The sequence below is a fragment of the Dreissena polymorpha genome, chromosome 3, assembly GCF_020536995.1.
Source record: "Dreissena polymorpha isolate Duluth1 chromosome 3, UMN_Dpol_1.0, whole genome shotgun sequence".
Classification (NCBI taxonomy): domain Eukaryota; kingdom Metazoa; phylum Mollusca; class Bivalvia; order Myida; family Dreissenidae; genus Dreissena; species Dreissena polymorpha.
The window spans coordinates 145,753,924-145,824,623 of record NC_068357.1 but is presented as its reverse complement, the minus strand read 5'-3'; the positions used below and the strand labels follow the sequence as shown (position 1 = coordinate 145,824,623).

Here is a 70,700-nt window from a genome sequence, read left to right as displayed (position 1 = left end):
ACGCACGATCAACTTTTACCTTACCATGTTCAACAAACAGTTCATTTCTCAAGATAAGCGATAAGATGCAGTACTACAAGACATATAGCACATATCTGAAGTGATAAATGTATTTTTTTTAAATATAAATTGGTTTAGTTTAACAAAAATTGTGTTTCTTTCACCAATTCGTAGACAGTTTGCCTCATTATACAGGAAAAGGTATGAGTCGTATGTTAAATATCGGAAACTTTTGCGGCGTAAGTTGTCAACGTTTTTTTTTTGCATCATAAATTTGTTGACCGTTTGCGAAATGATGTGTAGACTGTAGACTACTTGCGTCATAATTTCGCAAACCAATTACATCATTATTTTGTTAACTCTTAGTTGTAATTACGTGGACCAACTTTATTTTGATATTTAGTATGTGACCACATATGCGTGGCGATATATTACTTTGAAATAAGCGTCCAAAATAAGAACATGTATAATTTTGAGAGAATTCTTCACTCAGCGACGTGCCTTTGTTGTTTTTTTATGGTCTTTATACACTGCACTAATAACGCAACAGGAGATATGCTCGTTGTCAACAGCCACCAAGCATGTCGTCTGGGGATAGCTAACAATAGCGCGCGTTTGATTCGATTTACACTCAGACGCTGTTTGTTTTTCATGGCAATATTTGTACAACAAATATCATGAAAACAGAAGTGTTTCTGCTTTATTGCAATCAATACACTTTGTCAATAGGATATAGTCAATCTAAAAGATAAAGCGGATTACATGAATTTATTGTGGTTGAGCATTTGGTATTTAGAACAAAGCGATTGTTATCTTCGCTATTTGAAAGGTCGAAATGTAGCAGATGATAATTTGTTTTTTGTGTGTCGCGCACTTCGCAAGTACTTGCAATAAATAAACTGATATTAGCTCAAAATAACAAGAAAAAAGAAATCCACCTGGGAGATACGGGGTATTGAGTTAGATCCGAAAAATAAACTTGTCTAAGAGAGATAATATGTGGAGGGGCATGCTTTTTCGAATATCATCGTAAATGACTTATCTGCTGTAAAAAGTGTTGATGATCATATATTTCGCACCTAAGTGCATATTGTTTTTTTTAACGCCAAATACGTTAAGTGTGCCACACATATAGACGATGTATTGGTAATAATTCTACGCTATATATTTTTCTCCTTTCTTCAGTAATATTTTTATTTGTATCCAATAAACAAATGAAAAAACAAAGTCACTAGCACTTGTATGGTTACATTGTAAGCCTAAATATACTCCGTCGGAGCTATTTACTTGGATAAACTTAAAATTAATACTTATGAAAAATGTATTTTGGGCAGTATTAAACCACATGCGATAGGCTTTCGTCATACCCGTAGCCAGGCGGGGGGGGGGGGGGGGGGGCGTTGGGTGCGTTCGCACCCAACATTATTTGACAAGTAACAATCCAGTGCTATGGATTCCATCACAACGTGCCCGACATCATATCGCAATTTTCCCTATATATAGACATTTGTTTTCTGTATAATGCAAAATAATAAAACAGGCGCTCTAATCTTTATAAAATCGATATTCATTTATAGATATTTGATACTAAATTATTGTTTTGTTACTTTTGTCATCGTTATTAATGTCTGTATAAGCTATTACTGTAATAGATGAAGCCTTCTTTTGGTGGGTTAAAATACAAGTCCAATAACATTTTTTGGACAATCATCTAAATGACTGGAAAAACAACTTGATTAACTGAATAACTTTATAAAAAAGAAACTACATTTTAGATGATAACAAACAGAATGTTATCCCAGCTTCCGAAAATGACTGATCAAAGGACACCCTTTCGACTATTGCCGAATACTAATGAGTCACTGGTTAATAATGTTGCATTATACCACGATTGATAACAATTACACATAGTGCACAGCATTTTCGACAGACTGCGTTGTCATTTTAGCTCACGTGAGCACAACATGCTCATGTGAGCTTTTGGGGTCACCTTTTGTCCGTCGTGCGTCGTCCGTCGTGCGTCGTTCGTCGTTAATATTTTGCCTTGTGAACACTCTAGTGGCCACATGTATTGTCTGATCTGCATGTCTTGTCTGATCTGCATGAAACTTGGTCAGAAGATTCGTCCCAATGATATCTTGGTCAAGTTCGAAACTGGGTCATGTTGGCTCAAAAACTAGGTCAAAAAATAAAAACACTGTGAACACTGAAGAAGTCACATTTGATGCCCATGATCTTCATGTTACTTTGTCAACATGTGCGTCTTAATGATATGCTGGTTGAGTTCAAAAATGGTTCCGGTCCATTGAAACACCAGGGGGCGGGGAAGTATTCATTATATGGCTATAGAGAAACATTGTGAACACTCTAGAAGTCACAATGTTTGCCCAATCATCTTGAAACTTGGTCAAAACATTGGTGTCATTGATATCTCGGACGAGTTCGAAATTTGTCCAGATCGGTGATAAAACATGGCCGCTAGGGGGCGGGGCAGTTTTATATAGTATGTATATAGTGAAAATAAGTGAACACTCTAGAAGAGACATTTTTGATCCAATCTTCATGAAATTTGGTCAGAACATTTGTTTCCTCGATATGACGGTTGAGTTCGAAAATGGTTTGGATCGGTAAAAGAGCCGCCAGGGGGTCATGTTCCTTATATTTACATAGTAAAAAAAGCTTGTGCGCTCTATAGTTTTCTCTATATGTATTTAGTGAAAACACGTTAGCAGTCTAGAAGACACATTTTTTGCCCAATCTTCATGAAATTTGGACAGTAAATTTGGTTCCTGGATACCATTTTTGAGCTCGAAAATGGTTCGGATCCGTAAAAAACATGGCCGCCCGAGGGGGGGCATATTTCTTATAAATTACATAGTAAACAAAGCTTGCGAACACTCTAGAAGGCACATTTTTTACACAATCATCATGAAATTTGGTCATAACATTGGCTTTGTGAATATTTCGGACGAGTTCGAAAATGGTCGTCATCATTTGAAAAACATGGTCGCCAGGGGGTGGGACAGTTTTCTCAATATGTATGGAGTGAAAACATGTGAACAGTCTAGAAGACACATTTGTTTTAACAATCTTCAGGAAATTGTGTCAAAACATATGTTTCCTCAATACAACAGTTGAGTTTGAAAATGGTTCGGATCGGTAAAAAAGCATGGCCACCAGGGAGGGGGGAGGTTTTTTTCCTTATATTTATATTGTAAAAAAGTTTGTGAACACTCTAGAAGTCACATTTTTTTCCACTCATCATGAAACTTGGTCAAAACATTGGTTTTATGGATATCTTGTTATGATATCTAGCTGAGATCCTTTATGGTTACGGTCTGTTGAAAAACATGGCTTTAAATGGCTTTATAGTGTTACCCTGTTTACACTCTACTAAGAAATTACCGATGTACACGTTGAATGAAATTTATGCATATTATGATATTCATGATCTCCTTGCAGTCATCTGAATATTAATTCTGCCGATAAGATATACAGTTAAATTGCCTTTTTTTTTAAATTTATTTGTGTTCCTTTCTGAAGAGGATTATTATGATTATGATTGGTTGGGGATGTAGTGCAATACACTTATTTATGCCATCCGAAAACCCTTTATTAAATATTCTCAAAATTTTAAGAAGTAATATTTATTTCACAAAAGATTACTTAGGGGAGAAACAACTGTATATAACTTAAATTGTGTTTGACCTCCAATCATGAATGCATGGCATGTCAGGAATGCACTCTTATTTCTTCAGTGATCCCATTCATCCACCTGCATATCAGCAACTAATTAATTCTCTATTGACTGTACCTGAAGTGTACTGGGTACAGTAGTATTCATTGATGCCTTTGAAATGGTAATGTAACAGGCTTCCAGCTTTAATGCCCTTAGTCCATAGAAATAGGCCCCAGTTGGGAACTCACATCAAAGGCCTCCAGACTGATAAGAGTGGAACACACATTGTTATTGCACACATTTCATGGATGAGGTCGGTAGTTTAGTTGTGATTATCAAAGATTTGTGTTTTAAATAGGATTGATTGTTGTTTTAATTGAAAATAATATCATTGAAATGTTAGTCTAAAAATAGTTCCAGTTTGTTTAAAAGCAAGGCCCGGAGGTGGGTGGCAGATTTATTTTAATTGCTATTGTGAAACATTGTGAACTCTCTATAAGTCACAATTTACTGTGTTCAATCTTAATGAAACCTATGTTCCTATAATATAGGGTTTCCCAGCAAACAAATAATAGCTATGCTCAAGACAGGATAATTTGTTTGTTGTATAGCAAGAAAGCAAATAATTTCTAAAAAGCAATGTAGCTTTTTTGTTGCTTACCAACACTTACCAACACTTAATGGCATCTTTTCTGATCCACAAACATAACTTTCCACAATGTTTAAAATGGGCCTTTTCACAGAATTTGACATTAAATCCTTTATATTGATAAATGTTAATATTGGATCTAAAAAGCTCCAGTAATAAACAAGAATATAATGTCAGGACACCATGGCCTTCCATAAATAAATACATATTAATGATGTCTTCCAAAAATGTTCTTAAGTTAAAAAGCATTGCGAAATATTTAGTTGAAGCGTTCAAACTTAGATGTGATACTTTAAATCATCTAGCTGTTGTATAATTGCATGTTAAAAGACATAACTGTATTTAATAGTCAAACATATATGTTTTTGATTGACATATTTGCTCATGTTTAAATTGTATTATTGCATGATTCCCTGTCTTGGCCATATTTCTATTGTATATATGTTCTTGGCCAAAGGCAGAATGCCGGATTGCCAATAAACTTTGAAACTTTGAAATAAACAAGAATAAAATTATAGAAAGTAAACAAAGTAACGATCATTGGGTCATTGTCGACCTAAAATGGCCCACAAGTCACCAGGGGGTGACTAGAAGCCGATTCTTGTCACCCTAGGGTGACTTCAAGCCGATTCATGTCCCCTTGGGGTGACATGAAGCCGATTCTAGTCACCCAGGAGGTGACTAGCGTCGGCTTGAAGTCACCTCAGGATGACATGAATCGGCTTCTAGTCACCCCCGGGTGACTTGTGGGCCATTTCAGGTCGACAATGACTCAATGAGCGAAAGTAACCTTTCTCTGGGCTCGAACCACTGACCCCTGGAATGTCCAACGCTTAGACCACTCGGCCATCCGTGTTCATACAATGAGTGATGTATTTTATACTGTATATAAGCAATCCTCGTAGTGTCACAAAACATAACGACAACAACAGAACTCTCCGAATTATTCAATCGTTTTACGTTGAAACGCTTTATAATTTTCAGGTTTTTATATCGTCAAAAAGATGCATATAATAGATATTTTAGAGCATGGTAAATATTTAGTATTACTGATTCCTCACAAATATACAACACAAAAATTTTGCGAATCTCAAACATGTTTTTTTTTATTTTTTTTTCAATTTACCTAAACGTGATAAGGCCCCTTTAATTTTGTCAAATTCGACACTAGGACATATGTCCTACTCTTAAACAGTTGTTACAATTAATTTAAAACGTTATAACATATTTACAGGTGGACGTTAACGTTAAATGTTCATTAACTGTGACGGATCCTGAGCATAATTGGCAAATCAGTCCATCTTATTTCTTCAAAGTCCTGTTATACATTGTTAAAGACTTTGAGACCATAGGGTCATTAGTTTTTGGTTATAGGGTCTTTATGAAGCCTTAATTGTTATATGTTTCTGAAATTCGTTTAGAAAAAGATAACTAATTTCTTAAAATAGCTTTTACACAAAGTAATCAGTTATACTATTTTGATTTCTGTTTAGTAATTATTCAGATTAGAGAAGACCCAATTTTGTAAATCAGCGTTTGTTGTACTATACACTATAAGCACGTTTAGAGCTATGCTAAGCCTCTGGTACTATCCATAGTAGAAAATGTTTGGAAAAAGTCAAATATTTCCTTTTAATTTGCTTGATTTTATTAATGGTAGAATTTTTGAATGGAAAAATACACCAATTTTATCAAGATTCCAATAAATAATGATATTTTATACCGTTGTTATTGTTGATTTTACATTATATAAATTTGTTGTTGCATATGTAAACAAAGTGTGTGCGCGCATACTAGTGTCGAGTTAAACACCGTATACAATAATGTAGTTCCGTAACTGATCGAAAAAGGGGGTTATTGAAAAACGGTAATGGGGAATACATGTATATCATTTTCATGTCGATCAATCATTGAGTATGGTCAATGAAAGTGAAATTTCATATAAAATGCTCTATATCTTGAGTCTCTACATACAGATAAAAAGTCACCAGAATGCAGCATTTTACGTTTCATTTTCAAAATGACCTCCAAACCCCCCGATTGCAGGAGGTTGACACACCCTCCCACACCTACCCTCTTCTTCACTTCATTGCTAAATAACAATGGTTGATGGGAAAATGTGCACCCCACTTTTAAAAACCCTTGCTACGGGCCTGTTCGTATTAAACAAACTTTCGGTCATGTATTTCGTTTGTTATTTATCAAGCTCATTTATCTTTCATCTTCCAATGCCACGATAGGAGAGCATTCGAATGTGATTTTATCCGAAACAAGCTATACATTTAAAATAAGTTAAATATCCGGTTTACTAGTATTTGTTTTTATAAGATATGGGATTTTTTTTCTCTTCATCTTAATCCCAATCCAAAATGTACATGACCTAATATACTAATATATATTTTTTAGGTGACATACATTTTACATTTCACAATCCCAGATTATCACGGTTATGTGGGTTCGGATATCAGTGATTCTGAAAATGACACTGTATGCCTTATCATTGTGGTTATTGTTTAGAATTGCTGGTCATTTACACAGTATTTGTGTGATAAATGATTTAATCAGACATCATTGTCAGTTAAATCGGAAACATTATCTGCGATTACTTATCTGTCTGGGCACTCTTGCCAAAAATGTTTGGGTGTCTGTTTTTTTTAAACTGTTGTGCTCGATTCATTCGATTGTTCTAATCACGTGGAACAATCAAAGAGGTTCTCAACATGTTAAACCGGTTATTATGCGATTAACTTCGGCCATTTATGTGGATAATCGTACGGATAAGGCGTTAATTCTATCTCATTGACATTGGTGGATTGCTTTTATAGGTAAGACAATGTCATCCGAGTTAGGCTCGATTTAATATCTTATTGATACTATAAAGATATAAATGTCCGAGCTAGTTCAAAAGGCTGGAAAGACTATCATTCACATTTTAAATGCGAGTGCATTCATATTGCATAGATATGCGTACATCTTTCATAAACCAAATTGAATTCAATTATTTAAGCATACTGTATGTCATAAGATTAAATAATAAAAGGCATGACGTCTTTTCAATCTTGATGAACGCTTTTGAGACCGGAATAAAAAAAAGTTATACTTGAAAAAAGCCGTACGACATGGAAAATACCATCATTAATGACTGATTGTGTTTCTTAAGAATTTTGTTTATGTATCTGCGTTGGTTTTCGTTACAGAAAAAACAAATATCTTGACAACACTTGTATCTGTCGCTTGGGCGGATTTAAAAACATGAAAGCAACAATCGATAATATTGATTTTATGATTTCGTAAGTAAAAGATAACCACACTTGATTACATTTTCAATCGATTTTGTTTGGACTGGAAGACCTTTAATGAAAATGAATTCATACATGTGACGTGCTTCGGTGAAACAGTTGACTTAATCAGCTAATCTTTTGGATGACGTTTGCATAACTAGTAATGCCCGTTTCGGGTTAAGCTGAAAACAGCTTAGCATTTTGACAAGTTGACAAATAAGTCTCGCAGATGCGTTTCATTATGATATAAATAAGGCCAAGAATGAAAATATCATTGGTTTCCATTTACATCATCAAAACATGTTACCAAGGATGCAATCTCTACTGTATGTAATTGTTCCTTATTTAAGTTTTTGTTCAATTAAAGTTAAGATCGAAAGTAGCATAATTATATCAAACATAAAAGTTAATTTAATGAATATGAATATTAATAACGGTGGGTCGATTTATTAGAAACAAACAATTCTCTTACGCATTAGCAAAGGCAAATTAGTTTCCTTTTTTATAAAGCGAAACTATTAATTTATGTATATGTTGTTCTCCATGTAGATTTGAATACATACTCCCGTTACATTTTTCGTTATTATGCAATAATGTCTCGTCAGAGTATCCGTCTTACACCGATGTTAATTATAAATGGGACGATGCATTACGAGAACAATTTCGTTCAGGGATTATTTCTTTGTTACCTGCATTCAATAATATTGTGCACCATATAGATTTTTCAAGTCGATCATCAATTAATGACGTTTTGACTAGTTTTACTGAAACTATTCGCAGTGTTGCGGACCCGTTATTTGCCAAAAGTCGTGTTTATAACATAACATAACATAACATTTATTAGGCATAAAACAGCATATTGCAAATTTATAGCCTATACAGGTATGTGTTTGTGAGAAAGCAAAGACATGGTACATGTATTTGAGAAGTACAACACAAAACGATGAATACGAATAGTTAGGTAAAACAAAAGAGAAAAAAAAAGACATGTCAAAATAATTCAAAGAATAGAATCAATAATAATACAATGATAATTGCTTTATCCAAATATATAAACATTAGGCAAATGGAAGCAATAATCATAGTTAATACGGTTAACTTATTATTACATCTGTTCTAATAAACATACTAAATTGAAGGCATATATTTTATATTACGTTACATTTGACCTTAGTTTTTGGGCAAAATAAACATATTTTGATAGGTTATTTAATTCCTTTGTTGATTTTGATGACATTAGAATTTCGAATTTGTTCAATGTTGGCCAATGACGAAAGTACGGTTTTAGGTATTGTTGTCTAATTCCGTTATATAGGGGGCATACTAATAAAAAGTGGAATTCGCTTTCTATAGCATTCATATTACAGTAAATACACTTCCTATTTTCTTTTGGTATGTTTTCATGACGACCTTTTTCTATCGCTAGATTATGTGCAGAGATTCTGAATTGTGTAAGTGATATTCTAAATTTATTGTTATTAATACATTTTAAATATTTTTCCGTTTCAAAGTCATATTTGAAATATCGGTATGCAGCCAGTCTATTTGAGTTATTTATATTTGTGAACCAAGTCTGTTTATATATATCCAAAATTCGGTTTGTTATTATTTTTAGGTCGTACTCGTTTGGGATATGCGTATTTTGTTGTATCCATATAGAAGCTAATCCTATGTGTTCGAGAAGTTCTTTAATCTGATAAGCCCAGTTCCTACCGGCATATGTATTATTACTTTCAGCATCGCTCTTAAGCAAATTATAAATAGTTTTTGTCAGTAGGTTGTTATTCGGATCAATGATTTTTAACCAGTATTTAACTAATGTCAATTGTCGTTTTACATACATTGGGTGTCTACCTAATTCCCCGTAAAGTCCGTCTAGATTTGTGGATTTTCTGACTTTTAGTATCTTACGTAGGAATTTACAATGTATGCGTTCGATATCTTTTCCTTCATGAAAGCCCCATGTTTCGGCCGCGTAATTTAATTTGGACCCAACTAGACTGTCAAACAGTCTACATTTTTCGTCTATGTTTAATTCAAGTTGATTAAATACTGTAAACAAATTGTGTAATGCGAATTGTGAATGTTGAGCGATATGTTTTTGCGTACGGTTCCAGTCTCCGTTTTTGTAAAGATTTACCCCCAGATATTTAAATGAATCGACAATATCTAATATTGTGTTATTTAATGAAAAATTATATCGTGTATGTCTTCCTTTTTAAAAAATCATTATTTTGGTCTTTTTTGTATTAACTGTTAATTTCCACTCGCTGCAGTAATTTTCTAAATCTTTAAGTAGCGATTGTAGTGCGTTAGGCGAGTGAGCGAATATGACCGCGTCATCAGCGAAAAGAAGTATGAATAATTTAGTATTCTCAAGAGTAAAAAGGTCATCCATATTATCATTAAAACTTGAAACTATATCATTTATGAAAAATAAAAATAATAACGTTGAGCTTTGGTCGCCTTGTTTTGCCCCAATATTCGACTCAAATAGTGATGTATATGTTCTTTCATGCCGGACACATGCTTTGACAGAGTTATACATGCTCCGTATGGCGTTTACGAATTTTGTGCTTATGTTTTCATTAATAAGTTTTTGGAATATAAAGGTTCGGTCTAATTTATCGAAACATTTTTCAAAATCTACGAAGGCACAATATAGCTTTTTCCGTTGGCTAAGTGTTTTTTGTATAACAGTTTGCAATACGAATATGCAGTCTACTGTAGACTTTCCTTTCTGAAAGCCGAATTGGTTTTGTATCAAGTTTTTATGTTTAGTTGACCAGTTTGTCAATCGATTTAGAAGTACTGTTGAATAAATTTTTGCCAGAATATTAATAAGGGTGATACCTCTATAGTTTTTTGCATCCTCTGTATCCCCTCCCTTGAATATAGGTATAATAATTCCTTCACCCCAGGATTTTGGATATTCACCATTTTTATACATTCTGTTAAAAAGTGCTAATATAAATGATGATAATTCCGGTATAGTATTTTTATATATTTCTGCGCATATCTTGTCGATACCGCTGCTTTTGTTATTTTTTTGTTCGTGGATAGCAATTGTAACCTCTTCTAGCGAAATGTCCTTATCTAAGTCTGGATCTGATCTTGAGGGATTATTTTCGCGCGTGCTATTTTCGGTATTACTTCTATTGTCAGAGTATAATTGTTTAAAGTGTTCATAGAGTGCCGTTGTGTTTAAATTGGTTGGGCTGTTATCTTTCTTTAAATACTGTTTTTTAATTGTTTTCCAGAATTCTCGTGGCTTATGTTTACTAAGATTTGTGAGATTGTTTTTTTCTTTATGCATGAATTTTTGCTTAAATCGGCGTTTAGTGCGTATATATTTATTTTTCGATTTGATAAATAATTTTCGGTTATGTTCATTGGATCGGTCCTTTAGAAATGTATTCCTATGTTTATTAAATTCCGCTCTGGAAATATAACATTCCTTGTTAAACCATGGTTTTTTATTGTAGTGAATTTTATTATGTTTTTTATTATTTATTTCGTTTTTTCCAAACACCTCTATTGCACTCTGTTTTAAAATATTTATAAAGTCGTTTGCTACCTCGTCAATATCGCGCTCGTTTAAAATGGACAGTTCGAGTGAACACAATTGCGCTTTGTATTGCGATAAGACATTCTTAAACGGGTCTATTTTTAAGTCGTCCCATTTTATTTTGTAATCATATGAGGCTTCGGATTTGCTGCCTTCCTCGTCGGCAGCGTGTCTTGACGCGAGACTAAAGAGTATGCCCGAGTGGTCAGATAGCTCATTTGGTTGAAGTATTTTAAAGTTACTTATAAGAAAAATATCTTTTGGTTCTAAAAGTAGATAATCCACCAGGCTGCTACCCCTATGTGAGTGAAAAGTGAACTCTCCTACATTTAGGTCATCGTGTAATCGCCCGTTACCAATAATGAACGAAGTCGATTGGCAGAGCTCAATCAAGCGTTTACCATTTTGTATCAATCACGTGGTCTTTGCTAGCACGTGGTGGGATGTAAACACGATTTGACAACTCTTCATCGTCAATGTACGTGTCAAAATCTAGAACGTCGCATACATTTGAACATCTACTATTTAAATCTCCTGTGATAAAAACTTTGCCCAGATTTTTATATCGCTCAATGTTACATTCTAGGGTTTCGAAAAAATCTATATTATTTGTATTAAGGCTCGAATTTTTTGGAGGAATATAGATATGACCTATGTAAACATCAATGCCTATGTTGAAGAGGGATTTACAACATTTTATCCAAATAATACCTGCTTGATTTTTTTCTATTACTGTAATTTTGTTTTTTAAGTGATGTTTAAAATATACAGAAATACCTCCGCTATAACGTCCTCTACTTGTGTTCGCACTCTTATTTCCATATAAATGATCACAAATAAATCCATCAATATCAGAGTTGATGAAGCTGTTGTTATGTAACCAAGTCTCTGATAGAAATAAAATATCACATTGAGTTACAGTGTTCAGAAAGTCTGTGTCGTCGATTTTTCGCCTTAGCCCATTTATGTTCCATGACAATATTGTGATGTCCTTCTCACGGCTATCCTAGTTGATGTCGACTACCCGTCCGTTTACAAATTTCTTTCGCGCCACGTTGTTCACGAACATCTTGTTGCCTACGATTCGCACGCGCTCGTGTTGTGCTTCCGCTTCCTTTGAGTGCGGGAATAGGGCCTGTCTAGCTTCTCTATGTAGCTGTGGTCGTTGGATACCGACACCCATTTTACGTCTGGAGAGTTCCGTTTTTATGGCGTCGACGTAAGCCTGTTTACGCACTCGTTCGCGGTCGTTGTAGTCGTGGAACTTGGCGACTATCGGTCGTGTTTTACTGTTGGAATATGGACCTATGCGATGCACTCTGTCTAACTTGATGTCGTGGGCCTCAATCTGTAGAATATCTTTGATAAATGTTTTCACGATCACTTCGCAGTCTTCTTCCTTCGATTCATCGAACCCATAGAACATTAAGTTTTCTTGCATTGAACGGCTTTCGAGGTCTGACAGTTTGTCGTTTATATACTCCTCCCGTGTGCTATAATCTTCCAGTTGCCTTTCCATCTTCGTACGTTGGGTTTCAAGGGATGTTATCTCTTTTTGGATATTGCTGATGTGAGCCTTTTGGGATTCAAATTCAGTACTTATAAAAGCACAAGAATTTTCGACCGATGTTACACGCTTGTCAATGCATGTTAGTTTAACTTCCTATTCTGAAACTTTTACACTGATGATGTTTAACGTTTTCTCTATATTTTGTGAAGACGATCGTTTTATAAAACAAACCCTAGTTTTAATGTTGATACCTGTATAAAGCATGCGGAATGGTTTGATCACGAGTGCGTTACTGCTCAAAATTTGTACCACGCGTTTTACGTGTTTTTAACTCTTGTAAAACATATATAAACAGAGAATGTTTATGTTCAAGTAAGAAATATTATAAAGACTTAATTCACAGGAAGAAAGCCGTTTGCTATAGGCAAAACATGTTGAAGATCGAAAATTTAAGGAAGCACAAACCAAGGGACTTCTGGCGTTTTTTTTTCAAAGCAAAAAATAGCGTCATAAAAAATAAAATATCATTAGAAGAATTTACAATTTTTTCTGAAAACCTTAGTAACGATTATGCTGGTTTTTCTCATACTGAGGCAGAGCATTTCTGTTCGCATAACGATTTTAACTTAGAAAATTCTGCATTTCCTGAACTTGACTTGCCTATATCTGTTGAGGAAGTTCGCAATGCGATTAAACATTTAAAACGAAATAAATCATCGGGTAGTGATTGTATGTTGAATGAATATTTTCTTAAATGTAGTGATATTTTATCTGCCCATTTATGCTATGTGTTTAACGGTTTTTTTGTATTGTGCTTTTCCCCCGATAAATGGACAGAAGGGGTTATAATCCCTTTGCATAAAAAAGGTTCAGTTAATGATGCAAATAACTATAGAGGGATTACCTTAGTAAGCTGCTTTTCAAATTATTTACCACGATTTTAAATAAACGCATTGAAACCTTTTGCAATGAAAACACTACCATTTCGGATGCACAGTTCGGATTTAGAAAAGGCTATTCAACTGTTAATGCTATTTTTATGCTGATGTCAATTGTTCAAAATTATTTGAATGAAAATAAACGTTTATATGTTATATACGTCGATATGTAAAAATGTTTTGATAGCATTTACCGCAATGCATTATTGTTGAAAATGTTTAAGTCTGGAATACAAGATAATTGCTTAGAATAGTTAAGGATATGTATGCGAATGTTAAGTCACGTATAAAATCATGTTCATCGTATTCAGATTATTTTAGTTTTGCGGTTGGACTGAGGCAAGGGGAGGTAATGTCGCCGATCTTGTTTTCTTTATTCGTTGAAAATCTTGAACTCTACTTACAAGATAGTATTAACTCTGGTTTGAGTATAGATGATATTGTGTTGATTTTATTATTAGCTGATGACATGTCTATTTTAGGCAAGTCACCTGCTGAAGTCCAATCACATTTAGATAAATTATATGCAATGCTTGGGGGCTAAATGTTAACACTGCCAAAACTAAAATAATGGTATTTCGGAAAAGAGGGCGATTAAAAGAAAATGAAAAATGGTCATATAATGGCAATGATATTAAAGTTGTTGATAACTTTAACTATTTAGGCACGGTGTTGAATTATACTGGAAGTTTCAAATTAAACCAAGAACATTTGGTTGGTAAAGCATTGAATACATTATTGTTTAAATGCAATGCATTTGATATAAAACCGAAAATATTTTGCCAGTTGTTTGACGCTTTTGTGGGTTCTATCTTAAATTATGCTTCAGAAGTGTGGGGTTTTACGAAATCAGATGATATAGAACGCATACATTTAAAATTTTGCAAGAGATTGCTACAGGTGAAAATAAATACATGTAATGTTGCTGTTTATGGAGAATTAGGTAGATACCCATTAAATGTAAACACTTTTGTTAAAATTATTAAATATTGGTTTAAAGTTCAGAATAATAGCAATATCATAATGCAAACTGTGTACAAACAAGCCTTGAGCGATTGCAATAAAGGTTATACAAACTGGGTCTCAAATGTCAAGAACATGTTAAACAATCTTGGATTTGGTTATGTATTTGAAAATCCAAACGCTGTACAAGTTAATAGTTTTATTAGCGAGTTCAAATGTAGACTTGTTGACAATTTTAAACAAGATTGGTATAGTAAAATAAATAATAGTACTGTATTAGATATGTATAAAGTTTTTAAAAGCTGTTTGGAATATGAAACATATTTAGATTTACTTCCGAGACGTCTGCGATTATTTTTTGTAAGATTAAGAGTCTCTGCACATCCGCTGAGAATACAAACTGGCAGATACGCCCAACATAATATACCACGAAATGAACGTTATTACTTATGCTGTAATGATGCTGACTTAGAAGATGAATACCATTTTATATGTATATGCCGCTGTTACACTGATTTAAGGAAAACATATATTAGCCGTAATTTTTATATACACCCATCTGTATATAAATTCCACAAGTTATTAGTTTCATGTGACAAATCAGTTATTTCAAATGTATGTAAATATATGAAGGAAGCTCTTGCTAAAAGAAATACAATTCTTAATAATGTTGTTTAAAAAATTCATTACCGCTTTGATGGAATTTACGTATCCTTGCAATAGATTGTGTTTATTTATTTTTGTATTCTTAAATGACCATTTATGTTATGTCTAAAAAATTTCATTACCGCTTTGATGGAATTTACGTACTCTTGCAATTGTTTGTGTTTATTTATAAACACCGCTTTGATGGAATTTACGTATTCTTGCAATTGATTGTGTTCATTTATATTTGTATTCTTAAATGACCATTTATGTTATGTTTAAAACAAGTCATTACCGATTTGATGGAATTTACGTATCCTTGCAATTGATTGTGTTTATTTATAAACACCGCTTTGATGGAATTTACGTATTCTTTCAATTGATTGTGTTTATTTATATTTGCATTCTAAAATGACCATTTATGTTATGTTTAAATAAATTTCATTACCGCTTTGATGGAATTTACGTATTCGTGCAATTGATTGTGTTTATTTGTATTTGTATTCTTAAATGACCATTTATGTTATGTTTAATATGTAATGTAATGTTGTTATACCTATTAACGTGACAGAGAATAATGTGTATATTTGTGTATGAAGACGATGTACTTATGTATAAATCTGAATTAACTGTCTGTCTGTCTGTCTGTCTAAATATAAGTGTATTCATACATTCACACCTTCAGTCTGGTCATTACATGGTACCTGCGCATTTCTCTTTATAAATTAAGTACAAACATTAAATTAAACAATAAACAACGCATTTGATTGAGGTTAATACAAACACTTTGTTTGCTTTGACGGATGCCTTCTAAACCACTTGGACCACTTCCCTCGTGGTTTTCTTACGCACTTTAAAATTATAATTCATTGTTCATATGTAAGTAAACGGCGATAAATCGAAACGCTCGTCGTTATAACCATTTTTATGGAAACTGACCTGATTCCTCACGTGTCTTACTCGAAAACGTTAAACAAACGTGTAAATGCTCATAATTAAAATGTTGTTATAGAAACTTGTGGTTTGTGTTAATAAATAGCGTGTTTATGATTAAAGGAATATTTACTCGATTGATTCAACCTTGTTATGAGCAGGATAAGCAGATGAGTGTGGACGTAGCGTTGAAAACCTAAAACGTATCTTCATATAAAATAACTTTAGTTTAAGGTTTTAAAAATCCTCTAAATATGTATAAGGTCGTTCAAACGGTATGCTATTTCGTGCAAAATGGTTTTTAGTTTTAAGCTAAGCACACACGGATCAGAGGGAAAAGTAGCCGGACATATATGTGGTACATTATGCGATGACATCCATCCATCAGCACGTCTACGGTTATTTAGATGCCAAAAACTTAAAAGGGTATATTTAATAGCATTAATTTGTAATCGAAATATTTGTTTAAATTCCTGAATGGAATGTTACTTTTCGACATGGCTTAGTACCGTGTATCGAACGGACTCTAATAAGTTCTTCTATATTATTGTCATGGTTTGTATATGTGATCGTTTCAATTATCGAGCAGAAGTATCGAGTATTGTTGCAGTGTTAAGTTCTGCAATATCGAACTGCGAGCGTTCCCTGTTTTGTCTAGTAATTAAGAACGTGAACTAAATACTGTAGTCAATAGAATGAAAGTGTACATACGTGACGAAATAGGGATAAGTACTCTTAATGCAATGTGGGTGTTTTGGGACGTAAAAATACAGATTTTCATATTACGAGCTTATAACAAATGACATCTATACATCATTGATCAGGTAAATGATGTATACGTAAAATGTGTGATACGGAAAATAATCAAAACGGTTTTATGTTAAAATAGTTGAATAAGAAATTCTAGATGTTTTAAATGGCGCATTGTTTTTCCAACACCGTTTTAAATTCAACATAACGTTAAAAAGAAGTGTATTGTAGATCATGTACAATATTATGCTTTTGTTATATGTTTTCGATATCTTAATCTTTATAATTATTAAAGTGGTGTAATATTTTTCTAAATGAACACCCTCGTTAAAGGTATCTTCTTATCACAAAGAGATGTGTGTCTATTCGATTGACAGCTTTGTCGTATCTCGACTTTTCAACAGATGTTTTGTTTAACAAACAAAGTACTTTATGAATCGATTAGACACTGTGTCACCGTCGAAAATAAGTAAACGATTGCATTTGAAAAGTATTGAAAATTAAAGTATTGAATTACATGTTGCATAGTTAGCCAGTTGTCTAAACCATGAATATATTTTGAGTTCACTGACTGATATTAAAAATGTATTTCGAAATCCTGAAAAATGCCGGATTGTCTAGAGTTTGTCAATACAGAAACTTTAATGGTGGTATGTTTTGCAAAATTTTGCCACCATAAAAATGCGCTAGATTTTGCAAAAGAATTGCGCCACCAAACGTGTTATGTTTGTGCAAAACGAAGTCACCATAAAAGCGTTTAAAGTGTAGCCAAAGAACGTATGACACCATAGAAATGTGTGCGTATACACAAATGCTTTGCACAAGTATGCAAATATTTTGCACAAGTATGCAATTGCAAACCCTTGTTGTATTTTTAAATAGTATTTTTGTTGCGTGTTTTATATGCTTTACTTTCACTAAGGTCTCGTTTAAATAAACAATCAGAACATTCAGCTAGGTTTTAGACGAAGATTAAAAAGTTGGTATATAGGTTAAAATATTTTTGAAGTGTAAAAGGTCGGGCAGTTGGCGACAAATAGATGGTTTCTGGTCAATAAATGTATTTTACATTAGCAAATGTTGATGAAAATTTGGATCGAGCAATCTTGAATGGAGACGTAAATATGAATTCTAATTGGGGCTAGTCGGGTAAAGGTCAAGGGTAATAAACTTATAACAAGAATATCAGTGAAACTAATGAATGCTCCACAATAATGCGCTTTGTCAATCTATGTGTTAATAAACTCCTAAAAATTCTATTATTAGCCTTGGTAACCTTGACCCCAGTGACCTCAAACCTCATAAAAAGGTAGAGGTCCATGCAAGGTACCTACATGCCAAATATGTAAGAGATCGGTCCGATATTGAAGGCGCTATGAGAAACTGTAACAAAATTGTGACGGAAAAATCTATTTTTAGCCGCCGCGACCTTGAACTTGACCCCAGTGACCTCAAACCTCATCAAAAGGTAAAGGTCCACGCAAGGTACCTACCTGCCAAATATGTAAGAGATTGGTAAAATATTGAAGGCGCTATGAGAAACTGTAACAAAAGTGTGACGGAAGGAAGGAAGAAAGGAAGTAAGGAACTTCGAACTGGCAACTATATGCCCCCACGAAAATTTTCGGGGAGCATAAAAATGATGGTTGGTTAATAAATTTTCTTTGCATAGAGATGTTTTACTGAAATTATGTTTCTGTGTAGATTTCATGTGGCTGATCGCAAAAGGTGGTTATTAAAAAAACGGTACTAAATCATTTTTATGTCGATCAGTCACTGAGTAAGGTCAATGAAAGTGAAATTTCATATAAAATGCTCTATAACTTGAGTCTCTAAATACAGATAAAAAGTCACCAGAATGCAGCATTTTACGTTTCATTTTCAAAAGGATCTTCAAAAACCACCCGATTGCAGGAAGGTGACACCCCCTCCCACACCTACCCTCTTCTCCACTTCGTTCCTCAATAACAATCGTTGATGGGGAAATTTGCAACCCCCTTTTCAAAACCCTGGCTACGGGACTGTTCGTATTTAACAAATTATCTGCCATGTGTATGTCTTTTGTTTTTTTTACCAAGCACATTCATCTTTCATCTGCCAATTACACTATTGGAGAGCGTTCGAATTTGATTTTATCCGAAACATGCTAAACATTTAAAATAAGTTAGATATCCGGTTTATTAGTGTGTTTTTTTTTAAGATATTGGATTTTTGCTAGTGATCTCAAACCCAATACAAAATGTACATGACCTAATATACTAATATATATTTTGTATGTGACATACATTTTACATTACACAATCCCAGATTATCACGGTTATGTGGGTTCGGATATCAGTGATTTGGAAAAATGGCAATGTACCCCTTATAATTGTGGTTATTGTTTAGAATTGCGGGTCATTTACACAGTATTTGTGTGATAATGATTTAATCAGACATAATTGTCAGTTTAATTGGAAACATTATCTGCGATACTTATCTGTCTGTGCACTCTTGCCAAACATGTTAGGGTGTCGTCTGCTTTTTTAAACTGTTGTGCTCGATTAATTCGATTCTTCTTATCAAGTGGAACAATCAAATAGCTCCTCAACATATTGACATGTTATTATGCGATTAACTTCGGTCATTAATATGGATTATCGTACGGATAGGGCGTTAATTCTATCTCTTTGACATTAGTGGATTGCTTTTATAGGTAAGACAATGTCATCCGAGTTAGGCTCGATATTATATCTTATTGATATTATACAGATATAAATGTCCGAGCTAGTTCAAAAGGCTGGTAATACTATCATTCACATTGCAATTGCAATCATATTGCAAAGATATGCGTACACCTTTCATAAACCAAATTGAATTTAATTAAATGCATACTGTATGTCATAAGATTAAATTATAAAAGGCACGACGTCTTTTCAATCTTGATAAACGCTTTTGAGATCGGAATAAAAAAGTTATTCTTGAAAAAAGCCTTAAGAAATGAAAAATATAGCATTAATGGGTAATTGTGTTTCTTAAGAATTTGTTTTGTAAATATATTAAAACTCTTAGTTTCAATACTCTGTTTCTGTCGTTTTGGCGGATTTGAAAACATGAAAGCAACAATCGATACTATTGATTTTATGATTTCGTAAGTAAAGATAACCGTCTGATTACATTTTCAATCGATTTTGTTTGGACGGGAAGACCTTAAATGAAAATGAATTCATACATGTGAAGTTCTTCGGTGAAACAGTTGACTTAATCAACTAATCTTTTGGATGACGGTTGCATAACTAGTAATGCCCGTGTCGGGTTAAGCTGAAAACAGCTTAGCATTTTGACAAGCTGACAAGTGCGTCTCTCATATGTGTTTCATTTTGATATAAATTAGGCCAAGAATGAAAATATTATTTGTTTCTATTTACATCATCAAAACATGTTACCAAGGATGCAATCTCTACTCTTATGTTCCTTATTTTAATTATTTTTGTTCATTTTAAGTTAAAATCGAAAGTAGCATAATTATATCAAACATAATAGTTAATTTAACGAATATGAATATTAATGACGGAGGGTCGATTTATTAGAAACAAACAATTCTCTTACGCATTAGCAAATGGAAACTAGTTTCCTTTTTTATAAAGCGAAGCGGTAAATTTATGTGTATGTTTTTCGCCATGTAGATTTGAATACATACTGTCAATAAAATTGTTTTCATACATTCACACATTGCAGTCTTGTCATTATTCTTTCACAATAACATGGTACCTGCATGCGTATTTCACTGTATTAATAAAGTACAAATATTAAATTAAACAATAAACAACGCATTTGGTTGAGGTTTATACAAAACTCTTTGTTTGCTTTGATGGGTGTCTTTTTAACGGCGATAAATTGAAACGCTCGTCGTTTTTACAATTTTTATGCAAACTGACCGGATTCCTTACTTGTCCTACTCGAAAATGTGAAACATACGTGTAAATGCTTAATAAAAATGTTGATATAGAAACGTGTGGTTTGTGTTAATAAATAGCGTGTTTATGATTAAAGGAATATGTACTCGATTGATTTAACCTTGTTATGAGCAGGATAAGCAGATGAGTGTGGACGTAGCGTTGAAAACCTAAAACGTATCTTCATATAAAATAACTTTAGTTTAAGGTTTTAAAAATCCTCTAAATATGTATAAGGTCGTTCAAACGGTATGCTATTTCGTGCAAAATGGTTTTTAGTTTTAAGCTAAGCACACACGGATCAGAGGGAAAAGTAGCCGGAAATTATTTATATGTGATACATTATACCATGACATCCATCCGTCAGCACGTCTACGGTTATTAAGATACCAAAAGCTAAACTTAGCTAAATACATGGCATCATCTTCAATAGAGTTTTATCTATCACCTATTGAATAAGTTGACAATTTGTTATTTTCACTGAAAGGCTTGTTTTATATCGAATACTCCCTTCTTTATGGAATATTTATGTACAATGCAAATTTGAAAATAAAAGAATGGTAAATAATGGTTTCAAATGAATATATGTCTGCAGTAAACACGAGTTATTTAAAAAGATATTTATCGCTTAAAACTTCCGCCTTACCGGTAGTTCTATTTTCAGTTTAAGGGTTGATTTCATAATTCTGTAAAAACCGTGTTGAAGCGCCTTAATTCTAAGTGTTGAATAAACAAAACAACTATGCTCTTTGGTAACAATATACGTATTGCTTATTACCACCCGAATCTGCGTTCATACGAAATGTGTTCAGAGAACACTAGTATGTGTACGAAGAAAATATAACATCACATCGATAATTTTAATGCTCTTGTTTACTGGATGGATTCTTAAAATAATTTTTAAGAACTTAAAATCCGCACTGCTAGAGAAAGTTAGAATAAAAACGCACGGTTGCAAATCGCTAAAACAAACCCTGATTTAGCATTTTATGAAATGAACACAACGCACGAACAACTTTTACCATTTTTATCATTGTTCAAGATAAGATGCAGTACTACAAGACATATAACATATATCTGAAGTGATAAATTTATTCGATTATTTTTTTAATATCGATCGGTTTCGTTTTGGAATGTACTATATCAGAACATTTATTTGTGCTAATTATGTCTGACACTAGGCAACAAGCTATTTTTGCATTGGGCAAATATCTTGACGTTGCATATAAGTTACGGGAGAGTTTACTGTAACTGAAGGCAAACTCGCATATAGTGTATATTTTGTGCGATACTGCTCCATTCGTAAATGTGCTACTTAAAAAAAATTGATAACACCTCTGTTCGATAGTATGTCAAATACATTTAACTAACGCTTACGTGATTGACTAAATATCTATAAGCATTATTCTTTTTTGTTTTTACTTAACACGTCTTACCATTATTGTTGTTAATATTACATACCATGTCACTACTTATGATTACTGCATGTATGTTTGTATTTTGGGCCGGAGGCCTTTCAGTACAAATAAACCTATTGTTGTTGTATTGTTGTTTAACAAAAAATGTTTCTTTCACCAATTCGTAGACAGTTTGCCTCATTATACAGGAAAAGGTATGAGTCGTTATTTATATATCGGAAACTGTTTGCGGCGTAAGTTGTCAACGTTTTTTTTGGCAAACGTAAATGCATAATAAATTCGTTGACCGTTTGCGAAATGTTGTGTTGACCACTTGCGTCAAAATTTCGTAAACCACTTACGTCATAATTTCGTTAACACTGAGTTGTAATTACATGGAACAAGTTTATTTTGATATTTAGTATATGACCACATATAGATCTACATGGAGATATATTACTTTGAAATAAGCGTCCTAAATGAGAACATGTATAATTGTGTTATAATTCTTCACTCAGCGTCGTACCTTTGTTGTTTATGCATGGTCCTTATAAAATGCAATAATAACGCACCATGAGATATGTTTGTTGTCAACAGCCACCAAGCATGTCGTCTGGGGATAGCTAACAATAGCGCGTGTTTGATTCGATTTAAAACTCAAACGCTGTTTGTTTTTCATGACAATATTTGTTCAACGAATATCATGAAAATAGAAGTGCTTCTACTTTATTGCAATCAATACACTTTGCCAATAGGATAAAGTCAATCTAATAGATAAAGCGTATTACATGAATTTATTATGGCTGAGCATTTTGTATTTCGAACAAAGAGATTGTTATCTTCGCTATTTAAAAGGTCAAAAGGTAGCAGACGATAATTGTTTTTTTTGTGTGTCGCGCGCTTTGCAAGTACTTACAATAAATAAACTTATATAAGCTCAAAATAACAAGAAAAAAGAAAACCACCTGGGAGATATGGGGTAAAGATACGAAAGAACAAACTTGTCTTAGAGAGATAATATCTGGAGAGGCATGCTATTTCGGATATCATCTTAAATGACTTACCTGCTGTAAAAGGTTTTCATGATAATATCTTATGCACCGATCAATGAGTGCTTAATGTTCTTTAACGCCTCATACGCACACATGCAAACGCGTAACATATGTAATTGTGTCACGCATAAAGACGATGTTTTGCTAATAATTCGAATTCGTCGTTGTATATTTTTCTTCTTTCGTCAATAATACATATATGTTTTATTTGTATCCCAAAAAATCAGTAGCAAATGCATGGTTACATTGTTAGCACGTGTATACTCCATCCAGGCCATTTATTTTGATAAAGTTGTATTTAGATCTAAATTAACTATCTAAATTAGTTGATTAAAGAAACCTCTAAGATAAGAACATATTTTATGACATGCTATACCCTGTTTCCCATGTAATACAACCATAACATAATTTTTTATATTACACATGTGTAATACAACATTTTTAAGCGTTTTCATTGGCTTAGTTTTCGTTTATTGACCAATCGCATTTTGTTATTTTTCTGAAATGACGTTGCAACGTTAAAAGATGTCACGAAATGTAAACGACATTCGGGATTTATCATTATATTTTCGTAAATATTTATTTAATTTGCTCATTTAAAAGCCTGTGATAAAAAAGATCTGACACTCGTTGTCATATCATACCATATTTTATTAAACTTGTCCAGGAAATTCGTTAGTAAGCTCGCCAAAGGCTCGCTTACAAACGAAATTTCTGAACTCGTTTAATAAAATATGGTATGATATGACAACTCGTGCAAGATCCTATATGTATTATAGGTTGAAATACATTGGTTAAATTCTTAGAAAACGTTGCATAATTATCTTGCATGTATGTTTTTGAAATATTGTTCTCAATGTGATATTCTCCAAATGTTGGAAACATACAACTACAACGTCTGTTAAGACGTTGTATTCTGGTCTACACTGTTCGTCAATACTTGTATTGTATATATGTTCTCGTGGGCTTTAATGCCTTGTTGGATTGAAATAAACTGTCTGTCTGTCTAAATACTTTTAAATAATTTATTTCGTCGCGGAATGGGCAGTATTAAACAAACTATCGGTCATGTATGTCGTTTGTTTTGTATCATGAACTTTCATCTTCCAATCACACGATTGAAGAGCTTTCGAATTGGATATAATCCGACAAAATGATATAAATTATAAGAAGTTTAATTAATAAATATCCGTTTTAAAAGATATCGACTTTTTTCTCTTGCTGTGAAACCCAATCCAAAATGTACATGACCTAATATACTAATATACATTTTTAGGTGACATACATTTTACTTTACACAATCCAAGGTTATCATTGTTATGTGGGTTCTTATATCGGTGATTCGAAAAATGATATTGTATGCCTTATCACTGGGGTTTTTGTATAGAATTTCTGGCCATTTACACACATTTTTTGTGTGATAAATGATTTAATCAGACATCGTTGTCAGATTAATCGGAAACATTATCTGCGATTACTTATCTGTCTGGGCACTGTTGCCAAAAATGTTTGGGTGTCGTCTGCCTTTTTAAACTATTGCGCTCAATTTATTCCATTGTTTAAATCACGCGGAACAATCAAATGGCTCCTCAAAAGTTAAACCGATTATTAAGCGCTTAACTTTGGTAATTAATGTGGATTATCATACAAATAAGGCGTTAATTCATTTTCATTGACGTTAGTGGATTGTTTTATAGGTAAGTTAATGTCATATCGTGTTGGATCGATTACATATCTTATTGAAATTACCGGTATATGAACGAGAGAGTTCAAATCACTGGTTAGACTACCATTTACATGTCAAATAAAAGCGCATGTATATTGCATAAATGTGCGTTCACTTATTTTTTACACTAAATTGAATTCAATCGAAAGCATGTATGACCGTATGGCAAAAAGACATTGGAATCGACAATACCAGAATTCAAAGGTAATTCTATTTTTGATGAAAAACCTATATGTTAAAGCGTTGACAGAAAAGGAATATCTTGAAATAAATTTCATTTTCTGTCATTGTGGTGGATTCAAAAGAGGAAAGCAACGATCGATTTTATTGATTTAACGATTTCGTCAATAAAAGATAACCGCTTGATTACATTTTCAAACGGGTTTGTTTGGACGAGAAGACCTTTAATGAAAATGAATTCATACATGTGAAGTGCTTCGGTGCCACAATTTACTTAATCGGTAAATCTTTCGAATGCAGTTTGCATTACCAGGCGGGCCAGACTTTTGACAAGTTGTCAAAAGTATCGCACATGTGTTTCATTGCGATATGAATAAGGTCAAAAATAAAATATAAATTGTTTGTACTTACATCGCCAAAAAACATGTAACATGGTCGCAATCTCTACTTCACATTCCTATTTCAATTAATTTTGTTACTTTAAAGTTAATTTCGCGAATATCATCGAAAGTAGCAAACAATATAATACATGTTATACTCATTTGAGTGTATATGAACATGAATTTAGCCTAGACGAACGAACAACCCCACATTGAAAAGAAGGTACAGGTCGACAGAAAAAAGGATTTCTCGAATTATTAGTAACAACAATTTGTTTACGCCTTAGAAACGGCGAAATATGTTCCTTTTATTGTCACATTGCGAAACTTTAAAATAAGCGTTATGCTAAATAATTGTTTTTGGTAGACAACTGGTTAACTATAATTCAATACTTTTTATGTTCAATACTTTAACCCATTTATGCCAGCGTCTGGAAAAAAGGCCTTGGCAAACAGCGTAGACCCAGATTGGACGTCTCATCTGGGTCTACGCTGTTTGCTTAAAGGAATTTCTGTAAGAAATATTCTAAATATAGAAATAAATATACTAGACATCCCTAATTTTGGAAATAAATTGATCCAATTTAGAAGGATGGGAGAATCCACTAGGCATAAATGGGTTAAACATGCAATTGATTTCTATGTTTGTTAAAATGCCCAAAACTTAATGCGCCCGATCAATAAAACTATTTTGTTAACGAAATATTGTTGTAAATTTCTGAAACGAATGTTATGTACATATAGGATCTGGCACGAGTTGTCATATCATACCATATTTTATTAAACGAGTTCAGGAATTTTGTTAGTTAGTTAGTAACGAATTTCCTGGACGAGTTTAATAAAATATGGTATGATATGACAACGAGTGTCAGATCTTTTGTATCACATGCTTTTAAATGAGCAAATTCAATAAATATTTACGAAAACATAATGATAAATCCCTAATGTTGTTTACATTTCATGGCGTCATTTGACGTCGCAACGTCATTTTAGCAAAATAACTAAATGCGATTGGTCAATAAACGAAAACTATGTCAATAAAAACGCTTACAAATGTTGTATTACACATGTGTAATAAAAAAAATTGTAATGGTTGTATTACATGGGAAACAGGGTATAGCATGTGATAAAATGTAACAGACAGTTAAAAGTAATTGCAAGGTTTTTGTCCTTATACGATTATCAGTACAGTTTATCGAGGTGAGAAGTAGGTGTTAGCAAATATGTAATCAATCTTATTGATGATCTTAATTAGTGGTACCGAGAATTGTTGCAACTTGAAGTTCTACGATCTGCGAGCGTTTCCTCTTTTGTTCACATTCATTAAAAATTAATTAAGAAAGTGAATTCAATACTGCAGTCCCTAGACATAAAGAGTATCTGACGCCATAAGGATACGTTCTCTAAATGTGATGTGGGCTTTTGGGGGAGGTAAAATACTGATTTTCATTTAACGAGTATATGTTAAATGGGATTTATACATTATTGTGAAGGTAAATGGCGTTTTAGTCGAACAATTGTGTGATGTTCGTAAGGAAATTAACCATGCTTTATGTTGAACTATTAGAATAAGAAATTATAGACGATTTGAAATGGCGCATTGGTTTTCCAAATCCGTTTGAAATTCAACTAAATAATACCAATAAATTTCCTGTAGGTCTAGAAATACATATATTCACGAACACTATCGTTAAAGGTATCTGAATATTATTCACAGATATCTACGTATGTATGTGTTCTATTCGATTGACAGCCTTTGCGTTATCTTAACTCTTCAACAGATATGTTTGTTGTACAAACAAAGTAATTAATGAATCGATTAGACACTGTGTCACCGGCATTAATTTAGTAATTGCATGTTAAAAGTATTGAATATACAAAGGTCATTGACTGATAGTTGAAATTTAAGTCGAATTCATGAAAAGTGCCGGATTGTCTGAAGTATATCAATACAAAAACTAGAATGGTTTGCAACAGAATGCAGCAATAGAAGGCGGAAACTATGCCACCATACAAATCTACGTTTTGCAAAAAAAAAAACAACATCAAACGTGTTATTTTTTCGAGTCACTATGTAAGCGTGTAATGCATTATAAAATAAAAATTATTTGCATTGTTTTTATTGATTTCCCTTATGTCTCGTTTAAATAAAAGATCAGATCTTTTTAACCATGTTTTCAACGAAGTAAAAACTCATGGTTGTCATAATTGAAAGTAATTTAGGAGGATGAGAGGGTCGTGCGGTTGGCGTCAAACGGGTTGTTTCTGGTCAATAATTTTTGCTTTGGCAAATTTGATGAAAACTTAAATTTATCAATCTTGCATGGGGGCCAAGTTTGGGATTGTATAAGGGGCTAGTCGGATCAAGGTCAAGATCAAGATCATTTTTAGTAAAGTTATAAAACAGATTTTTGCTTAATATAATTAACCTGAACGGAAATATTGCACTGACATTTAGTTCTAGGTATTTTTGTATCAAGGTCACTTTTTAACGAAAAGATTAAAACACACACGAAAAAAGATGGTTTGCATCGACCAATTCTGCTTAAAATTTGGATAGAGCTCGCAAGGATTGGTGTTGTATTGTAGTTTGGACTGGTTGCCATTTTATTACAAAAAGGGCAAAGAAAGGGTTTCGCTCAATTATTTCCGTTTTATGATGGAAATTCATTAAAATTTTGTGTGTAGGTAGCTTACAGGTAGACCTAGCATGGTATTGCTTGATTTCATGTTTTGTAGTAAAAAAACACATTCCAATTCATATAAAAAGAATGTCATGTTTTCTTCGTCGTTTAAAGGGGCCGTCCAACAGATTTTGGCATGTATTGAAGCTTGTCATGTAATGCTTTAAATGCTTTATATCGATAAATTTAAACATTTGAACTAAAAATCTCCTGTAAAAAAACAAGAATACAATTTAAAAAAAGGAAAAAATGTAAACCTCAACAAGGCTCGAACCACTGACCCCTGGATTCCTGGAGTCCTGGAGTAAAAAGCCACCCGCCTAGATCACTCGACCATCCACGCTCATGTTTTGAGCGGATGTATTTTTATGATCCCCATAAATATATATATGAAGAGCATATAGTTGCCAGTTTGTCCTTCGGCACCCCCGTACTTCCGTACGGTCACACTTTTGTTACAATTTCTCATAGCACCTTCAATACTTTACCGATCTTTTTCATATTTAGCATTAGATACCTTGCATGGGCCTGTACCTTTTGACGACGTTTGAGGTCCCTGGGGTCAAGGTCACCAAGGCTAATAATAGACTTTTGTTACAGTTTCTCATAGCACCTTCAATACTTTACCGATCTCTTTCATATTTGGCATGAAGATACCTTGCATAAACCTCTACCTTTTGATGACGTTTGAGGTCACTGGGGTCAATGTCAAGGTCACCAAGGCTAATAATAGACTTGTTTTACAGTTTCTCATAGCACCTTCAATACTTTACCGATCTCTTTCATATTTGGCATGTAGATACCTTGCATGGACCTCTAACTTTTGATGACGTTTGAGGTCACTGGGGTCAAGGTCAATGTCACCGAGGCTAATAATAGATTTTTCCGTCACACTTTTGTTACAGTTTCTCGTAGCACCTTCAATACTTTACCGATCTCTTTCATATTTGGCATGTAGGTACCTTGCATGGACCTCTACATTTCAATGACAGTTGAGGTCACTGGGGTCAAGGTCACCAAGGCTAATAATAGACTTTTGTTACAGTTTCTCATAGCAACTTCAATACTTTACCGATCTCTTTCATATTTGGCACGTAGATACCTTGCATAGACCTCTACCTTTTGATGACGTTTGAGGTCACTAGGGTCAAGGTCAAGGTCACCAAGGCTAATAATAGACTTTTGTTACAGTTTCTCATAGCACCTTCAATACTTTACCGATCTCTTTCCTATTTGGCATGTAGGTACCTTGCACGGACCTCTACCTTTTGATGACGTTTGAGGTCACTGGGGTCAATGTCACCAAGGCTAATAATAAACTTCTGTTACAGTTTCTCATAGCACCTTCAATACATTACCGATCTCTTTCATATTTGGCATGTAAATACCTTGCATGGACCTCTACCTTTCGATGACGTTTGAGGTCACTGGGGTCAAGGTCACCAAGGCTAATAATAGACTTTTGTTACAGTTTCTCATAGCACCTTCAATACTTTACCGATCTCTTTCACATTTGGTACGTAGATACCTTGCATAGACCTCTACCTTTTGATGACGTTTGAGGTCACTGAGGTCAAGGTCAAGGTCACCAAGGCTAATAATAGACTTTTGTTACAGTTTATCATAGCACCTTCAATACTTTACCGATCTCTTTCATATTTGGCATGTAGGTACCTTGCATGGACCTCTAACTTTTGATGACGTTTAAGGTCACTGGGGTCAATGTCACCAAGGCTAATAATAGACTTTTGTTACAGTTTCTCATAGCACCTTCAATACATTACCGATCTCTTTCATATTTGGCATGTAGATACCTTGCATGGACCTCTACCTTTTGATGACGTTTGTAGTCACTGAGGGAATAGATTTTTCAGTCACACTTTTGTTACAGTTTCTCATAGCACCTTCAATACTTTACCGATCTCTTTCATATTTGGCATGCAGGTACCTTGCATGTACCTCTACCTTTTGATGACGTTTGAGGTCACTGGGGTCAAGGTCACCAAGGCTTATAATAGATTTTTCCGTCACACTTTTGTTACAGTTTCTCATACCACCTTCAATACTCTTTCATATTTGGCATGTAGATACCTTGCATGGACCTCTACCGTTTGATGACGTTTGAGGTCACTGGGGTCAAGGTCAAGGTCATTAAAGCTAATACTAGATTTTTCCGTCACACATTTGTTACAGTTTCTCATAGCACCTTCAATACTTTACCGATCTCTTTCATATTTGGCATGTAGGTTTCTTGCATGGACCTCTACCTTTTGATGTGGTTTGAGGTCACTGGGGTCAAGGTCAATGTCACTGAGGCTAATATATGATTTTTTCAAGGTCACACTTTTTTCCACACAATTAACCCATATATCGACAAAGCATCATTGGGGAGCATCCATCAGTTTTACTGATATCCTTGTTTAGCTATATAAGCAATCCTCGTAGTTTCCCAAAATTTCGTTTCGCGTCGAAACGACGCTTTATCTGTTGGACGGCCCCTTTAATTTCGTGTGCAGAATCGTTATATCGCGGTTTTGTGATCGTTGTTGCAGAAACTCGTTTATTATTGTAGTTTTGTAAAATCGCGATGTGTCGTATTTTGGCGTTATCATCATGGTACTATATTGCTCTGTATCTTACGTATTATTATCGTACTTTAGCGTTGTTATCATCGTATTGTGCGTAAAAATCATTGTGTTTTATAATCATCTTCCAAGGTCAATAGGTCACGCATTAAATTCACATGAGTGTAAGATTTGCAATTACAGCTGCATGACATGTACTTGATAATCTGTGTGTGCAAGGCTAAACCTTTCCCTAGACTTGTTAAGTATGATAAGCCGCTCCGATCAGAAAGAGACTTCAGGACATTGACCTTCAAAATACTCGAAAAGCTTATGACGAATCAAATAATCTACCATATATTTATTTAACCTGCGCGACGTTCTTATTACATATGCGTTATTGTTGTAATAGGATTTACATTCAGGTCTGTTGTTTAAATCTTTTTAAAGTTAATATATACTTGTATAGTTATAATTTAAATGGAAAATTGTAAAGTATGAGGTAACAAAATTAAAAAACTACAATTCAAACATTTAGATAACAAACTATTCGTTTAAATACTTTAATAAAAGAAAGCTTGTCCTATACAGTCATTATTTTTAAGTTCATTATATTAAGGTAACTACATTATTATTATTATTATTATTATTATTATTATTATTATTATAATTATAATTATTATTATTATTATTGTTGTTGTTGTTGTTGTTGCTGTTGTTGTTGTAACTTGTCTCCGGTTTTTTCCTTTGACATCTTTAGTGCGAGATACATGTGATACACTCTTACTTTTAATCCTCAAACGGCTTGTCGATACTCTCACTTTGTTGATCTCGGTTCAAACAACAACAACATTCTCATGTGACACTTGAGACTGCAGTTTTAATGTCGCCGCCTCCTATCTGTCAGCAGTATACTTGTTGTAGTTCACATGAAATAAAAAACTACGATAACCTTGAGTCGATTTGCGAATATGTATCCAAAGCTGAAATGCATGTAATGACATAACAATAGTGTATGTATCAGTAAGTGTGAAGGTGCTCGTTCAAGATATCGTAAATACTGGTTTATTGCTGGATTTATATACGTATATATATAATTATATTAAGCCTAACGTTTTAGCGTCAAATACAAAGCCTTCTTTCACTTTTGAAAAATAAGATTGTTGATCACTTTTTTGACTCCGATGTTTGTTTTTAATAAATATCGCGTACATGAATTTTGCAGGATTCACAGATCAATGCGGGAGTTTTCGTCATCTTAGAATATTATGTGTCATCGTCTTATGCCTTTTGATTTTGTAGTATCATTAGTCACATTAATACACTGCATGTATTATTAATAATCATGGCAATCATTTCGCGTTCTCGTTCCAGCTATAACTCAGAGGATCTGTTAAACGACGTCTATCCGATAGACGGCGTCTTCTCACCACAGCCCCTAGACGGCCGCTTGACGCCCCAGACACCGTTGCAAGGGTCCCAGAGAACCGGAAGTGCGACTAAAGTGCGACCCCAGAGTCGCGCACACTCGAGGATGGACGTTGGTGTACAGGTATGTGTTGATATGATACGTTTACTTTTTTGAAAGAGTCGATGATTATCTTTTGCGTGTATTTTTATATAGTAAAACTACTACGGTATAAAAAGAATTAAACAGAAGTTAATTAATTGTATTGTACAGAATATGAACAGAAAATAGTCTTTATTGACTGTTTATTTCATATAAATTGTAATAAGGTACTCACAAATGTTATTGTAGAATATTTAGTTATCTACACGGCGTGCATAGTTGATCAACTTCCACATACGGGGTTGAGTATAAATGAACACAACTCATGAAAACAACACCGAAATAAAAAAAACAACAACATATGATCCGCGCTCTGTGAAAAGGGGGTATAATGCATGTGCGTAAAGTGTCGTTTCAGGCTCATCAGGGACGACACTTTCGACATAAACTGGATTTGGGCGATGAAGAGACTTTCTTGAAACGAAAAATATCATAAAAGAAGAAAGTGTCGTCTCTGATTAGGACTGCACAGGCTAATATTCGACGGCACTTTACGCGCATGCATTAAATCCCTTTTTCGCAGAGCACGGTCCATATATAGAGGAAAGAAACATTCGCATTATCTTATTATATTTTTCTTGCTTAATCACGTATATGCTTATTTTAGTTTGCAGACGATATTCAGGTTAAAATTGCATGCAATGCCTTGTTCTCCCGCCCAAGTAGCTCGATTTTATCAAAACTAGCCGTCTAGTTAGCAACTAATTGCGACTCCCTTTATCCTATGCATATGTATTGCTAGTTTTAATTGGAGATGGGTAGTTGGCGGATATAGTTATATATAAGATATACTGGTAGATTAGCAAGTTACGTTTGTGCATCAGATGGATTGTGAGATGATTATTTACATTTTTTTTTTATTTTCACAATTACCAATCCCACTTTATGCAACCTCGTATTAGTGCCATCGAACTTTATTCCATAACACAGCATTTTCATTTCGTGTACCGAATTTTCTATTTTTGCTGATGTAATGTAATCGCTATGCCAGTGGAAAGTAGCATATTTAAATATTTGAGATACACTATGTAAACATGTATTAAATGAGCCGCGTTCTAAGAAAACTGGGCTTAATGCATGTGCGTAAAGTGTCGTCCCAGATTAGCATGTGCGGACCGCACAGGCTAATAAGGGACGACACTTTCCGCTTTGATGGTATTTTTAGTTTCAAGGAAGTCCCTCTTTACCGAAAATCAAGTTTATGCGGAAAGTGTCGTCCCTGATTAGACTGCGCGGACTGCACAAGCTAATCAGGGACGACACTTTACGCTAATGCATTAAGCCCAGTTTCCTCAGAACGCGACACAAATAATTTCGTAACATTGTGCGTTGGGCACTTAACGTTTGAAATCAACAACAACGCATTTAAGTGTGGGTTGTTTACTGATTTTTAAGGATGTTCCAACTTGTGTTGTTATTTTATTTAAAGAAAGTTATTCCGCCCCTTTCATAAAGCATTCAAAATGCTTGTCCAGGATTCGACGGTTATTGATCAAAGTTTTGTACATTGAAAAGGCTTTGAGTTGTCTATGTTTAGGAAGTTAGTTGCTAAGTCAGAAACTTGGCTACGATAAAAAGTAGATGTCTTGATTGTTGTGACATTAACATGTACAGAGGTTGAAACCGTTTAGCGACATGGGGCTTAAATAAGCTTTATCTTATGTACATATTTGGACGCGATTGCCTATTGAAAGGCATTGAACGCTATCATGAGCATGTAAAAACGTTATGTTTTAATAGCAATTCTTTGCACATAATAAGTGAATTATTTGGCTCCAGTACATATATGCTTTAAGTCTGCTGCAAGTCTGCTTTTGAGGGTCTACACGCTCGTTGACAAAGCTGATGTGAACGTTGAACAGAATTGGTTTTGTCGCAGACGTGTAAAGCTAATTTTTGAACAAATCTTTTTTTCCTTAAAATAATTAGTAAAAGTAAAAGTTGTTAAACAGTGAACATTAATAGGTCAAGTATCATTAGAAATCTTTTAGTATTTATGGAACAAATTAAATACTTTGTATTGCAGACATTAACAAAGGATTTGTTAAATTAAATATCTTAACTATTATTCATCTTATAATACATGTAAAAATTATTGATTCTTTAAATTAAATCGAAACTTGCATGAATTCTAAATAACTTGAAAAATATTTTGTATTATGCTTATTTTAATTTGACTTCGGTTTTTAAGCTAATAAAATGTCTGTATACAATTCTTGTACATCACTAGCTGAAAGCTGATTTATCTTTAAAGGATTTCTACAATACTCCGCCCATACATGTAAGTTGGTCGCACTTGTTCTGTTCCTTTATTTACTGTATCTGCTGTTGCTATAAGCCAATGTCATGTAGAGGGTACATGTTTAATGTGTGTCGTACAGACTTAAAACAATATATTCATGTAAATTCTAAATTTTTGCTGAATTCTTTTTAATTATAAATGCATATAAATACCATAATGATGTACAATTTACAATTGAGTTTTGTTCTTTATTAATTATTGTTTATAATATTGATTCGTACCATTTTCCCTGAAACGTAAATAGTTTTGGACAAAAAAATCGAAATTTATGTTTAATTTCACTCATGCAGTGTTTTTTTACCCATGTACAGTGTAACTCAATGATTTACACGGCACCAAACCTTTGTGTACAAGCATAATGTCACGTGTTCCTTTGATTTAGAAGAAGTGCTGGTATTTGGAAAAATGGCTGCTAAAATTTAAGCTATTTAATGACTGCATGTTGCTTTAAAAAATGCATTGTTAATTTTTTTAAATCTATATGCATATAGAATTTAGATGAATAAAGAGTAATCTTTGTCATTCAAGACTTCAAAAAACGACAATACAATATTTATTATTTGATACATAAATAAAACCTACGCATCTAATCAAGAGAGTTGTTTGATAAAATGTTTCATTTACTATGTATATGTTTATTGTTTTCTTATACGAACTGATTATTATTTTATTTAAGTGTGTATATTGCATTGGAAACTAATGAAATGCAATATATTACCCTTGACCAAAGGCATGAACACAAAGAGACGTTTAAAAAAATGTGAATTGTATACATTTTTCTTTTCAATCCTTTACTTAACAACCATAGAACAAAACTGTTTACCGAATTTATGAGTATCACTAACATTTAATGAATATCAACCAATCAAGCCAATTTCTTTACCGTCAAATTATAACGTTTTATTAGCAATCGTTACTTACTCACTTAATCTAACTCTTAATAGAAAGACAACTAAAAACAGAAACTATATTTTTAACAATAATTATGCTTGTCTCAAGAACTCAAGTACCTTTATTATTTGATAAATACTAGTATTAAAATCTTGTTTTGGGTGACGGCTAGTTTAGAACTGGTACATTTGTTTTCAGCATGTTATAATTGTTACATGGGGTGCAAAGGTGTATTGAAGTAAAGTCAAAACAATGTTTAAACATCATATTGCTGTGTATATTTATATTTTATAAACTTAATGATTTGTCAAGCGCATCTATTTTATATTTATAAAACCATCAAATCTCGGACCATTATTATGTTAATTTACACATTTAAACTGCAAACTGCAAACGCATGTCTTTTTTCTCAGCAGTAAATATCAAAAGTAAAAATGATTAGAGTTTTGAAGTAATTTATCGTAAATGACTATTTATGTATGTATGTATGTATGTATGTACCCTAATCCGATTTTGTTTTGTTTTTACCATTGTATTAGTATTTAAATGTACTTGACTCACTCCTGTTCTTAAGATCACAACAAATTGATCATATTCGTCAAAAATGAAGGGGAAAAAAATACTGGTAAAAAACTGTTTTGAGTTTATTGAAGATGCATGCTGTTTCTGTTCATTTTAATTCCTGATAGACCTCCAGGTATTAAAACCAACAGGAATGCATGATTGGTTCCGGAATTATACTACAAGTATTCCTTTATTTTATCATCTGTAAATGGCAACATAAAAAAACATAAACACAAGTCAGTCATAATCAGTCAATGGTACTTTTTTATCATCACAAACAAACGTCCATGACAAACTGGATCAGGATGATACTTCAGGCGATATATAAAGCATTAATGCGTAACATCTTCAATAAGTATGGATATATTTTTTATTCTGAGCTTTTAGCTCACCTCTGATTTAACCTAAAAGGTAATGAAAAATATTATTTATTTTCATTGCGCCGGTTCGCCTCAATTTGTGGGGGACAAAATCCGCGAACAATTGATCAATGTGTCGTGACCGAAATAAGCGATCACCAACGCTGAAATGCCACTTTCACCCTATACATATATATTAAGACAGAGAAAAAGGTCCGGCCGCTGCCATTCGAGACCCAGTACAACTACGCGATACCCGACACGGGAGCCAGGCCCACGTCCCCAGTGATGCGCCTCCTAGAGCGGGCTCATACCCAGCCCTTCATGAGCCTCCAGGGCCCATCCACCGGGCCGGAAATGGACCCCATCACGCGCCAGTATTACCACCGGCTGTGGAAATCGCAGAGCCCTGGTGAATCTGTGTACGTTTACTGCAAAAAGTGCTTTATATGTGAATGAAATTATAATTTAGCCCCAAAGCACTAATTTGCGGATTAAGCTCGGTTTCTTGTTGGGATTAAATTGTCTTATACATGAAATGGATAAAAATGCACGTTGAAATTATTACACTAAAGCGATTCTTCTCTGCTTAATCTTCGATCATTTATTTTTAATTGTATTTCAGTAACTTACTTCAGGTATTTATCAGGCAATTACGAAACCGTATTAGCGCTTGTGATATTGGTATTGAAAGGTCTTTTTTTACGTGAATGCATTCAATCACAAGTTGTGTTTCACCTACTGTTACATTTATCTCTCGTGTAGTAATGTCAACCGCTACGGTAGAGCCGGTGGGGTGTGGCGGCACGTGCGCGCATGCGTGGCGAATACCGGAACACAGCTGGCGTTCATAGACGGTGAGTAGCTGTCTTCCAATCACATTAGTTGAAAAGTTATACAATGGATGTGAACAAAGTGTAACGAAATTAGTGTTCATTGAACACCAAAATTCCCAATGCAAATCTATCTTGAAACAGTATATATCCCTTAACATGTTATCTCTATGGTCTCCATAATTTGTGACAACTGTTTCTACAGATCTATCCATTCCGGTAGACAGGAACGACCTTACCTTCACCGGAACTTAATTCCATAAACAGCTTGTTTTTACTCGTGTCAAACTAAAGGGGCAAAGCGAAGAGTAAAACTGTATTTTATTTTGAAAATCAACAGTATCTTAGTAAAAAGAATGTATTAAATGGGTGATTGACATATGTATAGTTTTATAAACGCTTAAAATATTTTATTAATAAAGAAGGACACTTTAAGCGGGCTCAAGAAAATCTGTCGTATTAGTAAAATCGTTATGGCTGAAATATTAATGAGGTGCAGCAATATTAATGCGCGCTATCGATAACGAATAAAAGAGTAGAGCACAATTATTTGAGAGGTCTATGTAGGCATGTGTTTGAGTCCATCAGAAGGCGTTTATACAAATATTTGTGTTCATTGAAAAAAAAATTTCTGAATGATTTGATCTATAAAACATTGTTTCCAGTTACATGTATGCTTTTATGAAGGGAACATGCAAATGTTAAATGAATTTCTGTATAAAATGGGAATGCCATCGACATGCCCCATTAAAATTTGAAAATGAACAAAATAATTGAGGTTGCTCAGTTTGATAAATACTTTATAACATGGATGTAGATCATTTTAATTGAACCTCAAGTAAATAAGCCTTCGGCGAGATCCAAACAACAATTACTCAACAATTATTTTGTACATTTATTATAACATACATGTAGCACATGTTTGTATGAAATCCTTCAAACTTCAAACGGTCTGGTACATATGAGCTTGCGATTGTATTCGTGGCCTAAATAGCAGCCATGTTCATTCGACTTCAATTTCAGGGACTGTGAAAGAGGAAGACAATGTGTATTTCCCGCCTTGGAATAAAAGCGGCGGACAGAGTGCATACACGAATTATCGGCCCTTAAACTGGAACCGAGGCGTGCCGAAGACACAAAAGTCATTGCCGCCCAAATCTGCGACCTACCGAAACTCGTTCAATTCGCACGCGAAAAGCGGGTTTAAATATTGGTACCAAGAACCGAAGCCTATAGATTGTAAGTATATGTATATTTTTATTTCTCTTTTTTTCATGCGTTTCATGTAAGAAGACATGCGCGCTTCTAATTTGTATTTCTAATTATTCAGTAAGTGTAAATATGTAAGTGTAAATATACTTTTTAATGAAAAATGTTATGTCGAGCTTCTGATTTTGGTTTTGTGACTTATAAGAAATTTATTAATCAGTTGTGGTTGTGCGTTTCTCTTTCTCAACATTTAGTTGTGTAAACCATACCGTTTACATTCATAATCGCGACATGCTTCAACACGTTATTTTTAAACTTAAGAATGATTGGGAGATATGAAAATAACGTCACTTTAAAATTCCGCCAATACGACCCTGTTTGTATGGAATGTCCGCCAGTCCATTCATGTTACTCAATGACAATTTATATTGCTTAATAACAACTCCATATTTACATATTACAATTGCATGTTGGTATATGACAAATGCTTTTTGCATTGTGCTATTCGTTACCAACATACTGCTACATTCGCGGGCCTTTGTGCTTCTTTACATCATTTGGTGACACATACTAGTAGCATCATTGCAATCGTCATTTCTTTATAAGTTTAAATCACATATCTCTAGCGTATAAATAAAATGCACCCGTTTGGTACCATCTGTATTAAAGTTTATATCGCTTTGTCGTTAGTGCATTACAACTTTACACTAGTAGCTATACGAGCAATGAAACTAGTAATTGCGCAAACAAGTCAACAAGACGCAGGCAATAAGCACTAAGCATGTTGCGAGGCACGATGCAACATAAAGTTAATCAAATGCGACATGACAATTTGTTATGTGCAATTAATATTAAGCTTAGAACCAGAAAACTCGGAATAATTTAACTCCAATTTATGTTTTGACAATTAAACCGCCATCAATAATTGTCGAAAAAGGCCCATCTCTGCGAGTCAGTCAAACGCTAAAAGCACGCGTGTTTGGTGGGCACAAACAAATTGATGCACGTTTTATACGTTTCTTTCTTATTTCCGTCTTTGCTTGTAAGTAAAGAAAAACATTAATTATTAACCCAGCTGGACGAATTGGAATTGTCAATTGACATTTAAAGACTTTAGGCATTTAACTGATATCTAAGATTGATAAAGAAATGAAAATGACGTGTTGACTGCATCAGTTATGCTTACTTACATGAGAGACAGGGTACCCTGGCTACCAACCTTCAATCACCGCTGATCACGCGAACGTTTCAATATGTATATAAAGCATACCGTAGCCGTGACAATGGATCATGCGATGGACGTTAGTGTACCGTATGTTAGTTACTTTTCATAACAGGAAAGATAACTGCAATTATTACCGAAAAAAAGTCAGCAGAGAACCCTAATTGCTAACGACAATATTATAAATAGTGTTGATGCTCCGTTAGTTTCTGCTTTATCCGTCCGTCCGCAGTGGTTTGTACACGCGATTCTCACATCGTAGACACGTATTCAATACCCACTCGCTGAACATGCGAGTTTGGTTGGTGGCCGCCCCCCCACCCCCCCCCCCCCCCCCACACACAGCACATGTCATCAAAATAAAAAAAAAATAGTAAAAAATAATAATAGCAAAACAGCAGCTATGATTCATATTCGTCCAAACTTTCATGATCTAGGTACGTGTAGTTAATAATGTGGTGCTGATACAGGCGAGTATCGCGCACTAACCATGTGGTCGTACAGCAAAGTGTTTGCATTGGTTTGCAGGTTGAAAATCAACATTATTTATATATTCACTATTCTACTCGAAAATATTATTTATATATTCACTATTCTACACGAATACATCTCTTTACGGGGGCTAATATAAGCAAAGCTAGCTTGGACGAAACTGGGCGACAAAAGTAGTCTACACCTCGGAAATTATCGTACGCTTGCCGGAGTTGTCTCCCTGTACATAATACTAGTATGCGCTAGAGCGCCAGCAATCGTAACCCGCTGTCCATCTCTGGAGTCTGCGTAAAGAGTGGATGCTACTTTATGAAATAAAAAGCCGGTAAAGTCCAGAGTTGAGCGCCAGATTCATATTGGTTTCCTGCAATGTAATAACGCAGTTATTGCATAGAAAGATCAAATAGCAACAAAAAGATATTCACGTGGGCTATTCTACAGAAATGAGGCATTTGTCATTTACTCGCAAGAATAACGGATTTACATACATCGAGTTAACATTATAACGAACTCTGCAAGCAATATTGAACTAACTGATGGAAAAAAGCATAAAGACGAATGCAGTAATTTTGTTACAAATACAACTACCCCGGTAAGCCAAATGTAATTGCAATTTAGCTTCATGCATGTACTGGCGGATATTCCCTTCGACAGTTTTATGACAACTGCGTCTCTTTGAGTCTATTTTGTACTTCAGACTTCAGATAAGAGGTCGAAATACGAAGTTAGCGATCAGCGAATCGCATTTTAATAGTAGCACCTTAAAAGTTTATTTCTTTGATATCGTTGTATCGGAATGGTCGTAAAGCGGAGATTTACTGTATGTACGCTTAAGGCGTCTTTATACTCTTCTTGTTGAAATGTCTTCTCAAGTCCCTGCCTTTTTGTATGAAATTTCGACAAAAGCGCAATATGTCAAATTGTGTTGATGTTTCAAACGCACATCAATTTGGCATGGCCTATATTCATCATACTTATTGTGTAAATCTCTCTAATCCCTCATTCAGCTAAATTTATGGCGCAGCGTCGTTTGATGTCGCGGCACACAAAGACGCCATCTTTCTCGTGCTAGATCGTAAGACTTCTCTTTTCACAACGTCGCATTAGTCTACTGCGCGTGCATGCATTTTATATTGTGTACTTGTTTTGCGCACGAACTTTTGTGAGGTATATGTGCAGTATGCGTATAAATTGCACCTACTTATTTGTTTGTTAGTACAGTTTAAATGGAGCACCTTTATTTGTATGTGTTACATGTGCAGTGTATCAATATTATGTTACAATGTTTATTTTTTATTTTTGTTGTAGTAGACTTTTCCCGTAATTGATTCTTTACGGGGGTTTCATATACATTGTATTTGTCAATACATCGGTAGCCATCTACTTTAAAAGCTCGCATTGTTTGTATGTCATTGATCATTCTCTCGGAAATGGTAATCCATTTTTAGCTGCTGTTTTTATACATTTTTACAGATGTGGTTTGAGCTTGTGTGCGCCCGTGTGTGCGTCTGTGCGTCCGTGCGTGCACTCAAGCCTCCTCTTACTGTAACGTTGTCGTTTATCGTGCAATTTAAACACACATATTCACTGCCATAAGACGGCTTGCAACATCCGTCTCCCTTCCGTAAAGTTACATGTTACACTTGCAAGTCAAAGATCAAGTTTTTTTCATATACCGGCTTGTTCACACTAAATGTTCGTCATTCACCATGCAAATTTCAGATAATTGTCGAAAAAGGTTCAAACTGTTGTTGAGACTAAGTGTCATTTCTCCTTACCCCTAAGGTCAATGTGATATGTTAATGTCAAAGGTAAGGTCCAAACTGTAACTTACGGGTAAAATATCCAATATTCGCAAGCAATAATTCGCCTGGAATGTAAATTCATAATTCATCATGCTATTTGCGAAACAACTTACCAAAAAAGTTTACCGATTGGGCGAAAATCAAGGTCACACTAAATGTCAAATGAGTGCATGACGCAGCTTCTTAAATAATTACAGCTTTATTGAAAATGAGATTGCCATGCTGCCGACAAGCATCTTGCTTGTATTCGGTATTACATTGCCCAAGTACCAAGTATTGCACACTTTCATTAGAAATGTCTTCTTTAACCCATTTATGCATAGTGGACTCTCCCATCCTCCTATCTATTTCCCAAATTAGGGATGTCTAGTATATTTAATTCTGTATTTAGACTATTTCTTACATAAATTCCTTTTCAAAGGCAAACAGCGCAGACCCAGATGAGACGCCGCATCATGCGGCGTCTCATCTGGGTCTACGCTGTTTGCCAATGCCTTTTTTCTAGACGCTAGGCATAAATAGGTTAAGCAATTTCTCTTAAAGAAAGTTCGATCTCACGGATTGGTTTAACAACAAATCGTTTGTATTTCATGAAGGGAGGTACAAGGACTTTATGTCCTTAAATGTACTTCCAAAGCTTCTGAAGGTACGTCAATTCGTCACGTGTTTTTGGTGACAGCAGTGTGTTTCGTGAACTGTAGTGTATCAAAGCGCTCGATAGATAAAATGCAGAGCTTTAAAAAGCAATTTATACATGTCAAAATGACCTATTTATTGTATTTTGAAATCATATTGATACCTTTATTATGAGTTTCTCGACAGAATACTAACCTGGCCATACACTTGAACGTTTTCATTTATGTCTTAATGAAATAACTTATATGCTTATCTGAAATAAAGGTATAATAATATTCAGGTGTGATACACTACAGTTCCGATTGGGTGTTAACAAACCAACTGGCATTTGGTGCAATTAAAAAGAACAATTCATTCCTAGTTCACTAACGGTTGGTGCGTAAGGCCGAATCACTCCCTAACGAGATAGAACAATTTAACAAACACGATGAACTTAGTTTAAAACAATATTTTTAACATGAGAGTTGCAACCATCTGTATATGTGATGCACCCACCATATCGTTTATGTAGCAATGTAGCAACATTTTGCTTATAGATTTGATCTAAACAATACAAACAATTGCACATATACCGGAACGATATTAACAACGCTTCAGGCATTTCTCCCCTTATACACATATATATCATTAGTGCACGTTTATTTCCCTATAATCACGTATATATCATTATTACACGCTCATGTCTACTCTCGTTTCACTAAATAAACGTATATACTATTAGTACAAATTAAAATCTTACAATTCACTTATAGAATACAACAATATACATATTTACACACTTAAATGTACGCCGGAGTATGACAGCGTTACTTAATGCGTATTTGCCGTACTTCATAGAATACTTAAGAGTACACGGGTACTTTTAAGTAGTACCTGAGCCGACAAAGACAAATCATTAGGGCTTAATTGGTCGCTGTCGGCTCATGTTCTACTTTTAAGTACATCGGGTACTCTTAAGTATATTAACATGTATCCCGGGTGCGAAGAATACGCTTAAAAGCACCATGCCATACCACTGGGTACTTTTTAGTATATTTTTCATACACCGGATACTTTGTAGTTAACGTATGAGTACCCTGGGTACTTTAAAATAGTACCTGAGTCGACAATGATATAGTATATCATTTTCACTCCGAATACGCCACATATATTTATTTCTCGGCAGACTCGGCCAAGTATTGTTTTGGCGCCAAGGGCCGCTGGTTGGGCCTGCAGGGGGAGGCCCTGCATCCTGTAGGATGTTACTTTATTGAGGTGACGCATGCTAGTGTCAGGGCCACCGCGAGCATATCGTATACTGTAATATTGCGTTATTTCGAGGTGGTATAATCTTCGCGAAATGCGTGGTCCGAATAGTGTGTTAATTAAACTGTTTCATATTTATTGATTGTGCATTTTTTCACGTTTTTCAGATGTGTGCAAATAAGATAAAGTGTACAAACACGAGCAAACTAATACTACAGGCATAGACAAAAGGATCAATTATTAAGAGTTATTAAGTTGAGTTTTTTTATTTTCCAAATATGCCATGCGGGCATCGTACCAAAAATGCAAAACAATATGTGAACAAGTACTTTTTATATCTCGTATAAATGTTGTTTTTATGCATTTAATGTTAAATACATGTATGTTTATGTACACAACTTTTGCGAGGAGATAGACCGCCGTACTTCAAGAACTATTGTGATTTTACAGTATCTATTGTTAAGCTAGAAAGAGCAAATTGGGGGAAAATATCATACATAGTAAGCTATAGATTGCATGCGTTTGGGGTATCTTAACTGTTCTGTTGTTATGTGTGTTTTTTTGCTAGCTCGGTTGGGCGTTTGTGGTATATTTGTATTCATAGTATTATCCATAAATCGTGTTTTGAAATAATAAAACTCAATACCCATTTCATTTATTTACAACATACATGAAGCACTATTAATTTTATCGTTTTTCTGTAACATAACGACGAAATGTAGCTATATTGACCTGCGTAATGGGTTAATGTGTCTTATCCCATATGCGGTGAGCGTAGGTCCAGTCCAACCCGTGCAATCGCACAGTCTGGAAAGGATCTACGCTTTGCGCTAAAAAATCACGCAAAATTAATGTGGGTACATTAAGTGGATACTGCGAACGTCACATATATGTCACAATTCATATGCATTGGAGCTCCATGCGTTTTTATTGCGCGAGGCTGTAAATATATATTGCAATTGTCAGACTGATATATAATGACTTGTGATTTTATACAAAACCTGTGAGTTTTAAATGTGCATGTACTTTCTTACACTTTTCAGTGAAAAGAGTTTCTTTCAACAAGGTATATGTATGACTGGACTGTATTTTACCACCAAAAGCGATTCTTATAGAATACAAAAAAAATAAAAATGCAAATGGAATCTCAATTACTAATACATGTTTCTGACTCATAGGGATTTTTGGTTTTGTTCGCTCGATCTTTGCTTCTTTATATAAAAACCTGCATTCCGTTTCCACATATTATTTTACGCTTATGATGTTTTCGCCCAATCTTATTGGTTATTATGCCATCCACCTCCATCCCCTTTCAACATACTGCCCATCGGTCGCTCGGTACCCCCATCCCCTTTCAACATACTGCCCATCGGTCGCTCGGTACCCCCATCCCCTTTCAACATACTGCCCATCGGTCGCTCGGTCGAATGGTCTGTCGACTGGTCGGTCCGTAGACTTTTCTTTTTCGCACTATCAAGTACATACAATCATGCAAATTGATATGGTGGTTAATTAGGAGAAAAGAAAGACGCCTGTCAATTATGTAGATATCAAATCAATTGTTAATCGTTTGGGCTTTTCACAGTTCGTGCGTGCACGATATCTGAAAACGCTTGAACCTAACATCATGCAAATCCGTTTAATATTTGCGGAAAAGGAAGAAGGCAACTGGTTTTAAAGTCCACAGGTCAAATGGGCATCTACGATCATGAATATTGGTGTGATGGTTGTTTGGGTGTAATTGAAGACCTTTCTTGATTTTGAAGTAAAGAGGTCAAAGTGCAAGGCCACAGCGGTTGTACAAGGGAAACGGTTTCATGATGATATCTTATGAACGCTTTGATCTGCGATGATGCTGATTTATTAGCATGGTGGTTTTTGTTGAGAAAGTAAAGACGCCTATGTATTTGGAAGTTTACGAGTGCACTTTCAAGGTCTCGATGGCGTGTAACATTAAATTCGTTTCCGTACGAATTCTAACACTCATCCAAATTGATACGATGGTTACTGGGGAGAAAAGGAAAACGCCTGTTTGATGTCGACGCAATATACATAGAGACCGTTTTTACACACAATCATTTAAAGTGATATGCTTGTTACTCGGACGGAAATGAAGGCGCTAAACAACGTCGAGTTCAACTGGTAAAAAATCAAGGTCACATGGCATTTTATCAAGAAAACTGCTTTCCTCCATTGATAATTTTGCTCCCGGTGATATATAGAGAACGTTTGTAGACCATCCAAATAAATGTGCTGGTTATTCTTTAATCTTAAGAAAAGGAAGAAGCCTATTTATATTTGGGTCAACCAGTCATGCACTGACTTAGGTCACGGGTGCTTGAAACATGAAAATGGTTTTCACACAGTACCGGTATGTAGCAAACGCTTACGATCATCAAAATTAATTTGTTGGTTGATGTTTAGTGTTTACGGAAGGATAACTCCTTACGATTCTGAAATAAAAGTTATGTTACTATTTAAAAGCATCGACATTTTGACTGCGATTTGGGGGATGCTTGCATGTGTAACAAACATCTATTGTTTCATTTGGCCCATTTGATTAAAGCGTATTATTTATTTAATGGTTTTGTCTGATTTTGAATTAAAGGAACACATAATAAATACTTAATACTTGAAAATGATTGCTTTCTACGGCATTTATTTTTTTGCAGAGGATCGATACCACATTATGTTTGCTTTCATTCTTTCAAAGTATGAATACTGTTTGCTCGTTATTTTGAGATGTCTTTAAAAAAAACAGCTGTCAAAAATGATATCACGTTATTTTAAAGAAATAATAATTTATTTACACCACATAATTGTATTTGTCTTTTTTTCGATAACAATTAACATTCCACATTGTGTATATTGAACATTAGTAATGCATCTTTGAGTCTATACATATATTATTACACGTCTACACATTGTTCTGGCATTGCTTACTCATTAGCGTCTAACATACCGAGTACGTGTATATATATATATTTGATATTGCACTTGTCATTTCAACGTTTTTCTTATCACCGCAGCTTCTGCCAGATTGTTCTTATACTATTCTTAAGTTTCAGCTGTTAGTTTATTCTTGAAGTATGCTCCACATTATTATTGTCGAATGCACAGTGTGTATGTTTTGGCCGTTATTATAAATCCATTTTCATTTATATAGTTGTATTTATACTTATTTTGAAAATAACGGATAGTGATTAGCAGGTGTCGTGCTCAGAAAAATAATTAAAAAAATATTTCATCAACAACTTTATCAAACTTTTTCAATTTATGTGCCCAACGAGTTTATGTAAATGACCAATTACACTTTGAATAAGTTGGCGTTGGTTACCAAGCACCTTTGGACGTTCATACTTCATAAAATGTACTAGGTTATTCGTAGTGCAACAGGCCTACGTGTTTTCATCTTAACGTATTTTATTATATCAATGTTTAACTGTTGATATGCCATGAGTCATTAAATACTTTAAGCAATATCAAATTTTAAGCATTATTATCCCAATTTTTGTATCAATATCAAAAAATGGTATGTGGATTATATAATAATATTGGATAAATATGGCTAAATTATACTTATTATATGAAACGTATAAAATAATAATTACCCCACACTCTGCAAATATTCCTTTAAGGACTGCTATACCCCAGCCAGATTTTCACACCATATCAGCATCGTTCTGGGAAAACTGGGCATAATGCATGTGCATAAAGTGTTGTTCAAGATTAGCCTGTGCAGTCCGCAAGGACAACACTTTCCACATAGACTGGATTTCGCTTAGAACATAATTCGTGTAAACGAAAAAGATTGTTTTCCATAAACAAGGACAGTGTCGTCCCTGATTAGCCTGTGCGCACATGCATTAAGCCCAGTTTTCCCAGAATGAGGTTCATATATATAACTGCTGCTTAGTTACGTGTTGCCTTACTTCCAGTGAGAGGACCCACCACCAGAATACGAGCCCGGATCGTCGGGAACGGCTACTGAGGAAGCCCCGCCCCGTCCTTTCATCTACAACCACCCCTCGCCCTCTTAGCGTAGCAATCTTCACAGAGCCTCGCAACATTTCGTCACATTAAAGCAACAACTCTATAAAGCCTTATATTTTGCATCGCATATATGGAGTTATTGCTTTAACGTGGGGAAATCTCACAGTACACTTTGCTTATGGCTTATTTTTCAGTATTATATATAAAAAAGACTTGAATATTACGGACAACGTTTATTGCATGTACAGTGCCGGATTAGAAATGTAGAGGCAGTGAAACTTCTGGGTTCCAGGCCCTAGTTGGTCTAGTGCCTGCTAGAACGCCAGTGCCAATCGATTTCATTGTTTTAAATTAACATTCAAGCGCCAAAAACTCGCACGGCATAGAATGTGACAATATCCTTTATAGATATATTATGTCATTATAATACCGTATATTACATTCTCTTTTTAAATTACGAGTTTCGAACCTTCACACAGCGGAACCTAACATTGATATAAAATAATGTGCTTGTCAATTCATTAAATAATGCTAAGTAAGAACGTACAACAATTCTTTTGTCGCAGTCTAACGGGGCCCCTTTAAAGTCGCGGGTCCCATATGCATCGGCCTAAAGGGTAATCCGAGACTGTGCATGTACATACACGCACTGTTCGTTCGGCGGAAACCAGAACACTTTTTCAGCTTGACAGCCTTGTTGTAAGGTTTGAACTTAATAGCGCAATAATATAATTTTAGGTAAATACTTTAGTATTGTCAATGTTAATAATGCAGTTTCACGTGGCTTTCGAACTGTTTAATTTTTATTGATTAATTAATTTAAATGGATTTATATATTTTTTTATATAAAATACTGTTTGTTAATATTAATGCCCATTCTGTATTGCCTTTCTCTGCACGCGGACATCGACGTATGTCGAGGTATGTGTATAATAGAACAGTTATTCCGTCCCCATCGTACATTGTTCAGTTAATTATTATTCTATTTCTTTAACTATTTATTGCATCTTGGGACGCCATTAATGTATGAAACACGAGTCAGAAATACATTAGTGTTGATATGGAGATAACTATTTCCCTGCTTCTTTGTTAAATTCTAGTACTCCGCAACCTTTTAACATATATAAGTTTTACATGTTCTGTTATTTTAAGAAGTTAAATCACTTTTAATGTTGAAAACAAATGCAAACTATGCAACATTAATAAAGTACTTGAAAAGTCGTTAACTGAAAAACATACAGAAAGAAACGGAAATAACATCTTAAGTATCGATAAATTGAAACGTTTGGTGTCATATTACTGTATATTAAATGATATACTTTTTTATTTTATAACTTGGATTCTATGCTTTTTGAATCTCTTGTTTGGTGACCTTATTAGTATAGTTCTCTTAGTCAAGTTCTGGGTGGAACATTTTGTGTTTTTCAGAATATGTCCTTGCATTGTGTGTGATTGTTTGAAATTTAATGATTACCATTTCGCTTAACACATTATGAAAGAACTGTTTAAAATCATGAATAAACAGAATTGTGTTTTGGCGTTTTTGTTTGACAATTATTCCTTTTCGATTTTCGGATCAAACAAGATAGTTGTTGAGTCATTCGTGTATACGCATTTGCCTTTTTTGACTCCTATTGTGTTTGTTGTTTGAAGTTTGTGCGTCTTTCACTTTAATCATGTGGTATTCTAGTATTATATGATCATAACAATTACAAAGAAACAATAAAGCATGAAACATGTCTCAGTGTCATGTATATCCAGTATGGTTCATTATATACCGGTAGTTTCCATTTCAGCAAATTTGTCAAAATCATCGTAAATCTACGGTGGCATAGAAGAGACATTTACTCCTCTTTTATTAAATTGCACTCCTCTTTTTTCTATCTCGTGGCCTCGACTTAGTAACTCGAGGCCACGACTAACTAACTCCACAAAATAGGAGAGAATTTTAGCTATATCGCAGGGGCGTAGATAACCTCCCAACATTGGGGGGGCGGTCCAGTTTCTGTACTGGGAACATAAAGAGGTTCGTTTGAGAGGGTTGTCCTCTCCCGTGGTTCCGAAAAAAATTACAATTACAATTAAAATGGTGCGTTTTTGGGGAACTTTCATGTTGATATAAATGTTATTGTTTTCTTTCCAAAAACTCTAATTACAACATAAAATTAAGTAAATGTTTATGTATTTTAATGACGGAGTTTTACAAGTGATATGAAAAATAAAAACATTAACATTACATTCACAACGGATATATTTTATTACTGATGGACATATTTAACACCTGAAAATGGGAGAGTGTTATAAATAACCACATGAAAATACACAACAACCAATACAATATGACATGATTAGTAAAGAATGTATCCACATTTCGAGCACTATTAAAATACTGAACCAGGATGAATAAATATTATTAAATTAAGTTAAATAAACAAAAATTACGGATAATTCATTTTTAAGCCACAATTTATCATGCACTGTTCGCGTAATGTTAATGCCAAGTGTCACATTCTATGAAAACTTCCCGAAGATAGTTAACCGTGATTCATTCACACTGACAAACTCATTGGCAACATCTAACAAGTCCATTGCGTCGGTAGCACACCTGTGCACGTGGAGCGTCATGAGGTGGGTGAGTCTCTCCTGTGTCATAGACGTCCGGAGGTACGTCTTCAGGCGTCTCAGGCCGGAGAAGGACCTCTCGCTGGTGGCGTTGGTGGCGGGCATTACCAGGACGTGGCGGAGGACGCGCATCACCTCCGAGAAAAAGAGGCGAGACTCAGGAGACAAGTCGCGGAAGAACGTGACAATGTCCGTGATGGTCTTGACCTTCTTGTCCCGTACGGCGACCTGGTACGTCTCCAGCTGAGTGGTGAGCGCCTGCTCGTTGAAGTCGTCCCTGTAGAAGTCCATCACGCTCCGCAGATGAGTGGCGTAGTCACCACCACAGGCGCAGCACACCAGAAGGTCTTGGAGGGATCTGTAGGTTTTGTAGCCTGGCTGATCGAATCTGTCCTTGATACACGCGATCACCAAATCGAATGCTTCAAAGTAGACCTGGCGGTACCGATCACGTGCTGTGGCTGGATACTCGTGGGCCCCGGTTCCAACGTCATAGCGTTTCGGCATCTTGCGTCGCCTGGGAACCACTGGCTCTCCTACGTCGACGTCATCGAGCTGGCTGTTGACGTCAACCCAAAACTTGTCGAAGGCATCGTCGGAGCGCTTGCTGGTCAATGTTTCCACCGTCATTGAAGCAACTGCCTGACCCTCTGATGCGGACATGTCCTTCTGTTGTAGGGTGCGGCTCAAGTTGTCTGTATGTCGCAGGATGATGTAACCCAGATGGACACCAAAGAAGAGGTCGAAGCTCTCCATCTGGGACCGCACGCCTACTATCCTGGAACGGATCTCCGAGTCTTTGGTCTGCTCGTAGCAGGTGTCCCACAAGGTCTGTAACACAGTGTAGTTGTCTAAGACACTACACAGGCTTGCTGCACGCACTGTCCATCTCGTGGGGCACAGTACACGGAAACCAGGGGTATCGGGGCTCATCTCCTCCTTCAGGGTCTGTAAGGTACTGTCCCTCTTTGGTGAATACTTAATCAGTTTGGAGACTTCATGCACTGTATCCATGGTGTCGCGCAAGAGCTTGCACTGACGTACACAGTCCCCAACGGCCAGATTGAGTGCATGTCCGTAGCAGTGCGTGAACACAGCTCGCTCCTCCTTTGCTAAGATGTTGGTCGCCACACCACGCTTCGCTCCGGTCATGTTGCTGGCCCCGTCATAACACTGCCCTCTGCACTGGCTCAAGGATAGGTTCATTCTTAGAAGAGTGTCTTCTATGACCGACGTCAGTGTAGTGGCGTCAATGGAATTTACTTGGTGAAACCCAACAAAGTCCTCGTGCACATTTAAGTCCTCGTCCACGTGTCTGAAGACTACCACCACTTGTTCTCGGTTGGACTTGTCTGTTGTCTCGTCAGCCATGATTGTGTAAGACTCGTTTGTCTTGATGTCGCTGGCCACTTTACGGAGGATGCGCAGTGCCATGAGCTGGAGTATTTCATTCTGGATATCAGGGGCGACGAACTTGTCCCGCTTCCGTTCCAGCCATGCGAGAATAGAGCTGTCCGTCTCCCCGTGGTGTTGTAGCAGCTGCATGAAGTTCCCCTCATCGTCGTCGTGCCCACGTAGCGCGATGCCCTGGCGTGCGAGGAACCGTATGCTGCGTAGGATTTGCAGCAGCTGCTTCCGGTTGTCGGCCTTCTCCTTAGCGTGCCCCGCTGACAGCATCTCCCCCACGTCACGCGTCGTGGCGGGAAGCGTCACCAGTCGCTCGACCGCCTCCTTGTGGCACTCGCTTTTTTCGTGCTTCCGGAACTTCTCGGTACCCGCTTTCCATTTGGAGAAGCCATCACTGATGAAGCTGCCGTCCACCTTCGTGTTGCCGATCTTGCCCAACTTCTTGGCCGCCATGCAGAGGTGGCAGAACGCAAGGTCCCGGCTCTGAAAAGAATAACATTGTAATAAATTTTGTGTTAAATATTAATGATAATAATAAGAAACATTATTAAGCAACATTTTTTTTTACAATACGAGTATTTTTTGTATGTTGTGCCTTTTTTTCTAAATTTCGTTTGTATTTAGATCAACGTTAGGTTCAGAAAAGATAAGAACGATCGCAAATTAAAATTTAATACTAATATACATACCTCATCGTAGTGGAGCCATGTGAAGGAATCAAACCAACAAGATTGGAATGAACGCTGTTCTGGCTTTTTCTTCCCGAATGTACGCTTAGGAAACGCAAAATTTCGAGGCTGATTAGGAATACTCATTTTGAACATTAAACAATTACATATATGATATTGTTTCAATGATTTCTAATCAAATAATAACTGATGTACTTAGAGAACAAAAATATTTTCAAACTAATGAATGTTTTTCACGCGTATTTGATTGCAGAGACTGTTGACATGATACTAATGGTCATTACTGTCTAATTCCTGAAATGTTCTGCAGTCTGAGATAAACAGTGAAGACATTAGCACTGACAGTGTGTTTATGATTCAAGCAGTTTCGAAGAAGGGTTGTTTTGCCAGGCAAGTTAAATAAACATTATAGTGTCTGAATAATGTTGCCATCAACATTAAGAGGTTCCAACCATCCCATTATTTTACCTAGGGGACACATGGCTTCTGCACTGACGGCGCGTGATTACAAAAATACTAGTTTTGGGGCGGCGATTTTTTTGGGATTTTACATTTATTTATATAACGATGACTAGCCGAAATATTGGGGGGGCGGCCGCCCCCCCTGCCCCCCCATTATCTACGCCCCTGTATCGAGGGAACGACTTGGCTAACTCCAATCTCTTGCACGACGGTTACATTGCATTCACCTCTGTGTTGGACTCAGAACGGACTATTGTTATGAAAGCGTCTCATTTATGTCATGATCACACTCTGGATCAGCAGACGATTTATTTCATAAATCAATCTCTGGGTTAATGGTCGCCATCTTACGAACTACTTTCAAAAGTACAACAACAACAATATAAACAGTAGAAGTCAATTTTAATTGCGAAAATTTGAAAAATTGAGTACATGTGTCACGGTTGTTGAATGGAATAGTGTTATGTTTAACTAGTCTCATTTATAAGACGCGCAAAGAATTTAGAGATACTTTTTATATGGATCTACGAACGCATTTGAACTGGTAGTGGAATTGTTGGTGGAAATGAAATTTAGAAATATATCTAATAATTCATCATCGTGTAGAATTATCATCAGCATCATTTCTGTGGAACATTGCAATATTAAAAATACACGTGTTTCATAGCTATGGTGCTTTTGACATAGTTCACAAACCATCAACACTGAAATAATTCCTGCACACAGGTAAAGTAAATAATTGAATTTGTGCAGAATGTTTATTTTTTTACAAATTATCATTTATTTTAACCAATTTATTTTAGATAGATTGCACTGAAACTTTAATTCTAAAGCTTAGTAAGACACTAAAGCCAGTTTCCTGAGTAATACTTGTTCAGAGTATAGCAGGCTCATGCTGCCTCTGATTTATTTGACCTCTGCCTTTAACCTGGTTCGCTTTGATTTCAGGTGTTTAGCCCCCCTATCAACAAGGTTTTTTCGATCCTATCTGTACTTATTCATTTTGTTTCAAGATTTTGAGAACCCTCACTTAGTGCCAGTGGGAATAAAACAGGAACCTTCTAATAGCTAGATGAACACATCCAATATGCCAGCAACACTTTATAATCAATAACAATAATAATTGATAATTCTGTTTTTTTTAATAACTACATTTCTAATTTACCAAATCAATGTGAAACACATGTTTATGCCCCCGAAGGAGGGCATATAATGATCGCACTGTCCTTCTGTCTGTCTGTCCTTCACACATAGCGTTTAGGTTTCGAAAAATGCTCATAACTTCTATGTCGCTTCAGATGAAATATTCATATTTGGTATGCATGTGTATATGGACAAGGCCTTTCCATATGCACACAAATGTTGACCTCTTTGACCTTGACCTTGAACATAGGGTCTGCGTTTAGGTTTTGAAAAATGCGTTTAGGTTTCGAAAAATGCTTATAACTTCTATCAAAGCTTTTATCGCTGGCATATGTCATCCTATGGATAAAGCACTTTATTGTTTTTTTGCTACTGTCCTCTGCACAAACCATGATATATCTGCATATGCATCCAATCAAATCAGTAAAACTTACTGTCACTTAATTACAGTAACTTTATTGCATGTTAACTTTTCAACAATATATATGTTATATATAACAAATCTTGAAAAAAAACACACATCAAACTTCACATTCTTTTAGTAAATTATAGGCTTTAATTGGTATTGTGACATTGACACCACTCATGCATGCGACTATACAATTATACAAGTTACAACTATGGGACACATTATTTATGAGAAATTCCAATACATCACCATATCATCTCAGATTAAAGACACATAATCTAGTGCTTTCTTGCTGCCATTTTTACTATTACACATTTTTTCATTTTATGTTATTTATGTTATTGATCTTGTTTCTAAATTAACAAAGCAATCATGTTAAACTTTTGAAGAGAGATGTTGTCTGGTAAATAATGAAAATATAATCACTACAAAGTGAAAAAAATTCAGTTGAATACTGTGACCACTGAAGATTTGCCAAATAGCAATTCCGATCATGAATTAAATTAAAGGGGCCTTTTCACAGATTTTGGCATGTTTTGTAGTTTGTCATTAAATGCTTTCTATTGATAAATGTAAACATTTTCTCTAAAAAGCTCCAGTTAAAAAATAAGAATAAAATTCAAAAAAGAAAAAAAAGTAACCCTCAACAGGGCTTGAACCACTGACCCCTGGAGTTCTGGCGTAAAATGTCTCGTACTTAGACCCCTCGCCCAACCTTCCGCATACAATGCACGATGTATTTTATTACTATATATAAGTAGTCCTCGTAGTTTCACAAAATATAACACAAAACAGAACTCTCCAAATTATTCAATTGTTTCGCGTTGCAACGCTTTATTATTTTCAAGCTTTTAAATTGTCAAAAGATGCATGTACTAGCTATATTAGAGCATGGTAAATGTTAAGTACTACTGTTTCCTCATAAATATCATAACTAAATCGAAAATTTGCGAATCTGAAACAACTGTTTTTAAATTTGGTCAATGTACCAAAATGTGAAAAGGCCCCTTTAAATACAAGTAAGATGAAAGTCTGCCTATGGGATCCCAGTTAAGCCTGTTTTGTCAAATCTGCGCATTTGCCCTTGGCCATGTAAAATTGGGGACTAAATACCATCAAGTCATGTAAAAAGGAGCAGGGTGTAGCACGCTGCTATTTATCTCTTGAGCTTTCACATGAATTGTACGGGTAATTTTCATACAACAAATTATATTATATAGTGTAATGATAAAGCATATGAGCACAAATTATATCTCTAACTAGTGGTGCAAAAATCATTTAAGTGTCACATTTCAAAAGAAAATTTATATAAAAAGGTATTATAAATTGTTAAAACGTTATTAAAAGATGATTTCAATTCACTAAAGCATTTAATTACATGAAAAAAGTGTATATAATGTCCATTACATGTAACAGTATTGGCATTGTATTTATCTGCATTTAATGTGCATTTAATACACTGAAAAATGCAGACAAGATACACTTCTAACAGAAAAAATGTTGTTTTTTTCTGCATTTTTCCAGCATTAATACTCTTCAAGTGTATTTTTTATCATCGAAAATACACTATACCAGGAAAAAGGTATGTTAAAATCATTTTAAGGTTTTTTTAAGTATATTTTCAAATGCATTAAGACACTCTTTTGCAAAAAACGTCGTACAAAACCTTGGAAAAATACTGTGTATTAATAATTGAAGTTTTGTATGTGCATCAAATACAGTGTCAAATTCATACCAGTGCCTATTTAGTAGCAGTAGGCCTTATATGGTCTACTTGTGGTAGAAATAATGCATTGTGTATACTAGTAAATACAACATACATTTCTTAAAAAATATAGCTTCCCATACAGTTCAATTCAATGTTCGATTAACTACACTATGCAAAGTTGGAATATGACATCAAGCTTGAAATAATATTTTCAATAATGTATAATATGCTGTTTTAATTATAAGTGAAATAGACACTTGCATATGAAAACTGATTTTACATCAAAACTAAATTTTTAATTTGATTTTTTAAATACTCAAACAATGAAACCGTGTCCATGCTTGCATGAACACAGTTTATAAATGCTGTCAGAATGATAAAATATGCAATTACTATAAATACAAATGCCAGATAAGTGCTTTTTGTATTAAAAAATCGAATGAATATTAATATAATATATTCTTAATATGTAATTAACTGTTTTATCTGAAAAAATCACAAAATATTTATATATTTATTAAAATTCACATAAATCATATTTCAAAACACATAGTTACTTCATATCCTTTCACACAATGAAAAAAAAATGCACAGTTTATGATTGTTATTGATTCTTCATTAATTTATTCATGTATCATTTTTTAATCTTGATGCATCTTCAATTGTATTATAAACATCCAAATCTGTTTTAACAATTATAATATATTAAGATTAAGGCTGAGTCAGTAAACTAATTATCCCTAATTTCTGCAGTACTTGCAGACAAATAAGGAATACTGCTGTGATATTAATTTATGAAATGGGATATTAATTTGGCTTCAATAGAAACAAATCAAAGCATAATCATTTATATATACATGTATATTAGTTAAACTAAAATTTTTTGACCATTGATAAAAGATATTATAATATATGTATATATATATATACTTGTAAACTGAAAATTAAATATGTATGGTTCTATTACATCATTTAAGACTTTTATTTTCAGACAAAGTAGAGTGAAGATTAAAACAGTATCCAATTGTAACAGTCAATTTTGGGAAATTCAACCTTAGAATTATGTTCTGTGTTGGTCAATGCCATAATTGGTATAACATCTATATTGAACTGGAAGTTTTCTTTGTTTTAAATGATAACATTTGCTTGGTCAGCGATACTTGTAACACTTTAGTGGTCTTTTTACACTGTAGTTTTCTCACTGACTGTGGGTTTGTTCTGAGAATGAGCCACACCATAAGTACATGTATCATTGGGGAGATGAGTTGTCAATTTTATGCTTATCAGTCTTTCATAATCCAGTACACAGGGAAAAGTCTCGCTTTTTTATGCCCCCCTTCGAATTAAAGGGGGCATATAGTGATTGGACTGTCAGTCTGTCTGTCAGTCTGTCTGTCTGTCCGTCTTTCCGTCACACTTTGCGTTTAGGTTTCGAAACATGCTCATAACTTTATGTCCCTTGAGATATAACCTTCATATTTGGTATGCATGTGTATATGGACAAGGCCTTTCCATACGCACACAAATTTTACCCCTGTGACCTTGACCTTGAACTTAGGGTCCGCGTTTAGGTTTCGAAATCTGCGTTTAGATTTCAAAAAATGTTATAACTTCTATGTCCCTGGAGATATAACCTTCATATTTGGTATGCATGTATATATGGACAAGGCCTTTCCATACGCACACAATTTTTTACCCCTGTGACCTTGACCTAAAAGTTAGGGTCCGCGTTTAAGTTTTGAAATCTGCGTTTAGGTTTTGAAAAATGCTCAATACTTCTATGTCCCATGAGATATAACCTTCATATTTGATATGCATGTGTCTATGGACAAGGCCTTTCCATACGCACACAAATTTTGACCCCTGTAACATTGACCTTGACCTTGAACTTAGGTTTCGAAATCTGCGTTTAGGTTTGGAAAAAAGCTCATAACTTCTATCAAGCGTTTATATGGGGCATAAGTCATCATATTGTGACAGCTCTTGTTACTATATACTATATATACTAACGTAAGTATATATAGTATATAGTAAAAAATCGAGACTTTTCCCTGTATACCAGTATACCTGTTAAAAGTGAATTTGTAACTAATAATCACACAATATACACAATTAAAATTGTATGCATTTAGATTTATTTAGTACTGCACATAAATCATTTTCCAAAATTATGTAGCAACATTATATTATGTAATGCTGCAATACTAAAATAATTAAAGGTCGCTGATGTGTAACGGATGTGGTGTCCACCTAATGATTTGGAGGTCACTGGTTTGATCCCCAGTGTGGGAGCATTCTTAAGAAATCTCCAAGAGACACCAAAGTACTGGTTCTAGGCCCAGGAAACGAACTCAAGAGCATTTCAAATACATGTACGTAGTTAGTACTTAAAATTTACTGAAACTAAAAATAGGTTAAAACTAAAAACTGAAACCCTTATTCATACATTTTATTTTGAATCAAGCAAATGTGGAAATTTATTAAAATAATGAGTAAAATTTAAAAATTCTAATTTAAAGTAATAATGATAATATAAGCTTTTTTCAATTTTAAGAATAGTAAATGATGATAATGATATGATTCTAAATTACCTAAATGATAATAATAACACATGAAATGTTAATTTATGAAAAAAAACGTTTTAATTTATCAATTTCATGGTATTTACAACCAGATGCAGGTAATTATATCAGAAACGTGCATTGATTATATTAATGATCAACCCAGACATTTGTAGTGATTTATGGTCCCTATTTTGATTAACGTTCTATACATGACCTGTCATCAAAGGTATTTTTTAGCCAGTACTACAATCGGCAATGATAGTCTGTATTGCATACATATTATTCGGCGTCAGCTGTATACGCCAGCTTTTCACCTTAGCCTGACCTTTGTTAGCGTCCAATAGAACTCAAATAAAACTTCCCGCGGCCAAGTACAGATGAATACACTTCATTGACTGCATTGGCTGATTTGATAATACCACTAGAACATTGGAAACATGTCCGCGTCTTTGTAACACTGTTTTACTGCGTGTTCAGCATGAAACAGTTTTATCTCTAATAAAAAGGCTTTATAGATAGAACAGTTTTACACTCAATCTCGACATCAATACAGTTTGTGCGTACATCTTTTATTTTCAGAGGATTTTCAGCGCGAGAACGTTGTGTACTTAAATGCCATGTTCTCATATTTAGTACTGACTTCCATATTCCTGTCAACATGTTATATGTAAAAGTATAAAGAGCAGTGGAAGCGATGCCTCACTTTAATGTGTTGCATTTCAACCCGCGAGGTATAAGGGGTCAGTTCGCGGTTAGTGTGTTTGAATGTCAGAGTTTATATACAGATCAGACCTTCTGTGCTGTTCGGAGTTCGCGGTCAGTTATATAATAGTTATATAATAAAGACGCTATAGCGTGAACTAGGTGAACCGGAATTTTCTTTACCACCAGAAAGATGTGAAATGAAGATATCCAGCGATATTATTTTATGGCATGTCAATAATAGATTCTTAATGTGTTTTCAACAATACCATGATAAATATTATTTTTAATTAATTAACAAGAATTATTCCATCATATTTACTAATGTATTATTGCAGCATATTGACTAATGTATTAAGTATGAGCGCGATGATTCTCGATACTGTTAATAATCGAATCAAATACACGTAGCAATTCCCGATAAACCACTCAAACAGGTTTGTTCGAAGAACGCGCGTATACATATTTAAAATATGTACGGAGACTTCGCGTGTGGCCGGTTGACTTTGGTTTTCTTTTTTGTATCTATAGGTTTATGACCAGCAATATGTAATAATGTAAAATAAGCCGCGAAAACTCCGCGTAACATCCCGTACTGCGTTTGATGCAGCTAAAAACTGCACAGAAAAAGATATTAGCTATCCTTGATCTCATTCATTTAAATCTTTACCTTCCATAAACTCCAACCACAATCAACGCCGTATATCTTTTTTAAAGATATTTCTTGTATCGTCTATGATCGATTCGCTTCCTCAAACTGAACATATATTTAATGTTTACATAGCGTAACGTAATGCATACAGTTTCACTTTCGGTTTGGTTGGTTTTGTAAATATCGTAATTGAATCTTAAAAAATGGAAAGTATGGTGATTAAATCATAATAGAAAAGTAAATCATTTGGATAATAGGTCAAAATGCAACACAAATGAACGTTAATAGGGCTCTTAATATCAAAGTTTCGGTAAAAAGTTTGGCGCTAGTTCAACGCGCATCGTTTAAAGCCTCATAACAATAGACTGATAACCTTTTGGGTAGTAAAGTAGTAATACAAGGCAAGATGGCGGCCGTTAGCCACGAGGCCTATCTTACGGAGGAATCCGAGATAGCCGATGTATCACGATTGTCATGATCATTCCAAGCGTTCATCATTGAGGTTACAGAATACTAAACAATCTCTTGCACGACGGTTACATTGCATTCACTGCATTAAAGAAAACCATCTCATACCATGATATCTTATATCAGTCTTAATTCATTATTATAAAATTGATATGGTTTTTTTATGTTAAGAAACCAACATACATACACACGTCGAAGCAATTCCTAACGTCACTCAAAAAATATGTTAAATTGTTTACATTTGTGAAGTGCGTGGAATGATTCCATCTGCGTAAATGGGCAATAAATTAGTTCCAAAGAGTTGCATAAAAACTCGCAAGTTTTTTGCACGATTTATCGTACATTTAAAAGTCATATTTCTTAATTTAATGCATGCGATCTTAAATATCCAATCAAATATACGTTGAATGCGTTTGTTCGGTTTTATCTATTTTAAAGACAAAATGGAGGGCTGAGCCTTTCGCAGAGTTGTATGTGGGAGCAAGGAACGACAACTCTGCGTGGAGATTGAGCTAACTCGTGGCCACGAGTTTGTCAGCCAATCAAATTGTTCCATATGTGCGCACATATTATGTGCACATGTTACGCAAAATTTGATTGGCTGACTAACTCGTTCCCTCGATAAAGCTAAAATTCTCTCCTCTTTTGTTTAATACATCCATCCTTAATTTATCGAATCGCTCTTCTTTTTAATTGCACCCCTCTTTTATTTAGTTTTACACTCCTCTTTTTAGCTCTCCTGAGCACAACGTGCTCATGGTGAGCTTTTGTGATCGCCTTTTGTCCGTCGTGCGTCGTCCGTCGTAAACATTTTGCCTTGTGAACACTCTAGAGGCCACATTTATTGTCTGATCTTCATGAAACTTGGTCAGAACATATGTCCCATTGATACCTCGACTGAGTTCGAAACTGGGTCATGCTGGGTCAAAAACTAGGTCACTAGCTAAAAAAAAGAAAAACCTTGTGAACACTGTAGAAGTCACATTTGATGCACAATCTTTATGTAACTTTGTCAAAATGTTTGTCTAAATGATATGTTGGTTGAGTTCCAAAATGGTTCGGGTCCATTGAAAAACATGGCCGCCAGGGGGCGGGGCCGTATTCCTTATATGGCTATAAAGAAACCTTGTGAACACTCTAGAAGTCACAATTTTTGCCCAATCATCATGAAACTTGGTCAAAAGATTGGTTTCGTTGATATCTCGTACGTGTTCGAAAATGGTCCAGATCATTGAAAATTCATGGCCGCCAGGGGGCGGGGCAGTTTTCTCTATATGTATATAGTGAAAACATGTGAACACTCTAGAAGTCACATTTTTTGTCCAATCTTCATGAACTTTGGTCAGAACATGTGTTTTCTGGATATGACGGTCGAGTTCAAAAATGGTTCGGATCGGTAAAAAAACCCATGGCCGCTGGGGGGGGGGGGTCATTTTCTTTATATTTATATAGTAAAAACAGCTTGTGAACACTCTAGTTTAGCATATCAAGTGAAGTAACTGCAATATGGCTTTTGAAAGTTACCGGTATGTTGAATTGACAGAGTTGTCTCCCTTTTTAAAATATTTTTTTTAAGCACAAGAAGATTAAGTGGAATTAATTGTAAATGATAGTTTTACATTCTGGACGATAGCAAACTTTTGAATATGTTTTTTATTGTTTTATGATTCTGTACAATATGGCATTCTTTTGTCAAACGATTAAAGCGAGACTATACGATTTTTATATGTGTTAAATTGTAATATATTGATAAATACATGTTACAATAACACAAAATAGGCAAGACATTGAAGACGAATTTCATAAAATGCAGCAAAGACAAATTAGCGCCCCGAGCCGATGGTGACGAAGATATTTCGTACATATTTTCCTACAATAACCGAAGAATTCGTCTTTTTCTCAGGATCGGAGCTAGTGTTCGTGTGTGGTATGAATTGACATCGCTGCAGGAATTTAAAAACAACCATGAAACTACATTAAGATTTACATCGTACATGCATGATATACATTCTTGCGAATTCGACTGTACAGACATTTTTGATTTCAGAATTAAATATCTGGCTTATTTCGCATTTCGACACATGTTCTTCTTAACTTTTATTTTAATTTATATTGAAATGTATGACCTTGTTAACACTGTAGAGGTCACGTTTATTTTCCGATCATCATGAAACTTGGTCTGAAGATTTGTCCCAATGATGTCTTGGATGAGTTCGATTTTTTTTTGTTGCTTTAAAAACATGGCCACCAGGGGCGGGGCATTTTTTCTTATATGGCTTTATATGGCTTTAATAAAACCTTGTTAACACTCTAGAGGCCACATTTATTGTCCAATCTTCATGAAATTTGGTCAGAAGATTGATCTCAATGATATATCTTGGATGTGTTTGAAAATAATTATGTTTGCTTGAAAAACATGGCTTCCAAGGGGCGGGCATTTTTCCTAATACGACTATAGTAAAATCTTGCTAACACTCTAGAGGCCATATTTGCTGTCCGATCTTCATGAAACTTGGTCAGGAGATTCATCCCAATAATATCTTGGAAGTGTTAAAAAGGATGCCGGTTGGTTGAAAAACACGGCTGCTAGGGGGCGGGGCATTTTTCCTTATATGGCTATAGTAAAACCTTGTTAACACTCTAGAGGTTTATTTTTCGATCTTCATGAAACTTGGTCTGAAGATTTGTCCCAATAATATCTTGTTATCTCAGGTGAGCGACTTTGGGCCTTTTAGACCCTCTAGTTTCTCTCTCGTGGCTTCGACTTACTAACTCGAGGCAACGACATAGCTTACTCGTGGCCACGAGTTAGTAAGTCGTGGCCTCGACTTAGAACTCGAGATAGAAAAAAAGAGGAGTGCAATTAAAAACAAGAGGGCATGAAAGGCCCAAAGTCGCTGACCTGAGAAAAAAATTAATGACCTGTTTTTTTCAGCCCAATATATCAATGGAACAAATGTTCTAACAAAGTTTCATTAAGAATGAACAACAAATGGCCCCCCTGGCGGCCATGTTTTTCAACAGACCTGAACCATTTTTTAACTCGTCCAAGATATCAGTGGAACAAATCTTCTGACAAAGTTTCATGAAGATCCGACAATAAATGTGGCCGCTACAGTGTTAACAATGCAAATATTCATGACGCACAACGGAAGACAGACAATTTACAAAAGGTAATCACAAAAGTTAACCATGAGCAAAAATATGCTCATAAAGATTGTCAACATGTGTGAAGATGCTATTATTTAAACTAATTGAGTAAACTAAAACAAAAAATGATAACAACGTTTGCACTCCGCAAGTGTCATTCAGATTGAACTTAAAATGTGACAATGTCACATTGTTTCACTATAAACAAGAGATTGCCAAGCAATATGGTCCCCTACCGGTGAAACTCCACCATTGTCAGTAAAAACAAGAGATGTTTTCGTCAGAAACACAATGCCCCCTACTGCGCCGCTTTGAAAGAAAATTTCTATTTAACATTTGGCAGGTATAGAAATCATCTCCATTTAAAGCTTATTACTTCCCTTGGATTTTGTCCAATCCAAACGGGGGGGGGGGGGGGTCTGAAGAAAGTAAAAAATGACCAAGTAAGACATCACTGACAACCAAGGCCTATTTTATCAAAGAGATCATAGCCAGAGTTCATCCTGTATCTATGGACATAGGTCCACAGGTATGTAATGAACCCTACCATTCACAAATTAGTACATGAAAAAAAAAGATAATTATATCATTAAAAAAACCTTTGACAAATCAATCATTTGAGTTATAAATAATCAAAATAAAAAATATGTACAGTAACTGTGAAAAGAACTTAAATTCTTGGTAAGGAAATATATAATCTGAGATTTATAATTATATAAATTACTTCCCTTGAAAATAATTGTCTCTAACAAATCTCTATTTTAAGTAGCAAATAATTAAAAGCCACTACAGTGACTGTAGATTCACCACTCAAAATGTGCAGCTCCATGCGATACACATGCATGCCAAATATCAAGTTGCTATGTTCAATACTGAATAATTATCTCTCTTTAAAGCTTATTACTTCCATTGGATTTGTATTTTTGACCTTAGACCTTGACCTTTTACCACGATTTGTTTGTTAGAAACACAATGCCGCCTACTGCGCCGCTTTGATTTATTTAACAAAAATATATAATTTGGCAGGTAAGATAATTATATCCATTTAAAGCTTATTACTTCTATTGGATTTGTTTTTTCGACCCCGTGACGTAGTTTTTGACCCGACATGACCCATATTCGAACTTGACCTAGATATTGTCTAGATACAACTTCTGACCAAGTTTCGTAAAGATCGGATGAAAACTATTTGAATTAGAGAGCGGACACGAAAAGTGTGACGGACTGACTGACGGACAGTGCTAAAACTATAAACCCCCTTTTCTTCGAAAGGGGGCATAACAATAATTATTTGTTGCCATAGCAACCAGATATTTTGACGCAGTAACAAAATGAAATGACGTGCATAATCTCCATATTGACGTCTATCCATGTTTCAAGTTTCATGAAAAACTTTTAAAGTTATCGCAGAATCCAGAAAAGTGTGACGGACTGACTGACAGACAGACTGACAGGCAGACGGAGTGTAAACCATAAGTCCCCTCCGGTTTCACCGGTAGGGGACACCAACTGTAGACATACAAAAAATTACCAGCCTCCTGAGAGCTTTGTTCATAAACAATAATGAACTATTTTCAGACTCACCTTGCAATTATATTTCCAATTCGAAAAATTAATAAATCCATTTTCAAACACAAATCTTTGATAATGTGGGTTATTGTATTAAACAATAAAACCCAGTTTATTTAAGCAGAAATGTGGACCCTTCAAAAGAGACTATCTTGAGCATGCTAGTATGTTGATGAATAAAGAGTTCTCTCAAATTCCTGAGTAAGAGTTACTGCCCATTCTATAATAGAATTTAATTCTGAGATCACTTCCTTTCAGGCATTGGATTCCAAGGATTAAACCTACAGAAAAAATCGAAATTAAAAAAATCTACATTTATCTGCAGAGATATTTCTTAGCTATATAACAAACACATCACAAAATGTCTGGAAAAGGTAAACCAGCAGGAAGGAAGAGGAAAGCTCGGACAAAACTGCCAGAAAATTAGGAAACTAGAGTGTTCACAAGCTTTTTTCCTATAAAAATATAAGGACCCCCCCCTTGGCGGCCATTTTTTTTAACCGATCCAAACAATTTTCGAACTCAACTGTCGTGTCCAGGAAACAAATGTTATGACCAAATTTCATGAAGATTGGGCAAAAAAATGCGTCTTCTAGACTGTTTACATGTTTTCACTATATACATATAGAGAAAACTGCCCCAGCCCCTGGTGGCCATGTTTTTCCACCCATCATGACCATGTTCGAACTCGTCCGAGATATCTATAAAATCGGTGTTTAGAAGTAAAAGTATGATGATTAGGCAAAAAATGTGACTTCTACAGTGTTCACAAGCTTTTTTAAGTATATAAATATATGGAAATGACCCCCCCCCCCCCCCCCTCAGCGGCCATGTTTTTTTTACCGACCCGAACCATTTTCGAACTCAAGCGTCATATCCAGGAAACACATGTTCTGACCAAATTTCATGAAGATTGGACCATTAATGTGACTTTTAGAGTGTTCACATGTTTTCACTATATACATATAGAAAAAACTGCCCCGGCCCCTGGCGGCCATGTTTTTTCACCGATCTGGACCATTTTCGAACTCGTCCGAGATATCAATGAAACCAATGTTTCTACCAAGTTTCATGATTATTGGGCAAAAATTGTTACTTCTAGAGTGTTCACAATGTTTCTCTATAGCCATATAAGGAATACTTCCCCGCCCCCTGGCAGCCATGTTTCTCAACGGACCGGAACCATTTTTTAACTCAACCAACATATCATTTAGACAAACATTTTGACAAAGTTACACGAAGATTGGGCATCACATGTGACTTCTACAGTGTTCAAAAGGGTTTTCTTTTCTTTTTTGACCTAGTGACCTAGTTTTTGACCCAGCATAACCCAGTTTCGAACTCAGTCGAGGTATCAATGGGACAAATGTTCTGACCAAGTTTCATGAAGATGGGACAATAAATGTGGCCTCTAGAGTGTTCGCAAGGCAAAATGTTGACGACGCACGACGGGCGACGGACAAAAGCTCACAATGAGCACGTTGTGCTCAGGTGAGCTGAAAAGAGGATTGAATGTCGCCTCTATGCCACCGTATACTAGTAAATCTGTCGTTGGTTCATATGCTTTTACTGTCGAGCTCGCGGGTGGAAAGTTCGATTTAGGTGTCGTGTTGATTCTTGTGCGGACTGTAACTTTTTATGTGTTCGTGCATACGCGCGTAAGTGTTTGTGTTTTAATGCGCGCGCGTGTGTGCGTAATAAAGTCCGTCCATCTGGAATGTAACAATTCATGCATTCTGCTTACAAATATGACAAAGGTCCGACATACGTAGACGGATTGTCGCGTAGACCCGATTCCCTACCTCAAAACTTAAGGTCACAATTTGAGGTATAAATGTTACATTTTGGCACAGTATAGCTTTGTGGAATTAAATTCATTTATCACCACGAAACGCTAATGTCGACCTTGTGGAGGCGGCGTGCGGCGTTTTATACCGTATGCATAGCTCAAATGTCAATGTGACATGGAGATGTCAAAGGTCAATGTGACAGTAAAATGTCAAAGGTCAATTTTGACATAATGCAGCTTGTGCGACTTATTTTGCTTCATCGATATTGTGATTTTAAAATGGTGCCAATTATGTTCCTTGTGCAGTTACGGCGTGTTGCTGGACCATTACTTAAAAGTACATAAATATCAGATTAAGATGCCTCTAAAATATGAATGACGGCGATGACATAGGGTTCTACACGTTGCCGACAGGCATCTTGTTAAGGAATTGAATCAAACAAACAAATTCATTGAATTGATATCCCCCGCCAATATGCTTCTGGACACAAAAGTGTTATATTTGACACTCAAAAAAGCATTTTTTTTCAAGATACAAAGGGCCATAACTCCGTTATTATCGGATGGTGTACAATGCCATTTGGCGTGCATCAACCTCTTATCCATATATATATATATATATATATATATATATATATATATATATATATATATATATATATATATATATATATATATATATATATATATATATATATATATATATATATATATATATATATACTCATACCAAGTTTCAATGAAATCCGCCAATGCAATTCCAAGATATGGCTCCGGACACAAAAGTGCCGGACGGACGGATGGAAAGACAGACGGATGGACGAACAACGCCAAAACAATACGCCTCCGCCTTTGACGGGGGATAATAATCGTTCCTTAAATGGCATGCAAACAATGATTTCACACAAAAAAAATCTTTGAAATACAGCACTCAAACGCGTTCGAATTTCATACCTCATATTTTTCAACCCGGGTGCAGACGTTGCGTTAATAAACGCTCCTTTTGATATATCCTGGAGAAGTGAAATAAAATATAGTATGAACATATTTAAATATTATAAATGAAAAATGTCTTAAATTTTTGCTCATGTTTCCCCTCAAATCACAAGCCCAATAAATGAATAAGTTGATTTTTAATACTTTCCAATGTTAACGTTCGGATGCCGACCTGTCAATTAAACTAAAGATAAACGCTAGCAAGATCAATGCTTAACTATGCAATTATTAAAGGCATTTTTCGGCGTAAGCTGTATTAAGCCAACTTTTCATCCTGACTTGACCTTTGTAAGTGGCCAATAATATTCAAATAAAATTTCCCGCGGCTAGGTACGAATGAATACACTTCATTTATTCCATTGGCTGATTTGAGTATAACACCAGAACATTGGAAACATATCCGCGTCTTTGTAACACTGTTTTACTGCATGAAACAATTTTATCTCTAATGAAAAGGCTCAATAGATAGAACAGTTTTACAATCAATTTTCGACATAAATACAGTTTGTGCGTTCACCTTTTATTTTCGGAGAATTACCAGCGCAAAAGCGTTTATACTAAAGGCTATATTCTCATATTTAGTACTTACTTGCATTGCATTTCAACCCGCGAGGTTTCGGGTCAATTCGCGGCCAGTGTGTGAAAGTCAGAGTTTATATACAGTTCATCACCGGAGTTCGCAGAAGGGGTTGCGATCTTTTCATTGAAGGAAAAAATTGGAATCTATGCTATTTTTGTCTGATGGAGTAAATAGTTCGTTTAGTCGCTTTGTTGATATATCAATATTTTAGGCACAGCTGTTGCCTTGGTCGTGTACAGTTGGCGTAAACAAGCCGTCGTTTCAGCAGCAGAATTGTTACCTAACTTTAATGCATTGCATTCCAATCCGCAAGGTATCAAGGTCAGTTTGCGGTCAGTTGCAGAAATCTTTATATAAACGCCGTCTCGTAAACTTTGTGCGCTTGAAGTCTGTTTTGATCAGAAAGATACTAAATAAAGATATTCGGCGATATTATTGTGGTATGTCAATCATCGATTTTTAATATGTTTTCAACATTCGCATGATAAGGACCAATTTTGATATAATTAATTAGAAATATTAACCCATTTAGACCAGTTTATTAAGCATGAGCACAATAATTCACAATACTATAATTATGCAATTAAATAAGATTCGAGTATTGCCGGCTATGCACTCGTTTATTTTCATGTTTCTTGTGTTTTTCTTTTCTGTAAATATAGATATCTGAGTAATAATATCACATAAAGCAAAATAAGCCACGAAATCTGGCGCAACACCCCGTAATTGATTTGCTTGTGATGTAGCTAAGAACTGCGCAGAAAAGTCATCCGCTACTTTTTATCTCATAGAGATAACTTTTGATCGTTCATAAACATCGACCACAATCAACGCCGTATATCTTTTTTAAAGGTCATCACCGGAGTTCGCGGCCAGTAAAATAATAGTTATATAATAAATACGCTATCCGTGAACTAGATGACCTGGAATTTTCTTTAGACCAGAAATATGTAGATTCTTAATGTGTTTTCAACAATACCATGATAAATATAATTTTTGATTAATTTAACAATAATTATTCCACCATATTGACAATGTATTAAGCATGAGCGCGATGATCATTGATACTGTTAATAATCGAATCAAATAGCAATATCCGACAAACCACTAAAACAGGTTTGTTCGAAGAACGCGCCTGTAAATACGGATACTTCTCGTGTGGCCGGTTGACTTGTATGTTTTAATTTCACTTCCATTCTTCTTTTGGTTTTCTGTTTTGTATCTATAGGTTTATGACCAGCAATATGTAATAATGTAAAATAAGCCGCGAAAACTCCGCGTAACATCCCGTACTGCGTGTGATGCAGCTAAGAACTGCACAGAAAAAAGACATTCGCTATCCTTGATCTCATTCATTGAACTATCAACGCCGTATATCTTTTTTAAAGATATTTCTTGTTAAAATTAAAACCACAATAGGCATTCATGGAAACAGAACCGATCACAATATCTTGAAATGCACATTGTTGTTCCAAAAATTGTGCATGTTAATACAGGATATATCACAATGCAGCTTTGACTAAGTATACTTGATAATTGATAGATTAATCGAGACTTACCTTAGGAAGTCGATGGTTGATCGTAATTTCATCTACTGTAAATCCCCTTAAGAGCTCCACACGAGATGACGCAGCTTTCGCAACAGAGATAATCAGGCTTCAGAGTAAGCAAGGTTTTAAGTAAAAACCTTGCAAACAAATTTTTAGAAAATAAACATTAATAATATGGGCGGGTGTCCATTAGACTGGGCGGGCGTGTTGAGCTCTTAAGGGGATTTACAGTAGATGAAATTACGATCAACCATCGACTTCCTAAGGTAAGTCTCGATTAATCTA

The 70,700-nt window shown here is 35.0% G+C and overlaps 2 protein-coding genes across 2 annotated transcripts; one reads left to right on the top strand and one right to left on the bottom strand.

The window, feature by feature from the left end:
* The first annotated feature begins 31,237 nt into the window (after positions 1–31,237).
* On the top strand, positions 31,238–48,874 carry LOC127871858 (uncharacterized). Its single transcript, XM_052415116.1, has 8 exons — positions 31,238–31,259; positions 32,209–32,386; positions 34,659–34,685; positions 36,722–36,942; positions 37,286–37,377; positions 38,377–38,592; positions 43,883–43,971; positions 47,901–48,874. The coding sequence occupies exons 2-8, from the start codon at positions 32,369–32,371 to the stop codon at positions 47,901–47,903; spliced, it is 666 nt and encodes a 221-aa protein (XP_052271076.1). The 5' UTR covers positions 31,238–31,259; positions 32,209–32,368; the 3' UTR covers positions 47,904–48,874.
* Positions 48,875–50,466: 1,592 nt separating this feature from the next.
* LOC127872670 (zinc finger MYM-type protein 1-like) lies at positions 50,467–52,956 on the bottom strand. Its single transcript, XM_052416000.1, has 2 exons — positions 52,674–52,956; positions 50,467–52,467 (listed from the first exon to the last, which is right to left on the bottom strand). The coding sequence occupies exons 1-2, from the start codon at positions 52,806–52,808 to the stop codon at positions 50,467–50,469; spliced, it is 2,136 nt and encodes a 711-aa protein (XP_052271960.1). The 5' UTR covers positions 52,809–52,956.
* Between the last annotated feature and the right edge of the window lie 17,744 nt (positions 52,957–70,700).

Coding starts and splice junctions, on each gene's coding strand:
- LOC127871858 (XM_052415116.1), top strand. Junction 36,943..37,285: donor CAGAGCCCTGGTGAATCTGT/GTACGTTTACTG, acceptor TCTCTCGTGTAG/TAATGTCAACCGCTACGGTA. Junction 38,593..43,882: donor AGAACCGAAGCCTATAGATT/GTAAGTATATGT, acceptor ATTTCTCGGCAG/ACTCGGCCAAGTATTGTTTT.
- LOC127872670 (XM_052416000.1), bottom strand. CDS start 52,808: ATGTTCAAAATGAGTATTCCTAATCAGCCTCGAAATTTTGCGTTTCCT. Junction 52,468..52,673: donor CATGGCTCCACTACGATGAG/GTATGTATATTA, acceptor TATTCTTTTCAG/AGCCGGGACCTTGCGTTCTG.